At 35.2% G+C, this 72,089-nt stretch overlaps 5 protein-coding genes and 1 non-coding gene across 9 annotated transcripts; 1 reads left to right on the top strand and 5 right to left on the bottom strand.

Moving 5' to 3' along the window:
• The first annotated feature begins 13,248 nt into the window (after positions 1–13,248).
• Positions 13,249–16,051, top strand: LOC141661633 (DNA replication complex GINS protein PSF3-like). Of its 3 annotated transcripts, XM_074468646.1 has the most exons (7): positions 13,251–13,409; positions 13,689–13,769; positions 13,858–13,929; positions 14,006–14,106; positions 14,434–14,526; positions 15,506–15,645; positions 15,740–16,050. In XM_074468646.1, exons 2-7 carry the CDS (start codon positions 13,725–13,727, stop codon positions 15,775–15,777), a joined length of 489 nt encoding a protein of 162 aa, XP_074324747.1. In that variant the 5' UTR covers positions 13,251–13,409; positions 13,689–13,724; the 3' UTR covers positions 15,778–16,050. The 3 variants fall into 3 exon arrangements, with proteins under 3 accessions (XP_074324745.1, XP_074324747.1, XP_074324746.1); XM_074468644.1 differs by having other exon boundaries at positions 13,249–13,409; positions 15,506–16,051; XM_074468645.1 differs by having other exon boundaries at positions 13,253–13,340; positions 15,506–16,051.
• A 1,627-nt stretch (positions 16,052–17,678) lies between these two features.
• Positions 17,679–19,287, bottom strand: LOC141660770 (palmitoyl-acyl carrier protein thioesterase, chloroplastic-like). Its single transcript, XM_074467757.1, has 6 exons — positions 18,922–19,287; positions 18,698–18,831; positions 18,488–18,601; positions 18,219–18,387; positions 18,043–18,111; positions 17,679–17,954 (listed from the first exon to the last, which is right to left on the bottom strand). Exons 1-6 carry the CDS (start codon positions 19,285–19,287, stop codon positions 17,679–17,681), a joined length of 1,128 nt encoding a protein of 375 aa, XP_074323858.1.
• Positions 19,288–24,958: 5,671 nt separating this feature from the next.
• Positions 24,959–28,236, bottom strand: LOC141724911 (uncharacterized). The gene is made up of 4 exons (XM_074527209.1): positions 28,064–28,236; positions 27,895–27,988; positions 26,459–26,668; positions 24,959–25,897 (listed from the first exon to the last, which is right to left on the bottom strand). The coding sequence occupies exons 1-4, from the start codon at positions 28,139–28,141 to the stop codon at positions 25,188–25,190; spliced, it is 1,092 nt and encodes a 363-aa protein (XP_074383310.1). The 5' UTR covers positions 28,142–28,236; the 3' UTR covers positions 24,959–25,187.
• A 633-nt stretch (positions 28,237–28,869) lies between these two features.
• Positions 28,870–33,206, bottom strand: LOC141724909 (protein DETOXIFICATION 12-like). Its single transcript, XM_074527206.1, has 7 exons — positions 32,161–33,206; positions 30,822–31,366; positions 30,621–30,707; positions 30,478–30,534; positions 30,017–30,255; positions 29,674–29,879; positions 28,870–29,342 (listed from the first exon to the last, which is right to left on the bottom strand). The coding sequence occupies exons 1-7, from the start codon at positions 32,431–32,433 to the stop codon at positions 29,313–29,315; spliced, it is 1,437 nt and encodes a 478-aa protein (XP_074383307.1). The 5' UTR covers positions 32,434–33,206; the 3' UTR covers positions 28,870–29,312.
• Positions 33,207–33,417: 211 nt separating this feature from the next.
• Positions 33,418–37,625, bottom strand: LOC141724910 (protein DETOXIFICATION 12-like). 2 transcript variants are annotated; one of them, XM_074527207.1, is made up of 7 exons: positions 37,232–37,625; positions 35,368–35,912; positions 35,172–35,258; positions 35,027–35,083; positions 34,558–34,796; positions 34,200–34,405; positions 33,418–33,636 (listed from the first exon to the last, which is right to left on the bottom strand). In XM_074527207.1, exons 1-7 carry the CDS (start codon positions 37,493–37,495, stop codon positions 33,607–33,609), a joined length of 1,428 nt encoding a protein of 475 aa, XP_074383308.1. In that variant the 5' UTR covers positions 37,496–37,625; the 3' UTR covers positions 33,418–33,606. The 2 variants fall into 2 exon arrangements, with proteins under 2 accessions (XP_074383308.1, XP_074383309.1); XM_074527208.1 differs by lacking the exon at positions 37,232–37,625 and adding an exon at positions 36,219–36,361.
• Positions 37,626–52,694: 15,069 nt separating this feature from the next.
• On the bottom strand, positions 52,695–52,801 carry LOC141662452 (small nucleolar RNA R71). The gene has a single exon (XR_012550568.1). It is a non-coding gene; the product is annotated as a small nucleolar RNA R71 (small nucleolar RNA).
• Positions 52,802–72,089: the final 19,288 nt, after the last annotated feature.

Raw genomic sequence — 72,089 nt, 5'->3', positions numbered from 1 at the left:
CCTCAGCCTTAAGAGCAATTGTCCTTGACTTTCTTCCATGCCTCTCGCTCCTTTAATCCATCTCAAGTTCATAAGTCTTGAGCATACCATAAATTTCATCAAGAGTAGTTTCAGTAAGGTCATAGTTGTCTCTTATGGTAGTAGACTTCAAATCCTAATTTTCAGGAAGAGCTAAAAGGAATTTTAAATTTGAATCTTCAAGATCATATTCCTTGTCCACCAGTGACAGATCATTCAAGAGTTTGACAAACCTGTCATATAAGTCAGTTAAAGACTCATCAGCTTTTGAGTCAAAGTGCTCATACTCTTGAGTGAGTATCGTCCTCCTGTTCTTCTTGATTGCATCAGTTCCCTGGCATCTTGTCTCCAGAGCTTCCCATATCTCTTTTGTAGTCTTGCAATGAATTACCCTATTTGACATGACATTATCAATGGCACTATGCAGCAAATGCCTTACCTTTGCATCCTTGGCAATAGATGAGATGTCTTCAGCTGTGTACTCACCTTTCTCCTTTGGTATGGTCTATGCTGGTTGATCAGCAACTACAACAGAGAGCTTGGTAGGCTTATGTGGTCCTTCATTAATTCTGTCAAGGTATTCTGGATCTGTAGCTTCCAGAAACATAGCCATCTTCACTTTTCATATGGGATACTCAGAAGGTCTCAGTATGGGAACCCTAATAGTCTCATATCGACTATGGGTTTGAGTCTTTTGAGTTTCTTCAGTTTTGGTGGGCTTGGTTGGAGTTTGTACTTCTTCAGACATGATTGTTTGGATCTTTACTGTATGTGTGTTAACAGACACGCTCTGATACCACTTGTTAGGTCACACAACATTGTAGAAGGGGGTTGAATATAGTGTTTAATACAATCAAATCGATTTTGAATATAAGTAACAGTACATAGATATATTCAATATAATAAACTCTATTACAATGGAACTGTTCTCTCTCAGTGATGAACAAATATCACTAAGAGATGATAGGTTACAATGTATAATCTTCTCGATAATGATAACATATATAGTGTAAACCTAAGCTTGTGTTTATATACTACACAATTACAAGATAACTTTTTTAATTGATATGGAATATAATTCTGTCTCCTAAAATATATCAATCAAATATCTTCTACAAGTCTTCCAGTCTTCTAACTCTTTCCATGCATATCTTTATTTGTTTTAGTCTCGATCTTCTACTGTAAATCAGCTTCCTTCCTTAACTGTAAGTCTTCCCGCACTTAAGTTCTGATATGATCTTAAGTTCTGATATTAAGTTCTGACTTCCAGTAAGTCCTGATTTCAGTAAGTCCTGATTTATCTTGTTGTTAAGTTCTGAAAACTAAACACAAATCATATTAGACATGACATCTCAAATATATCTAACACTAGTGTTTCTCAAAAGACACCAGTTGTAAAAATTACCACAACCCTTGAGGGGAGTGTACAGGGTAGTGAGCATGGTGAGGGAAGGGGTAAAAATCAAAGAAGCCACAAGGATAAGGATTGTGAGGCAAGTGTTATCCAAACTAGCCACACTGCAGTCTCCCAAAAGACTATAGTTGTTCAAAAGGAATTAACCTCATTTCTAGTTGCATCCTCCCAACATGATGTAACTATTGAAACAAGCTCTCTACCAAGAGCATAAAACAAAAGGGGTAGGGACACTGACCAAACACAAACTTATATAAGAAAGAAGAAGGCTAAACCTAAGGGAGAGTCATAGGGTGCACACATAGTGCTAACTGCAGTCAAATACTCAATTACATCACCTTCTCAAAGTCATATTGATGTGGCTCCAATAAATATGGAGTCACAGCCCCATTCTCTCATAATCGAAACAGCACACACACACAAAATTCTCCAACAAATTCTCAGGCTGTGGATATGATAAACACATCAATTCCTGATTCTCCATCTCTTAAATTCATGAAAGAGCCAAAATCTCAAGCAAGTGATCATCATCTAATTGATGATTTGTTGGATCACTTTCCAATTCTTTCTGAAACTATTGGTGAGTCTGTGCAACAAAATCTAAAATCAATCTCCACAGGCTCAACAATAATTTCAACTTCTATTCCTTTTTCTTCTACTCTCTCAACGGAGATCCATCAGCCGTTGATAATTCCAACTACACTTTCAATGGATATTTCACATCCATTGAATGTCTGCACAACTTGACATCTCCAAATATATTAAAAGTGCAGATGATTTAGTAGTTGTCAAATCACTCTTAGGTTTGAGGAAAGAGAGTGAATTGATTGAGAGGCTGGGTTGCTCCCAGACAAAAGGAGAGGAAACGAGTGAACCTATGCATGTTATTTCTTCCGGCATGGCAAAAGAGAGTGAGAGGAGTCCCATTTTAGATGGTGAAGGTGAGGGTGTGAGGGTGTTGATCCAAGGGGAGCCCTTGATGCAAGAATGGAGAGATTATGAGAGAAAAACATGTACATGAGAGATAAGGATGACATTCATTGTAATTGAGTCAATGAATGTCAATGAGGCTGAAAGAAAAAGACTATATCAGCATGAATGCAGAGCTGTTATAGATTATATTTCCCTAGATGCTGAGACATTTACTCACCTTATTACAGCCTACCAAATATTGGTTGTTCAGGGCAATGAAGAGTGTTAGTCCCTAACAATACAACAAGAATTACCAAAAGGGGGAGTTGAATATAATTCTGGCTACTTTTTCAGATTAAAGAAAAATGGTTCTAACTTAATAATATATAAGTGTTTGATTTGCAAAGTGCGGAATAAAGAGTTAGTTAAATCAAAACACAAGTAATTAAAAACACAAGTCTTTAAAAACTTTCTGGTGGATTTGAATGTATCCACCAGATATATATATATATATATATATATATATATATATATCAAGAGTACCCTGTGAAGCTTGGATAGCTCACAACTGCTTACAAATATGAACAACTAAACTTTCAGAGAAATGCTACAAGATACATCTTACAATTGTTTCTCTGAGAATGTATTTGCTTAGTCTTCTCTTCTTGTTCTATTTTCTGCTCTTGGTTTATATATCACCAAGATTACATAGTAATAAGACAAGATAATAAAACAAAACTTATCAACTCTAATACTATGCTGCTTCACTACTCTATTCCAGCATCTTTGAATATCTTCATAATAGCATGGAAATGGTAATACTTCTTTGTTCTAAAAAACCCAGTTGAATAGGCTGCCACATTCCTTTTTGCAAACACTCGATGTATGTGACTGTGTTTTCACTGTCAACAGATATTTGAATTGATCATCCGTCGGGTACATGATTAACATCCGTCGGGTTGCCTTATCGATCATCTGTCGGGAGCTTTGTTGATCATCCGTCGGTGGCTTTGTTGATCATCCGTCGGATAGCTATTTGACACTTGACTTCATTTCACTTATGCAGAATTACAAGACATCTTATATTTATAATTAATCAACTATTTTACATATCTAATTAAAGTTAACATGACTTATATGCTACTACAGAATCTATACAAAGGTATTTACAGAAATGTGCTTCATGACTTATTATTACATAAGCTACTCACTCGATGGATGTAAAATCATCATCCATCGGGACTATATCTGATCATCCATCGAGTGCTACATTTTACACTAAGTTCAATCTACTAAGGTGTTTTGTTAATGTAATCATCAAGTTCACAACATATTCCCAACAAAGAGGCAGAAAGGACACTCAATCTAGTACACATAACATCATCCATGCAAAGGGCTAAAAATGCGTTGTCTTATCTACCTTTTACAGTTGATGATGTGGAATCAAACTTTGGAGCTCATGGTGATTCTGAGTTTGAAGATGATTTTGATGATGAAGCGGGCACCAACTTGGGAGGATATGAAGGCCCTAGTTCTTCTACACAAACTCCATAATGGATGCTTAGTAAGGAATGCAACTATTATCACTTCACATCCATTATGTTCAAATTAATAAACCAAACTCAATCAGCCATTCAAGCCACTATAGATGCCAGCACCAAAGATCTCCTGGAAGCCCATCTTGAGTCACTCCAATTGTACAAGATTCAACATCTCAAATAAACTCAAGATGTGGATGACATGAAGAATGAAGTTGAGGCAGTTAAGAAAGAGTTGAATGAGAAGATTGAGGAAAAACTTCCAGCAACAACTATGAGGGAAGTACAACTCAAGTTAAGAAAGGAAAGTGACTTGGCAAAAAAGGTTGAGGCCCTCACCGACAGACTATCTAGAGTTGAAAACTCTTTGGCCAAGATACTGGAAGGTCAAGACAAACAGACTCAACTCCTTCAACAGTTGGTGGCTGCTCAAACTTTAAACCCTATTTTACTTGATCCTGATAACAAAAAGGGGGAGAAGGATGTGCACATTCAAGTCAGTAAAATAATAGTTCCAGCTATTACTATCTCAAAACCACCAGCCTTGGACAACATTGATTAAATGAATATTGCAGCAGCTGAGCTCAAGATAAAAGAACATAGAAAACAGATTGATGAAAAGATTGCAAAGTTATTTGGTTCAACTGCTATTCAAGCAAAATCTGTAAAGCATTCTACACAGCTGAAGCCAATTACTTTGGAAGAGATGAAGCTAGGAAAGGGAGAAAAGAGTGAACTCTCAATGAAGAATGAATTCATGAACTTTGTGGTGCCAAATCTTAAACAAGCAAGTGTCACAATTTCAACAAGCACCCAATGTTGGTTGATTTCTCTCCTCCTAGACCTAATGAAGAAAAGCTGATGGGTGCATCTATTGCTAGTTTCAAAATAACCAAGGATGCCATCTTAAGACCAAGAATAACCAGAGTTTATAGATATCAAAAGATGATATGTGTAATGACTGGGCACCCTTAGTTTAGGGAAGCTAAATATGAGGAAAATCGAAGGTTAGGAGCTCAGAAATTAAGGAAGAAGCATGCCATTAAAGGAGTTAAAAGAAAATTTGAGATGCATGCAACTTCAGCTGGAACTGAGAAATATTTATCTGAAGAAAAGCAAGTATTAAAGAAATCAGGAAACGGGTACCGGAAGGTTAGGACCAAGAGGAAGATACGTGAAGATGAAGAAATAGAAGCTGAGCCAATACAATCTACAACCTCAAGTCAACCAACTGTGCCCATTGTGGATCCAGTTGAATTTAAGGTTCGTCCATGTGTAAATTTCCATGGTGAACTAGTTATACCTAAGGATGAATAAATAGATTGGGACAGCCTACCTATGCCTGATCTCAATCTTCCACTACCAGTCAAAAAGAAGACTCCAAGAAGGAAACATATAGGAATCAATTTCAACCCACCTTAATTCAAAGCCATCTCCAAGCCAAAGCCCACACTCAATAAAGAGGATCAACTCTTCATATATGACATTAAAGAATTCTCAGACATCAATCTCTATCTGGATGAGCTAGAAGAAATAAGAGGGGTTGATGCTTCATACAAGCTACAAGAAAGATTGGTGTTTAGATACAAAAGTGGCAAGGAGATTACAAGGTCTCTCTACAAAATTCTCAATGAAGGCTACAATATCCTAGTAAAGGTGTTCTTTGCAATGAAGAAAGATTTTGGATTCACTAAGGTGGCCAAATCAGAAGTACTCCGCAAGATCAAGCAAATCCGACAAAGTTGGAGAGATCCAAATGCACTACCTAGAGTTTTGATTATTCCATACACTGGTGATATAGTGCATTTGAGACCCTACTGGATGATGGAGTTTAGAGATGAAAAGTTTGTCAGGAGATTTTCCAGACTTGAAGACTAGCTGTAAATATCAAGTAATGATACACTCAAGGAAATACATGAGATGTTGGATATCAACAATGAAAATGAAGCTGAATTCTTTAGACAACTTCAGAATCAGATTGAGGAGAATGATAAGAGGTTGGGAAAAAAAACAAGGGATTCAAGGAAAAGGAAATAATCAGCTCAGTCTGGAGGAGCACCTTGAAAATAACATGCAAATATTCCTTAATTTCTTGTTTGAATTTTCAATTGAAGCATTTTGCAATTTATCTACTGTTTACTGTATTAATTTTAATAGGGTGTTTCGTTATCATTAAGTCAACCTGAATTTATGCCTATAATTCTATTAGACATAAATTGGGGGAGATTGTTAGGAATATGTTGTAGGCTTGATGATAACTTACCAAAATACTCCAAGTAGATAAGTTAATTATCTTTTAGCTTTTAACGGATGATCATATTATTTATCCGTTGAAAGAGTAGATTATATTAAATAAGTTTGTAACACACTCTGTATACTAGAATAACTTGGGAATTTGGGAGTTTTAGTTATTTATAAATCATGTTAACTACTAGCAAGTATACAAAATAGGTGGGCTAATTGTATATAGAAGATTTCTTGTAATTTTGTATAAGTGAAAGAGTATCAACTGCTATGGAAGCAACTTCAACTGCTAATCTACAAAGCTTCAACGGATGACCCTATAAAGCTCAACGGATAATTCAGCATACTTTCAACGGATGAGCTAGTCAAATTTCAACGGATAACAGATAAAGCTTCAACGGATGACACCTATGAAGCCTCAACGGATGATCAACCAAAATAGCAGTTAAAATGGACTTGATAGTGACTTGACAGCCACATGGGTTGATTGTATACAAAAGGAATGTGGTAGCCTGATTGCAGGTATTAGAAGAAAATGAAGCTTTTTGATTTTCATGCAAAACAGGAACATTCAAAGATGTTGTATCTAACTGGATTGTATTGGATAAAGAAATGAAGAAACATGTGATTGGACCTAGATGATAGTTTTTATGTTTTGTCTTATTTCACATGTAACTTGGTGATATATAAACCAAGAGTAGAAAGTGTTTAGTTTTAAACATTACATTCGATTTTGAACAAAAGAGCAAAGCAAGCTGTATTCTTAGTCTCTCAAGTTCTAAGTTGTAAACACTTGTAAGAAGCCGTATGCTATTTGCATCACAGAGATTTTTTCACATATATATATATATATATATATATATCTTTGATGGAAATATAAATCCACCAGAAAGTTTTTAAACACATGTTTATTTACTTTGTGTTCCTGAATACTATTATTGTTTATCCGCACTCAAGAATATTCAAACACGGTTATATATTTAGTAAGAAGTTTTCAAAATTTTAAAAGTAACCAAAATTCTATTCAACACCCCTTTAATTCTGTTAATAGATTGTTAGGAAATAACAGTATGTTCTCTAAAAGGCCCTATTTTTTCAAATCAGTTAATTCTCATGCTCGTATTGTTTGGAAATCACTTAAAATTCTCAATATTGCTAAAAAAGACTTTAATGTCTTTATCTTTAAATATGATTATGAGGATGTTAACTTTGTACTCTCTGGAGGTACTTGTTACTTTGATAACAAACTGTTACTAGTAAAAGCTTGGGAAAATTCTACTGTCAGAGTAGAAAAAAATGCTTTTGTAGGTCATATTTAGTAAGGTCCCTGACTCCTATTAGACACAAAAGGGATTGAGTTATTTGGATAGTGTAATTGGTGAACCATTAGGAGCGGATGAATTGACATCCAAGCTTGAAATTCTACCATTTTCTAAACTCTTTGTTGAGTATAAGGTTGGTAATGAATTGCTGGATAAGAGCAAAGTGGAAACTCTAATATCGGGTACCGATGTCAAGAAAATGGAAGAAGTGTTAGTGCATTAACCCTTTAAGCCATTAGTTTGCTCTGCTTATAAATAATTAAGCCATGTTGTGGGAGCTTGCTCTTGTGCATCGCGGACCTGGGTTATGAATGATAAGCAAAAAATCAAGGTGAATAATAATGGAAACAATAGCATGAAGGATGATAATAAATTAGAAAAGGATGAAAATGTGAGGAAGAATGATGATGTTGATGCTTCTAGTCCCGAGCCAACAATTGGAGGAGGAAAGTATCATACCTGTTGCTAAGCACAACATTGACACACCTCAATCTGGAGAAGGGTGGACTACTGTGACTCAAAGGAATGTGTCTTGCTCACATGTCGTGGATGATTCAGCGAGCCTAAACTGCACTTTTAAAACTTTATAGCGAGTTGATGAAGCTGACAAGAATATGGGGTTTAAAAAGATCCAAGCTTTCTTCAAGCTGACCAAATCAACTCGGAAGCAACAAAAGAAGTCTCTTGGCAGAGGGACTTCACCTAGCATCAATTAATGTCATATTTACGCCTCTTTAACATACGTGGTCTCAATAATAAAATGGTCTCCGTTAAGGACTTTTTTTTAAGCAATAGGTTTTCTCTTATTGCTCTTTGGAAACGAGGGTTAATGCTGCTAATTCCAACTCTATTGATTCTTTTTTTGCTCCTAGTTTTACTTGGGAGTATAATTATAACCACCACATAAATGGTCGAATTTGGGTGGGCTGGAACCCTCTTTTTTGGACAGTCACTGTCTTATCCTCTTCGGCACAGCAGATCTCTTGTTCGATTTGTCATATTACAACTAAAACCCCTTTTTATGTTAGTTTTATTTTATGGTCTAAATACTACTCCAGAAAGACATATGTTATAGTCATATTTGATAACTTTTGACATCTTAATGACTAGTCAAAGCTCTATATTTCCCTGGGACTTGCTGAAGATTTCAACATTTACCATACGCTTGATGAAATATCTGGTGGCTCTCTTGCCTGGACAACTGAAATTTATGAGTTTCGTAACTGCATCTCCACTACCGGACTTACTGACTTGAGGTTCACGGGCAAGTTTTTTACATGATGGGATTCTAACATTGACTCCCATATTCATAAGAAATTGGATTGAATGATGGCAAAATAATCTTGGTTGTATCTGATGAAGGACTTTTTCTTAAACAATAGGTTTTCTCTTATTGCTTTTTTGGAAACGAAGGTTAAAGCTGCTAATTCCAGGTCTATTGCTTCTTTTATTGCTCCTAATTTTACTTGGGAGTATAATTATAACCACCACACAAATGGTCGAATTTGGGTGGGTTGAAACCCTCTTTTTTGGACATCATTGTCTTATCCTCTTCGGCTCAGCAGATCTCTTGTTCGATTTGTCATATTGCAATTAAAAACCTTTTATGTTAGTTTTATTTATGGTCTTTATGGTCTAAATACTACTCTAGAGAGACATATGTTATGGTCAGATTTGATTAAATTTGACAGCTTAATTATTAGTCAAAGCTCCGTTTTGCCCTGGGAACTTGCTGAATATTTCAATATTTGCCATACACTTGATGAAATATCCGGTGGCTCTCTTGCTTGGATAACCGGAATTTCTGAGCTCCGTAACTGCATCTCCACTCTTGGACTTACTGACTTGAGGTTCACGAGTAAGTTTTTTACATGGTGGGATTGTGGCATTGACCCCCCTATCCATAAGAAATTGGATCGAGTGATGGTAAATGAACATTGGCTGCATCTGATGAAGTTTTCTACTGCAAACTTCCAACCCCGTAGCCTCTCGAGTCATAGCCCTGTAGTTTTTAAGCTAGGTTTCTGATCATATGTGCTTCATAAGCCTTTTCATGTGTTCAATCACCTCCTAATTCATCCATATTTTATAGAGGAGGTTAAAAGGGCATAGGATTGTGACATTAATGGGAACATATAGTTTATTCTCACTCATAAGCTCATGCGTGTAAAGACAGCTTTGAAACGGCTCAATTCTCTAGAGGGTAACCTCCATTCAGAAGTGGATAATACTTGTAATGCCCTCATTTTCTTTCAAGCTTCTCTACCTGGAAATCCTACCTCTGCTCAGTTTACTGAAGTGCAAGTTTGAATCAGCTCTATGAAAAGAAAAAATCTTATTGAAACAGAAATCTAAGGTTCATTGGTTGAAAGTTGGAGATGGGAACAACACTTTTTTCTTCAACTCTTGCAATGGGAGATGGAACTCGAACAAAATTATAATCTTGGAAAATGACAATGGGATTATCCACACTTCTCATAGTGACATTGCTGTAACTGCAGTAGAATACTACAAATGCATCCTTGGTAGCCAAACTCCAATCACTTCTATCTCAACTGACCTGGTAGTTCCTAGTCTACAAGAAAGTAACATTGAGGATTGAAATTATCTTCCTCGAAATATGACATCCTTCCTAAATTTAAACAGATAGATATAAACAAAAGCTCGGGCCCTGACGGCTTTACACCAAAATTCTTTGTCAAAACTTGGAGCATAGTGGGAGGTGATGTGTACAAAGCAATCATATCTTTCTTTAATGATCTAAAGCTACCCTGATGTATAAATTCAACAGCCATCACTCTTGTTCCAAAAGTAAGTAATCCTTCATATATGTCACAATTTTAGACCCATTGCGTGTTGTAATGTCCTGTACAAGTGCATTTCAAAGTTACTTGCTGGAAGATTAAAGTGTGTGCTCCCGGACTTGGTATCTCCTTGTCAATCAGCATTTATATATGATCGTAGCATAGGAAATAACATTATGCTTGCACAATCTTTGTTCTGAGACTACCATTTTAATTCAGGGCCTTCAAAATGTGTCATAAAGCTCGACATTCATAAAGCTTTTGACACATTAAATTGAAGTTTCTTGTTTGAATTCATGAGAAAAATGTGATTCCCTAAAAGGTTCATCAGTTGGGTAGAACTTTGTTGGCTTCTTGCTTGCTTTCAATAAAAATAAATGGAGCCATTGAGAGTTATTTCAAAGGTGAAACGGGTGTTAGGCAAGGCGACCCAATTTCACCGTACCTTTTCGTCATTGCCATGGATAATTTTATGGCATGTTTTACAAAACATGTTCACGAGGTGAACTTTGTGTTTCACTTGAGGACTAAGGAAGCTTGCATTAGTCACCTCTTTTGCAGATGATGTGATATTTTTTTGCAAGGGTGACAACCCCTCTATTGACTGTCTTTTAATTGGAATCTCTCCGTTTTATGACATTTCAGGTATGAAATCGAACCCATCCAAAAGCCAATATTTCTTCAGAAATGTCAATCCAAATGTCATTCTTCATGCTATTATTGTCACTGGTTTTTAAGACTCAAGCTTGCCTATTAAATACTTGGGACTGCCACTCATTTCGTCAAGGCTAAATGCTGTCCAATGTGCACCTCTGGTTATGAGACTTTGTAATCGAATCGATATCTTGACCTGTAAATTCTTAAGTAGAGCAGGCAGTCTGCTACTTCTTAAATCTGTGATGTTTGGTATTCATTTTTTTTTGTATGTACTTATCCCTGTATCAAAATTTTTTGAAGAAACTCGCTCGATTATGTCTAACTTTCTACGGGGAGGAAAACATGACTCCAAAATTATGCATAATGTCTCATGGGAAGATTTTTGTGCCCCAAAATACGAGGGTGGACTAGGCATCCGTGATCCGGTATAAACTAATAGAGCTGCCATTTTCTACCAAGTATGAAAGTTAGTTAAACCAGGGAACTATACTTTATGGAGTAAATGTATTCTCCGACGCCTGCTAAAGAAAAAAAATTATGGACTGCTTCTATCCCATATAAATGTCCCTGAAACACCAGGAAAATTCTCAATGCACGAGAATAAGTCCTCCAATACCTCAAATTTTTTGTAAGACGAAATTCGAGATTTCTTCTCCGGCATGATCCACTGCTCAATGATTAACCCCCTTTCAGTGCGATTTGACCTCTTAATTGCTTTGATTATAGATACGAGAGAAAATTTGGAAGTGTGAGAAATTATGGAAGGCAGGCATTAGAGGGATTTTGGCATTAATCAACTTTTTGCTATTGAGGTTAGACATATCTTGTCTACCATTCCTGTACATGACTCTGACCATATAACTTGGGATGACATTCACCAAAATCAAGTAAGTTTCTCTACAATCAACTGGACAACACATCAACCGAGAACCCCTCTACCTTGGTTACCTTATATCTGGAAAGCTTCCATTCCTAACTGCTCTTTCACCCTTGGACTCATGCTAAAAGGTAGGTTACTAACCAAAAATAGGATCCTGAATTTTGGAATGCGGACTGATGGAACTTGTGTTTTATGCTCTAATCATTCGGATTCAGCACACCACCTCTTTCTTGAATGCCATGATTCTAATAAATATGCATTGGCCCGTTTCTCGGAATTGAAATGACATTCTGCAAAGAAATCTTATAGTTGGAGTGACAACCAATATCACCAAAATTGTGGCGTATTTGATGTATTCAGTAATGATTTATATAATCTAGAAGGAAAGGAATTTCCGAGTTCATGATCCAAAGTATCATCAAAAAACTGCTGAAATTATGATACTTGAAGTCAAAGAAATGGTCCGAAGAAAATTATATACTTGTCTTTTTTTTAGGAAAACGTGTGAGATGTAATCAAACTTTGATTCATAATATTATATTAATATTGTTTAGATTATATATTAAATTTGGTCAGCACCTCATGGTATTTTTTTTATCGCGGGGTATGAGGAGGGATGACAAAATAATCCGATCTGACGGATACCCGATCTGAAATCCGAAATTTAGAATTTACCGAACCTGATTTTTTGGATTTGGATTTGGATATCGATTTAATTTTTAAACCTGAAATTTTTTGGATTTGGATTTGGATATTAGGTATACCGATCCGAAATCCGACACTCTATCCGAACCCGAAATTCGAAAAAATCCCAAATTATTATATATATATATATATAATATATATATATAATATTAGAAGTTTATATATTACAGATTATAATATTATATATATTATATAATATATATTATACATATTATAATATAATTTTTAGAACATATATTTTTATATTTATGTTAAAAATTAACTAATATAAAGTTTAATGAAATATAATTATTCATTTATTTAAACGGGTGATAAGTTTTATAAGATTAACAAAACATCTTTTAGTGATTAATCTAAAAATTTGGATATCAATTGAATTGATTTTTTAAATATTAGCATACATATAATAACACAATTAATGATGTGGTGAAGTTGTTGAAAATGACACGTTAAAACTCTTTATATGCAAGTCGTGTTTTCGATTCCAAGCACTTACAACAATAATTATACAGATTTTCAAATTTCGGGTTCGTATTTCGGGTATGTATACCCGAATCTGATCCGAAATCTGATGGATCGGATTCAGATATTCATTTTCGGATATTCGGGCATGGATAAAATTTTCGTGTCTGAATATGGATTGTGCAACCATCCCATGTATGCCCCTAGACTTTTTTTTTTTATCAAATTACTTAATTAATATTAAAAAAAATTAGAGTATTTGATTTTAGCGCCTCCCGGCGGCAAAGCAAAAACGAAAAAATTGAAATTTGAAATATTTAGATGCATACGGAGCCGAGAGTTCATCTGCGAGCGATCTATCTCCTGGAGTGAAGGCTTGTAATTGTAAGACTCGCACACTTGGTGCTTATTTATATAAAATTAATCTTCCCCTCTCTTCAACTTCCCCAACAGGTAATCCACAATTTTTCTCAATTGTTTTTGATATTTTCCCCTAATTTATTGCTAATACAATTTTATGCTTCTCTTGCTACTTTCAACTTTTCATTTCTTAAGTCTAATCTTCATAGTTTTTTAAAACTGTTTATTACATATAATTGCAGCTTTTACATACTGTTTTCTTCTCTAGGGTTTGCTGTTGGATCTGAATTATTAATGTGAAATTCAAGCTCAAAATTTACAATTAAAAACATCGATTAACTTGCATAATTATTTTGGCTATTTGCACTGCAGAGGAAGATTATTAGAGAACACAGGGCTATCCCAGGGATGGCTAATTATTATGACATTTATGATATTTTAGCAGAAGATGAGGTTAGACAATTCCGGTTGTGCTCGATGTTTTCGATTATTCTTAGGGTTGTGGAATTGAGTTTTATCAAGTATATGTATTTGAATGCAGCTTGTACCAGCTATTTTCCGAGAGGCTACTAATGGAGTTGGCCTATTTGATTCTACCGATGACACGAATAAGGTAATACTTTTGTGGTTTTTTTTAGTGAAAAGAGGTTTTATCATTGATATTTGATTGTGGAGTTTCTATACTGCAGGTAGAACCAGGTTCTAAGGTAGAGTTAACGTTCTGGTTTGCCCGAGAACTACATTTGAGACAGGCAGTATCAGTTAACGTCCCTCCTTGTTTTAATAAAAGGTGAATGCTGTAATGCTGTGACAATGTTGGGTGTATTCATAGTATTTTATTAAATTCTTGACCGGTATTCCTTTTTATAGTTTGTATATTAAGATTTGTCATATCAAATTAGACCCGTCCTAGAAGAGTGAGAACCTGTTTTTGCAATGACAAACACTCGCAACATGACTTCTGAGGTCTAAGATGTTTCCAACTTTTGTATCTGTTATGTACTGTTATAGTTTCAAGACGTTATTCATTGGCGTCTCCAACTTTCCATGATATGGAAGATGTGATTTATTGCTATATCACATTGATATGAAATTATAAAATGTTATTATTTTTCAGAACACGCAAGGAAATTGATGCTGATGCTGCACATGTGGATCTAAGGAATCGTTGTCCACATTTTTATGAGTTAGGATACAAGATAGCACCACTGTAAGTTTTCCTTCGTGATATATTAGAGATTGTTTAATCACAGATTACAGTGCCTGTGTGTGTTGTTAATTTTTGAACTAGAATTATTGCTGATCTTAATGAAAATTAGAAGGCCAGGCTAAAACATATAACTCTTTCCTACAAACTCTAGTCATATAATATCTTAATAGTGTAATGTATGTTCTTTTTCTTGATGATGTTTTTTGGTATCTTTTTGGAAATGGCACAAGCACTCCCTAATATATTTGGGTAATTACCTGGACAAGGTATTAGTGCTTGAGATGACCATTTTATGAAATAATATTTAGAAAAGAAATATCATTGGGGATGAATGAGGAAGGTAACTTTTATGCCCTAGTGGAGTCTGCGTGATGTTCAGTATAAAAATAAATGGAAATGGTTGTTAGAGAATTCTTATACGAGATTTTTGACTTGCCATATATCTCAAAAGTGTATTTCATAACAGTTATTGCAATTATTTTGCAAGTTATTTAAAATGTGAGTTGCCTGGTCCGTATAAGTACTAGGTACGGTGAATATATATTGTTTACAATTCTGAGTTTTTGAGCATGTAACAGCAAAGCTGTTCAAGATACTATTAGTATTGTAACCAGGTCTTGTTGAAAAGTACAAATAATTATGACGAAGCATGAAGCAGGTAATTTAGCACCTTACAACTTGATTTCTCCTGGGCTTATCTCTTTTGTTTTCATCTTTCCTTAGCAAAAATTGACTCGAAGATGAGCTTAATAAAGACCTCGATTCTCTTTTCCAGAACTTAAATATTATCTTACATCATCCTAGGAGATTTAAATTATATTCTATAATCTAAAGCAGGGCATTTTCTGAACTTCTGTATTTTTACTTTCTTCGCAATGAAGATGGTTATGCTGTGTTTTATCACATTTTCAGTATCCATTCTGATGTTTATTACCCGGGCCTTGGTTTCTCACTGTGGTTCCCTTCTTGCAATGGATAGGGTTGGAGATAAGACCATAGGACTTGTTCTTCTGATTGCATTTAGAACCAGGTACAAGGAAGTATTGATCAAAGCTCATACTGCAGCATTTGAAGTGGCTCCAAAATTCTTGAGCCTTCTAACAGAAGAAGAAGTTAAATGTAAGAATTTTGAACTTGTTTGTTTCCATAGTTCTCTTATATAACCAATATAGCAGAAACAATGTCATTCATGTAAATACTATTTACGGTGAAGTGTACAAGGCAGCTCAGTCCTCTGCCACTGCATTATAGAAGTGGCGGATGGGTGGCCCCAGATTTCAGAAAGATTCTGTTCTCGGGAGAAAAAGGAAGGCAATTAAATAGGTAATTAGCTTGGATTTTTTTATGTACTTGGAAGCTTAGAGATATGTATATAAGCTATATATAGGGCAGGAGATTAGTTATGACTTGGCAATAGATTATTCTCCTGGCGAAGATTTGTAATTCAAATTTACCATAATCTTATTTGATTAAGATGTTCCTGTGAAATGAAAATATGTGCTACTATATACATTTCATCTGATGACTGAAGCATAGGATGTTTTAGAATTTTGATTGTGCAGAATCAACAAATTTCTTTAATTTTGGTAGTCTTACGGCCTACAAAATATTAATTGTTGAAACTGGTTGTATACATAAAGTTAAATTTAGTTAGATAAGCATTGGCAAACAAAAATTGAAGAAAATTAACCGTGTTGCAATAATGCCACTATTTGAATCCAGTGACCAGTAGTTGGGTATAGTTTGGATTGTATAGCACAAGTAGTAATCTCAGGAACATCTACGTTTGGTGAAAGTGGGAAAAAAGAGTATATTAAACAGGGAGAACACTGCAAGTAGATGAACACAAATGAAGAAGATAGAACAAGCAGAACTGGCCATTCTCCGTGGTACCACCGGAATGAATTCATATTCGAATCCCACTTTTATTGACAATTGCACGCATTCATATTATAACCCCCAGGTGTTCAGTTGGTGATTATTAACTTCTCGTCCTTCAAAAAGAACCTTCATGTTTGAAGTGAACTCCTACTTGTTGACAATTGAACGCATTCCTTTGATTAGTTCTCTGGTTTTCTGTTTGTACCGTACTTACTAATGTTGTAAAAATCGGTAATCGGGTCTAATCGGGTTGAGGTACCAATTAGCGATTAATCGGTAAATCGGGGATTAAATGGAATGATTAATCGGAGTATTAATCGTGTCCATTTCATATTATTAAAATATAATTAATATTTTTATACACAAATTAGAGTATTTGTTATTTTGAACAACATTTGGGCCTTCAAAAATATGGCCCATTGGACTTGCATGCTTATGGCCCGTGACTCTAATAGATATAAGTCCAGTTTGAGTGATCATTAGGTTAATTTTTACACACGCCACTAACGCTTTAATCTTCTTCCTCAATCGCCTCCACTAACCATCCATTGCTACCATTTAAAATCACCGGTTCGTTCATTCTTATGCAACGAAATCAACTTAGTCTCAATATTCTATTTATATACTCATATCATTACAATCAATTGATCAGTACATATATATGTATATGTATGTACAGACAAGCATATGTTAAGCGTTAATTTGGGTTGTTAATTGGTGAGTTTCGAAGATCTGATTAAAAATGACCCGATTTTTCAACTTTTACCCGATTTTGGTCCGAGTTTGACCGGATTTTGACCCGATTTTGCCAAAAACGTATTTTCAGCCGATTATGCAGAAATTGATCGTGGCCTGCCGATTGACGATTAATGTCAACATCGGCGATTTTTACAATACTGCTTATAAGTTTAAAAGTTTTTTTTTTAAAAAAACTTCAAGTTAAAGATGACTAAATAGTACTTAAATAACTAAAAGATGTTATCGTTGACGAAGTTCATACTTCATTTTATTATAATGCATCATTCTAATAAAGTATGCACTGGAAAATAATAAGACGTAAAGGGTACTTATTAGTTTACTAGAATATAGATAAGAGATAACTTATATTGTATTGTTTGATTATTTGAAAAGCATTTTGTTTGTAAATAAGTCCCGACATTTCTCATGAACGCCTAAGTTAATATATTAAACAAATTGCCGGGGGGTTTAGCTGTTCAAGTATTTATAGATCACCTAAGTTAATATATTAAACACAAATAAATAAATACAATTTAATACATAGGAAATTGGATATTAGAATGTTTTTTCTTCCTCCATGTGGTCCTTGCTCTAACAATCTCCTCTTTCTTAACTTCTCCTTTTGTTTGTAGAATATGTGTATACTTTAACTGCATTCCCTTCAAGGAGCCCGAACTTTCGTCGCTTATGCTGTTATCTTCATCAGGTTCCGAAAGAGATTGAATGATATCTGAACTTCCGCATTCTCTCCTGTATTCTAGTATGATATCAGACAGCTGCTGCTCGTCCATGAACTTATCTGGCATTGCCTGAAAAAGAATGAATAACATGATTTAATCAGCTTCTGTTCTTCAAAAATATTTATTTTACAACAAAAATCATTTGATGTTGTCTTACCTCTAGCAACCATCCTACGTACTTGACATTGTTTACATGGTGGTTCATGTCCAAATCACTCCTCTTTGGCTATAAATTAAAAAACTGAAATATCAGCATACATTTTCTTATAGCTGCATATCCCAATATATATTACTGAAGGTTATGTAGATAGAATGTTTTAATAAATATATTACCTGTAAACTTGAGGTGGCATGTTTTGCAGTGTCATCTAACTTCTTTATCTTCTCGGGAGTATCTTCTGTAATTGTTTGCTTCTTCGTAAACCATGGTGATATCTCCGCCCTCACCTCGTCGGGCATTTTTGAGAGGCGTCTTGTCTTCTGGTTCATCATTACCCATGTACTGTTTCATCTCCAAATCATTACTTAATTGAAGTGATATAAGTAATCTCTGAAGACAACAGAAAAGTAATTTGAAGATCTTAATCTCTCATATTATATACCTTGTTGCACGTGCATATACAACTCCTGTGGCCTGTGATCTAAGTTCCCAGTCTCTTCGCATACCATGTTTCCCTGATGCTCCAACCCAGGTGTCAAGTTTTAAGACTTCTCCCCTGTACAACAGTTCAACAAATGCATATCAGTACCCATTAACAACTCCAACTCAAATTTGCATAAATCAGAAGTTGAGATGTTCAAACTTGAGGTACCATATTGGGAAATGATCCACTTTGAACTGCATTCTTGAGACAACCCACATTAGATTGTTTCTTGTCATTCCATGTGTAGCACCAAATCCATCCCCGAGAAGTCCTGACATCCACACATGATTCAATGCTGTTTCCTGCAAAATTATCAGTTTCCAATCATATTTTTGGATGTGTACGCGAACGAATGACTTAGTATTAGCGTGTTGCCAGGAAACTAGTTTTACCTGAAGAAGGTTAAGGATGCTCTCCAATGTTGCAGTTTTGTCTGGCCCAACTTCACAAGACCGAATAACTACTGTCTGTCTATATGTAACACCATCACCAATGATGAGCCCTTGACGATGAGGATCGATAAACTGCTTAATTGTCGGAATATTCTGGCGTGTTTGTTCCTTTTTTGTGATGACATTTTCAGTGACTTGAGTAATAGAGGAAACAGTTGCAGCATTTAACTTTGTAAAAGTAGTTGTGCTGCCATTTCTGCTGATATCTAGTTTTGGCAGTTTTAAGTTGCTTAGATATTGACTATGCTTAGCTATAGAGTAACTGATATTGTAGCAAGCATGATAGGAGACAAAAGAAGCAGCCATTTTTATCTTTTAATTTTGTGGAAAGAGTGAGGAAATGAGCCTGGTGTTTTCATTGTTTTTATATGTAAAGAGTAAATACTAATGACACACACAAGAAAAAAATGCTGGATTTTTTTGTTGATGAATTGCAATGCCGTTTTAGTTGTAATCGACATTTGACATTTGATTGAAGAAGACAAAAGAGGTCAGTGTGGCGTACAGATTTGTGAGTTTTAAAGTGAACAACTCAACGTCATTCAGACACTTCAATGCTCTCAGCCACTCTTCAGAATAATTCGAAAATCGCGGTTGGGTTGGTGTTGGTCCAACCAAGAAAGGCACAATAGTTGTTGGTGTTTCTTGGATAATTGGTATGCAGTAAAAAACTTTCAGCAGTATCAACTATGAAGTATGAACTTATTTTGGTTTTAACTAGTAAACTTCCAAAACAGTGATGCAGATTAGCACAATAGTCAGAAACTTCTAAATTTAACCGGCCCGTTTAGGCCCGCGAATCGGGTCGGGCCGGATCATTTATTATTATCAAAACCAATTAATAATTTCAATTATTTTTTGTTATAATATACAATTTTCAGTTTTTTTAATTATATTTGTAAATTTAGATTTTTATTTATATTTGCACACTCTTAAATAAACTTTAAAACAAATTGTTCCTTGTTTCTATTATATCTCTGAATAGATTAGAATTTAAAACTTACATTTCAAGAATTCAATTTTAATATTACCAAAAACTGTTCACGTATAAATAAAAGATGAGTAAATATTGTTTCTTTAAAGAGTTTCAATTATAAAATAAATTTCAACCGGACATAATTTTTTTCAAAGTTCTTTTTGAATATTTATTAAAAATCACCATAAAATTTGAATTTTTATCGGGCTGGATCGAGTCGGGCTGGGCTTTTATCCGAATCGGACCGAGTTTTTGTGCAGATCGGGCTTAAATCCGGATCGGACGGGTTTAAATTCAGGTTTTTACCGGATCGGACTGAGTCAGATTTTTTTGAAAAATATGTGACACGTTGAGGCTCGCGGCCGAATCGAACCGGGCCATGCTATTTTGAAATATGCCACATCGATAAGAATAAGAGTATTAGTGTCCTTTATAGATACAAGTCAACAACTAATGTGTACCAAATCGCTAGCTTTTTCGGACTGACCTGTGGTGGGTTGTTGTGTCCGATACACATTCGGTTATGGGTTTGGATGTTATTAATGGTATCAGAGTTTTGCCCGGGTGCCGTATGTGTGTTTGTGAGATCGACAAGGACGTCGATCCTATAAGAACGAGGTGTTTGTAACATCCCACATCGATAAGAATAAGAGTATTAATGTCCTTTATGGATACAAGTCAACAACTAATGTGTACCAAATCGCTAGCTTTTTCAGACCGACGTGGTGGTGGGTTGTTGAGCCCGATACACATTCGGTTGTGGGCTTGGGTATTATAAATGGTATCAGAGCTCTGCCCGACCGGAAGTGTAGAGGCACTGCCCGAGTTCCGTATGTGTATTTGTGAGATCGACAATGACGCCGATCCTATAAGAGGGGGTGTTTGTAACATCACACGTCGATAAGAATAAGAGTATTAGGTCATTTATAGATACAAGTCAACAACCGATGTGTACCAAATTGCTAGCTTTTTCGGACTGACATGTGATGGGTTGTTGGGTCCGATACACATTTGGTTGTGGGCTTGGGTGTTACTCCCTCTGTCCCTAAATACTTTTCCCATTTGTGTCGGACACGTTTGTCAATGCACGTTTTTTATTGTTAATATCTTTAATTTCGTATTAGTATTAAATATAAAAATTTCACTGTATGTATTAAAGTACTCGTAAACACAAATACAACAAGATCACTCAGACTGTGTTTGATCTTGTGCTACAAAAACTTGTGCTTTTGGTTTTGGACAAGAAACACAATTTTTTTTGCGTTTCTAAGTGATACAAAGGGAAAGAGTCATATTTCCGCGCATGTAAGATTTTTGGTATTTTTTTTCCAAATTGTGATATTAAGGGTCATCATTCTTTTTTTAGGGCTGTCATAATTTGGATACAAATCTGCCTATATCCGTATCCGAATTTGGAATTTTTTAAAAAATAATATCTGAATCCAGATTCAACGAATAATATCTGGATACAGAAAATATCCTAATTTGAATCCGATTTTCAATCAAATTTTTTATTTTATTTTTAAAATTGAAAAAAAATGAAAAAATATAGTAAAAATTAAAAGTTCATATTTAAAAATTAAAATAAGAGTTAAAGTGATTTAATCATATTTTAATTTTTTAAAAAAATAATTTTATTTATCTTTTCAATATAATTGTTATCTTTAAATTTTTATACTCAAATGATTTTTTTATATGTATATAAAATTTGTATAAACATAATATATATATATATGTATATGTATATATATACACATACACACACTATAAATTTAGTATAATAAATTTTAAATTATTTAAGTATTTAAATATAATATATATTTATTCAAATTCGGATAGTATCGAATACGAATATGGCTATATCCGCTTTATTTCAGATACATATAATATCGGTTTTATTTCGGATATGAATGCAGATTTTTCAGACTTTTCGAATATTTTTGACAGCCCTGTTCTTTTGATATCTTGTTTATTTTAGTTATTTTTCTTACCAATTTTTCACATCGGGATGTTTAGAACAAATTTCCGGACAAGCTTTGATGAGAAGCGGGAGCTCAGTTTCTTGTACTTTCTTGAGAAATAATTGATATTTTCAATTCTAGTTTTTGATCGCTAGCTGTACAAAGAAAAGAGGTTACTTATCTTCATTTCTTATTTACACACAACATAAATCTGCTTCTTCTGCATATATTATTAAAAGATAAAATAAAATACTATCACCATCTTTCAGTAAACTATTAGAGTGTCGACTTTTCTTAAGAAAATGTATCAATTTTTGGTGGTCAGAACATTGATATGCCTCGGAAGTGATGATTACAAGTTTTAGGAGGTACAACAAAGCATAGTTTTAAGGTACAAGACAGCTTGAGATGGTACAAGAAATATGCTACCAATGTTAGGATAGAACAAGAAAATGTTGAAAAAACGATTCTCAATACAAACTTCTAGTACATACCTAGGCGTGACAAAAGAGAATGCTCTTACGATGTGAAAGTTCAATCTTTTTTAACCTCAATTGCTTTCCTACGAATTACTACACACGCTGTTTCATCAGCAAGCTTTTCGGAATATATTGACAGAAAAATCGTAATTCACAAATATAAGATCGACTAAAATCATACGAATGAATCATACAAACACAAAATGAAACTTGTTATAAGTTTCTTAGAAAGTTTGTTTGCTAAAATAGTTTTCATACAGAATTCTAACTTGTAAGATAGTTTATGATAAGAGATGACCTGTATACACACACAAATGCCATCATCAAGTCCTCAACTCCCAGTATGAGTATACCTAGGAAAAAGAAAATGACACTTCCAGTGCTATTCTAACATTTACAGAATCTAGTACAATGTGCATTGGACATAATTAATTAGCAACATTAGATATATGAGTATCTACCATGGTTTTACTAGAAGACCATATAAAAGGTATACTTTTCTAAGGGGTCAAAAAAGTTAAATGTGTTTTCAATGATTGTGATATGATTGAAGCATCTAAATGAAAAGGATTATAAAAGAAGCTGGATACAAAAGAATCAGCAAAATAAGAGAATCTGTGGTAAAAAGTTGAGTTAAAACGGTATATTTCTAACGTATCAGAAGAATGTGAAAAGAATATCTGATGAACATTACAAAGCAAATCACAACTTTGAATCTTTTTTTCATGCACTTGATACCATAAGGTCTACCTTGGTATTGCCTAGGGTGAAGAAGTCGAATCTTCTACTTGCTACTATATATATTGACAGAAAAGTGGATTCTATATATTAAGATTAATGCGTCCCCATAAGTTGGAATGTGCCTGGAAAAAGAAAGGGAGAAGAAGAGAATGAAGCAACTAAATAATGAGTTCCTGAGTCGGTAGAATGTGTGAAAACAGAAAACTAATTGATCCTGGTAAGACTATATTCATATATTTGTGGAATGAAGATGGAACATATTTGAACAAACTTCACTTCCTATATAAACAGATGCATGAGAAGCCAATACACAGCCATGGAAACCTTCCTTCATGCATGACTGGATGAGCATGAGAACTAACACCACCTTGTACGCATCACATTCTTGTTCGAGGTATTACACCAATTAGGGTGTACGATGTCAATAGTAATTTTTTGGATCAGATGGGTTTTTCTAGGTCTCAAAAATTTTAAATTTATACAATAACTAAATTTAGAAAAATTAAATTAATAGGTAGTCAAATATAACATTGCATGTATATTAACACACTGAAATTTGAACCATGTTAATAGAACATGTAACAACACAAATGGGAAATTTTGTAAAGTAAAAAAAATTAACATCATAAATAAATTAATAAAATTTGAGATTGAGAAAGAGAAGTTGAAATTCATTACATGATTATTAAGTATTAACTTTTATTACTAATAAAATTATAAAATAAAAATATACAGATTATATGTCTTACTTTAAAATATTATGTATATAATGATTACAATAATAATATTATATTATTTATGCATTGTAATTTTTTTTGGAGGTTTGAAGAATTTCAAATTTTGGATGGTTCAGTAGAGGTGAAATCCATGTAATTATATTAGTTTGTCCATCCCTATAAAAGTGTAGTTATTTAATTAATTTTTCTTGTACATATTTAATTTTTCTTTTTGACAATATTATACATATTTAATTGACTCTCAACGTATTAAATTAATTTTGCTGTGTACATATTTAATTGACTCTCAACATATTAAATTAATTTTGCTGTGTAAATATTTAACCAACTCCCATATAAATTTTTGTTTGGTTTTTGATAGCTATTACGAGTACTTCGTATGTGAAATCTTAAAATAAGTAGTTTATAACTTAAAATGAATAAGTGACTTATAAGTGATAAGTTATAAGTTATGTAAGTGTTTGGATAATTTTATTTATAAGTTAATTTTTTTTTTCTTACATGAACTAAAATAAATAACTTTTAAATATAATTATCTTAATTCGTGAATTTTATATTAGATTAACATTTACAAATATATTTTTTAAAACTAAAATTAATAAAAAAATGAAAAAACATAATAAGTTGAGAAAAAGTACGTCGTTGCTAACATTCAACTTATCAGCTTATAAGTTATAAATTCAGCTTATAAGTTGCGTTGACAAACAGTAGTATAAGCTGTTACGGGCTTATAAGTCATAAGTTGTAACTTATAAGCCTGTAGACAAACAGCCCTCAAGTATTGTCCGGAAAAATATCCCCATATGCAGCAAAGACATATAATTTCTCTGCCTTTTTCTACACGATAGATGTTCAAAACAATTTTCTCTTTTTTTCCCTGAACCCTGTTCCTAAACAAGTTCGTTGTGCTCTCGATGGATCAATCTTTGCAAAATATTTACACGTGTTTGGTCTCTATATAAAAAAAGACACTCTGAACTGTCTTTGATCATCACATAGTTTGCTTCAATAAAACAGAATATAATATACAGTTTTATGTTTATAATAATGATTGCTCTGAATATATATATGTAGCTTTGAAAATAACATGAATATTCGTATTTAATTTCATATGAATAATATTAACAATTACACATAGATTCTGCAAAAGAAAATGCTCGATGCAGAGAACTACTTGGAATTTAGAATAAAACAAAAGAAACGGTTCACACAAAGCATCAGGAAGACACTGTATTACAATATCATGGGATTAATAGTTTGCGTTTGTAGTTGCAGGTTCTAAAAAAACCAAGACTAGAAACAAAGAATCTCTCTAACTGGTCAGATCAAGGTTCTCAATTTTAGCAAACACTTCAGTGGCAGTGAAGCTATCAAGTTCAGACCCTAGTCGTCCCAATGACCTCTTTAAATCAGTGCAAGCCTGAATGAAGCTTTCCCGAGGGACGTTGAGTCTCTCCAGTTCTACAAGCATTTCATCAATCATGCCCGATATTTTTTCCGAGGCAGTCTTAATGGCAGGATGTTCTTGTGGGGGGTAAAGACAAGCTCCAAGCTCATCTATCTGTATACCTATCCCTTGACATAGCTTCAACAGTTTCTCTAGGGAATCCACATAATTATCACTACCATCTGGATCTTCCTTTTTAAATAATGTAACAGTACGAATAAGCTCCTTCAAAACTACAAGCATGTCAGATACTACAGCTACAGCATATTGAGCAACTTTCATCTCTTCTGGTGACAAATCATTTCCCATATCTCCATCGTCCGAATTCTCACTATCATGGGGTTCACTTTCTTCATTAACTGAAGCCTCATCAGAAGCTTCCACAGAAGCAGAGGAACTAGGTTTGAGCTCCTTCATCTCACGAAGAACATCTTTCATGGGCACCGCAACTTGTGTAATTGCTCTCCCAATTGCCATGATATTTGTTGCGGGAGTCTTTTTAAGAGCAGTACATGCATCCCAAACAGCACCTACCAACTGAGGGACCGAGCGCTTGTGCTCTTGATTGTGTGATCCTGTTCAAGACAATATTATAATTTATACATGAGTATTCAGAGATGTTTGCTCCTCATAAATTACTGTACACGCAACCGTAAATAAATTAAAATAATATCAGATCTGCTCATCTACTTGGTTCTGATGGTTGTTCAATGATGATCCAATCCAACGTACATTAAGAAGTCAAGGAACTTGTTTCAAGTAAAATTAGTCTACAGCTTCAAATAACTTGTAAGACAAAAAACCATGTCATACTCATCCTTGCATCCCCCCCCCCTCTCTCTTTTTCACTTGACATAAAAACTATACAGCTTTGAGTAGTCTGTCACTAATTATGTCATTGATAGTTAACATAACTGCCACAAAAAATATCCTACAGGAAGAAATTTACGTAGTTTCAACGTTTAATATATTCTCTGTAAGAAAATGTACAGGTGATACATCAATATAACCTATTTTTTTATTGAGTAGATCTCTACACGTCTATGCAAGTGTCATATGAATGTGCTCCCTCAAGGAAACAACACATTAAACAAATCACTTTCTGTGTGGTAGGCACGTGTGGATAGAAAGAGTACCATAGGTTGAAACGGACTCCTTCCACAGCCTAAAACTGCAATCAATGACCAGCTTCCTGGATGTATTCACATAGGAAGAAAGAGTGGGGCCTGCACCCACTGTACTCCCATGAGAAAGCAAAAGAAAGCCCTGTAAAATATTAAAGTAAGATGCCATGTTCTCTTCAAGAGCTTTAACTTCAGGTGCTACTCCAGTACACAGCATTCCGACTGAATAAAAATCAAAGAAAAGTTAGTCAATTTCCTATCGAATTGTATATGACAAAGGACTAAAGGAGGAAGTCGAAAACAAAATCATTGAAGAGATTAGTGCTTATTCGCGTGCTACAAGGATATTTATCAGAGTGCAATTTTTGCATTACAGAACTATTATTGAGTCTTGTAGAATAACGAATTCCAATTTGTTAGATGATCTACTCTCCTAAAACTTATAATGAAGCATCTCCAAAAGCCTCTTTATCTTGGCTCTTAAGTATAGATTTAAGGAAGAAAAGCATGTCGCTTCAAGAGACTCTTAGTGTCCTCGAACAAAGAGGGTCTCTTTTCTCTTTAAATTAAGGCCACTCTTAAATTATATTTTATAATAAAGTTCACTTTTTCTCTCTACTGTCTATTGTACTTTTTTTTAATAAAAGGTATTTTCTTTTTTTTTTGCTAAATAATAAAAGGTATTTTCAATTATAATAAAAATTGTTTTAAGAGTGAGTACTAAGTTACTAGGAGCCAAAATTTTATATTATTTTTAATGTCACTTAAAAGACTCTTAGAGATGCTCTAAGTAGACCATCTACATTAAGCCCCTCCCCAAACAAAAAAAAATAAAACTTAAAGGGCCAATTTAGGATAAAGAGTGTATCACCGTAGAAACCCGCCAAGGGAAAATCAAGCTTACCACAGTAGTGCTAAAAGAGTTTGAACACAAGACAGTTCTCCTCGCCTGAGATGCCGGGACACAAAAAGAAAATAAGTCGAGACTTAACAAAATACAAAAAAAGGGAGGTCCTAATGATGTTCCAGATGTCATCTACTCATCTCCTCGACCAATCTCTAGTTAACAAGTTAGATGAACAACTCTCCCCTAACATTAAGGTATGGGGAAACTTAATAGAATCTTATACATTTAACAAATGCAATCGAAGAAAGTATAATGTGTGATTGATAACCAACTAATTCCAAAAAAAGTAAACAATTAACATAAAAGGACACCATTTTTAGCTTACATAGTTTAATCGAGAAAAGGCCACGAGAATTTCCATTCATATCCAAATGTATCACAAAATTTAACTATAGCTAATGACGAAAGTAATGCACATAGTTTAATAAGTAAAAACCAACCCTGATAGCTAACTGGATAAAAATTATGATAAGAAAGAAGTTGCAGAAAATACAAAGAACAGTATAAAAAGGGGAAGCAAGAAGAGGAGAAAAGAGGGTACCCAAAGTGGCTTGTTTGGAAACTTGTTCACCCATCTTAATAACATCATCCCAACTAACTTTTTCAAGAGAAGAATCAGCAGTTTGATCCAACGCCTATCATATAACATCCAGTATCAAACCAAACACCAATTGCAGATATAGATATAAACAAGAATATAAAAGTAGTACCTGAAGGGTTTCGTGGATGCTGTTAAGATGCACACCCAGAATTCGATTCAGCTGTTCTTTCTCCTTGGCTTTGCCCATCCTCTCTCTCTCTCTCTCTCTCTCTCTCTGGGTTTGCTTTAGGGGTTTATGATTCAGCCCAGTCACTCTAGTCAAGATTCGATAAGGCCTTTTCTATTACGTCTGTAACAGCTTTCTTTTTATTTACTGTCAAACACATTTATTTATTTATTTTTCACTTTAGAAGATATCCTATGCCATTATATCGTTTGAAATTTATTTTTTTAATTTATTAATCAAATTATAATATTATAATATTTATATTTACATTGTTTTTTAAATTTCTTTAGCATACGGACATGATATTGCAAAACGATTCAACTAAAAACAAAATTTTTTAACTCATAACCAACCGAAATAAACCAAATACCTGTAAATAAGTTATTAAAAAACTGATTTATACGGGATTAGGTTCACAAACAATTAAGGCAAACGTTATTTACCGAACAAGATTTTTATTTCCGGAATAAAAAAAAGGTGAAAATATTAAACTTCCCATGCATTCACAATATATATCTCTTGAAAAAATTAAGGCAAGAGTAATTTAATAATTTCATACTCAATTGCTTTAAAAATAAAAAATCTGCTTCTGATTTAACATTTCCCTAAATTAACTTTTGTTTGTATGTCTTGATTGATTTAATAGTTTTGGTTTAAAGATTGTATAGGCCTCTACACCAAATATTGAAATGGTCTATTTTGGTTGTATAAGAACATTGTTCATTGACCATGATCCAACAATTTGGATTAAAAACAAAACTGAATTCCCCTGCAACAAATATATCAGAATAAAGAAGTATAAAATATCATGATGAACAAGAATGCATAATGAGACCCGTACACGTTTATCTTTAAGAACTCAGTTGGGAACTTTAGCTCACATCTCTAAGCTGTGAAATTTTGAGGGCGATTTGGAGCCTGCTTTGGCATGGAACCCTCTCTTCTTCTACATCATGTACAAAAAAAGGTTCACTTACAAGAGAGATGTTGACACTTGATGTCGAAAACCAGCTAATGCTCTCTCTCTAGCCAATGTCAGGGATGGCCTATTGTCTCTCTAATGTCTTACAATGCTGAAACTAAATCTTTAAGCAAAAACATACACGCTCATCCTCATTTCTGGTGTTACATAACATGAACCGATAAACTATGGTAAGATCCGTTAGCGATGCTTGGGAGTTGGCATTGCTTGCTAATGCAGCCTCTCTCTTGCCATAATAGCCTGCACAATAAAAACCTTAAGAATTGAAATCGACAAATACAATCCAAAAGAACATTACAAGTGCTCCAGTAACAAATGGTAATCTTATACTTTTTTCTTTCACATTTATAAGGATAATATAATTCGTGTTGCATTTCCATTTCTTTGTTACTTCATCTTTTAAATTTACTAACCCTTGATCTTATTCATGTAAAGAGGACCTCATGGTTGTCACTAGTACTTGGTAATATCTAACATGGCCAAAGTGAGTTCTGCATTTTCTCACTATTCATTAAAATCTAACAAATTATGTATGTTATTACACTTGCTATAAGTAGGATGAGCGTCCAACCTGCATTTCCCAATTTGTGCAAACTGTAATTATGAAGAGCAAAATTGTTTGTAGAGCAGCGCCAGCCTGGATGCCAATCCATAGTCCTTTTCCTCGCAGTTGTAACCAAAATCCCAGTGCAGCGGCTATGGGAATCCCAAAAAGGTAGAATGCAGCGAGATTGACATAAGCCCCAAGATGCTGCCACCCACATCCTCTAGCAATACCTGATATAAAGAAAACAATCAAGTATTAGTATCCAAGACGACATCATCAAAAGTGAAGTAAGTGGGAGAAGAGAGGAACAGAGATAGAACATGTAAATATAAAATAGTTGTTCAATCTTTAAATTACGAAGACCAACCTGAAAGGACACCTTGTAGATTATCCATGATAATTGATAGACAAATCAGAGGAGCCATATCCGTGACATAAACAATAACTTCTTTTTCGTTGCTAAAAGTATAGCCATATACATTCCGACAAACAAAGATAGTTCCACTTATAATAGTTGCCCCTGATAGTGCCATAATCACCACAACAAAAACAGCTACACGAGCTCCTTGCGGATTTCCCGCCCCTAATTCGTTGGAGACTCTAGTGCTGAAAAAAGGAATATACAAAATATCTAGATATCACAAGTAGCAATTTAATCTCATAAAAAAAGGTCTATTACATAAGGGTTCCATGACAAAGACCCGTAGCCATCCCCACAAAGTCGCCAAATAGTGCAGGAGTTTACAAAAAATCCAAAAATGGCTGATTGAGATTACTAAACTATTTACATAACTGACAAACTAACATCAGACAGGGTTTAGAACCAACCTCACACCAGCACCAAGTCCATACGGTATTGCATAGAGTGCTGCGATTGTGTTCAGACTGTTAAGAAAATGAATAGGAAAGAAAATCATCATACTGGTGTCAGAAATGCACATAATGTTATTGTGTGCTGATACAAGACATACCATATAGCCAGTACAGAAGTTTCAAGCTGTGGATTTGGTAAAAGCCCAGATAACAAGACAAGTAGCTCAAAAGACCACCACTCAAGGCTACAATTGTGAATAATTAAAGCCTCATTAAGAACATTATATGCGAATGAAATATTGATAAAGACATATTTCAAGAACTTTACCCACATTGAAAGAGTGCAAGAGAAAGGTTACCAGATCATGAAAGCCGAAGGAATGGCAAAAAGAAAGAATTCTTTGATCCCTTTAAAAATATTCATGGTAAATGGAGCAAGAGTTTTTGCACAAATACTTGAGTATCTTATAAATATGCCAAGGATTATAACATTTATCCACGTGGATATACCTAGTGCAACTGCTGCTCCAATATTATGCAGTCCAGACTTGAAAACCAGTGCCCAGCAGAGAGGTAAGTGTACACAAAAGGTGATACATGTGCTAATAAGCAAAGGAATGATATAACTTTGCATTTGAAAGTAGCGGACAAGTGGTTGAAGAGTTGCATAAGCAAACAGGGAAGGGATAAGCCATATTAAGAATTTTCCAGCTTCACGTGAAATCATAGGATCTTGTCCTAGAGAACTTAGTATATAGCCCATCTTAATCCATAAAACAGAGAGAGGGAAACAAACTATTATGAGGCATAAGATAGCAGTGTAAGTTTGAATTCCAAGCTTTTGATATTGCCCAGCTCCAAAAGCCTGCCCGCATAAAGTTTCTAAAGCACTAGCCAATCCTTGCTGTTTCAAATAGCAAATTCACTATATCATTGACAAAGGTGGATATGTACAAACAAAAATTATCAGAAAAAAGACTGATCTCAACCAAGTATCTAAATTTTAATTATCTATTAGTTAAAAGTATACGTGTTTGCAGTTCACCTAATGCGAGTGTCATGCTTTTTCCGAGTCTTTGACACTCCAGGAATATGCAGAATTTAGTGTTACTAGACTTACCAATTTTCATAATACATAGAAACATAGCTAGTTACAGCCAAAATTTGAGATACGAAGTTGATTACGCACTAACAGGAGATGTACCCATTTTTTTTATGGACATAGAAAATTAAATAGCAGTATAGCGGAAGACTGTATTGCAAATGAATCCTGATTATGCTAAAATCTAAAAAGCAACTATTTGCAAATAGTCTATCGTATTTGGCTGAAATATCACAAACTATATTTCTAAATTAGGTAGTTATAATTCTCAGCTTAATGGCAAGAAAAAATGAAAACAGATACACACTAATTATCAAACAAGATGCCTGCTCATGCTGAGATTCACTTGGTGCCTCTTTAAATATTAGTGTTGACTGATGGCTAACTTTGCTAGCGATGATGAGAACTCGCTCATTAAAATTATATTTAGCTATTAATATCAGTAAATAACAAAGAAGGCACTAAATTCCTTTCAAGCAGAATCGTAAAGATGCACCTTTGCGGAAACACAATAACAAGACACAAAAATATTAAAAAAATATTATCAAAGCAAACACCAATTTAAATAACAAGTGTAAGATAAAAAGAAAACATACCATGACACTAAAACCAGTGACAGTAGCCAGAGAAAAGGCAATGGAAGTACTAGAAAGAGCAAGTTGACCAAGATGTCCCACCATCATAACAGAAGCAATTTGAAGCAAGTAAACTGATAAAGTGACAGCCACCATTGGTCCTGCTATATAAGCCAGCTTTTTTACCTCTCTCCAGAACACAACTCCTGTTATTATTCTAAAACCTCCCTTGTTCATATCCATGTCATTGTCATCATGTTTATTTCTTTTGATTAACAGATGTCTCTCTTCCATTTTGCTGTGTAGTTCAAGATGTTGCCACCCTTCTTTGCCTGCTTTTTAGCTCATACAATGTAGGTACATATATAGCTAGTTTATACTTTTAGATAAAAATAATAATAAGAATATGAATATCTGATAATAATAAAGCATTCAAATTTAGAATCAGATGGTATATTCTTGACAGATTGAACATGAATTATATGGATAATGTTCTTTAGTTTTGGAAATAAATCTTATAAGAAATTAAAAATGGAACTATAATCATTGGTTATCTAATACTTTTTTCCACAAGATTTTATTGCGAATGATACAATATTTTATTTATATTATAATTTCATTGGTACAATTATAATTAAATATTAAAAATGAAAGATAAATTATATATAAAGCTAAATGCAGAAAAAAGTTTGAATATTATAAAAATGACTTTAAAAAGTAACATTTCTTATAATAAATGATTATCATAAACACTGAATATGAAAAGAAGGATCAATGATACCAAATCTGTGTAGTAAATGAATTACCAAATATCCAGGATAACAAATCATATAAAATATACTAAACCTGTGCTATTGAGATTTTAGAAGCCTACTGAAATAAATTAATATAGAATAATTATTGACGTGAATAAATTTAGTATAGAGCAATTAAATGTACAAAAAACTGAAAATAATATCGAAAAAGGACGAATTGATGAAAGTTGTCAATATAAGTCGTCACTAGTCTAAAGTATGTAAAAAATCATTTAACTCCCTGCAACAGAACATTTCATATTCAGGCCTCAGATGTTGGACATATCGTTTTAGCTGAAATTATATATCCAATGATACGTTCTAGGTAGGGTCTGGGAAGAATATCAACTTCAAATGTTGATTTGTAATCCCGGTAAACACTATAGTTAATAGATGTATAAAAGTCAATATGAATGCCTAATAAACCCCACAAATTTTCATTCAGAACTCAGTCCAGATTTTAAGAGGGGGATTTCGAGCCTGGTTTACCCTGGAAACTATCTCTTCTTGTTCATCACCATGTCAAAATACATACGTCATACAGGGTTACTATAGAAGTACAACTGACATATAATTCTGAAACAAAACCAGACGTGCTCATTTTCATGTCCCGTGTTACATTTCTTCTATGACAACATAAAATGAGTAAGGTAAGATCCGTTAAAGCTGTTTGCTAGTGCAACCTGTCCCTTGCCATAACAGCCTGCACATTAAAAGCTCAAGAACTGAAAATGGAAAAAGATAGCCCCTAAAAACATAACAGTGCTGGAACTACAAATATGTTTATGGTTTCTCAAAACATGATCAAGCTGTCTGTGCTCGACTTGAATTGGGCTTGTCCTATTAATGAAAGTGCAGAAGGAATCGGAGAGGTCATCATTTAAGAAGTCATTTTTATTTATACTTCAATTTAAAGTGGACTTACTTGGATAGAACCTTTGGTTAATTCAATATTTTATATCGCGAACTATTTTTAATTCTGACAAATCATAAATTCTAATATTTACCACAAGGTAGAAAGAATCTTAAAACTTTTTTCTTTTATCATCATAAGGGATAATATAATTCGGGTTGCTTTTGCAGTTTGTTACATTATCTTTTAAATCCATTAACCCTTCATTTTATTTATGTAAGGAGGCCCTCCTGGATGTTGCTAATACTTAGTAATATTATTGCATGCCTCTGACATGGCCAAAGTGATTTCTGCTATAATTTACCAAATTATGCAAGTTACTGCACTTGCTAAAAGTAGGATGAATGTCCAACCTGCATTTCCCAATTTGTGCATACTGTAATGATGAAGAGCAAAATTGTTTGTAGAGCAGCGCCGACCTGTATGCCAATCCATAGTCCTTTTCCTCGCAGCTGTACCCAAAATCCCAGTGCAGCGGCTAGGGGAATTCCAAAAAGGTAGAATGCAGCAAGATTGACATAAGCCCCAAGATGCTGCCATCCACATCCCCTAGCAACACCTGTTATAAAGAATAAAATGAAGTAGTGTATGTAAGATGACATCATCTCTTACACAAAATCAAAGAAAGCGGGAAAAGGGAGGGAATGAGATTAGGATAAACGACATGTTAATGCAAACAGTTAGTCAGTCTTTAAATATCGAAGATCAAACCTGAAAACACTCCTTGAAGACTATCCATAATAATAGATAAACAAATCAGAGGAGCCATATCTGTCACATAAACAATAACTTCTTTTTCGTTGCTAAAAGTGTAGCCAAATATGTTCTGACAAGCAAAGATAGTTCCACTTATAATAATTGCCTCTGATAGTGCCATAATCACCACAACAAACACAGCTACACGAGCTCCTTGTGGATTTCCAGCCCCTAATTCATTGGAGACTCTAGTGCTGAAAATAGGAATATACAATATATCTCAATGAAACATCAAGCGGCAACTCAATCTAATGATAACAAAGGCCCGGCACATAAGAGTTCCAAAACTAAGACCCATATCCATCCCCTCAAAGTTGCCAAGTAGTGATAAAAGTTTATAAAGAACCATTGAATGGCTGATTGGAATCACTGAACCATCTACATTTAATAATTAAAGTTACATCAGACAGGGTTTAGAACAAACCTTACTCCAGCACCAAGTCCATACGGTATTGCATAGAGGGTTGCGATTGTGTTCAGACTGTTGCAGAAAATGTACAAGAAAACAAAATCATCATACTGGTCTCAGAAAGACACGTCTTGTTATTATGCGCTGATACATAACATACCAAATAGACAGTACAGATGTTTCCAGCTGTGGATTTGGTAAAAGCCCTGAGAGCAAGACAAGTAGCTCAAAAGACCACCACTCGAGGCTACACTTGTGAATAAATAAACCTCATAAGATTGTTGTATATAATCAGGCTTTGATAGATATACTTCAAGAACTTCACCAATAACGAAAGAGTGCAAGAGAAAAATTACCAGAGCATGAAAGCAGAAGGGATGGCAAATAGAAAAAATTCTTTAATCCCTTTAAAAATTTCCATGGAAACTGGAGCACGAGTTTTTGCACAAATACTAGAGTATCTTATAAATACAGCCAGAATCATTACATTTAGCCACATGGATATATCTATTGCTAGTGCTGCTCCAACATTACTTAGTCCAGATTTGAATACCAGTACCCAGCACAGAGGAACATGTACACAAAAGGTAATTCCAGTGCTTATGAGCAAAGGAAGGATAAAACTTTGCATTTGAAAGTACCGAACAAGTGGTTGAAGAGTTGCATAACCAAATAGGGAAGGAATAAGCCACATTATGAATTTTCCGGCTTCGCGTGAAATCATAGGATCCTGTCCTATGAATTTTAGTATATAGCCCATATTTACCCATAACACAGAAAGAGGGACACAGACTATTACGAGGCATAAGATAGCAGTGTAAGTTTGAATTCCAAGCTTTTCGTACTGCCCAGCTCCATAAGCCTGCCCGCATAAAGTTTCTAAAGCACTAGCCATTCCTTGCTGTTTCAAAGAGCAAAGTAACTATATTATCTACAAAGGTAAAATACATACAAACAAAAATTATGACATAAAGATTGAACTCAAAGTAGTATATATATTGTAATTAGCTATGCTTTTACAATAACACCTAACGCGAGTTTCATGCCCCTTTTGAGTCTTTGACACTCCAGGTTAATTCAGAATTTAGTGCTACTAAAACTACCGGTGCTTAATATATATAGAAACGTAGCTAGATACAATTATATGCAGGATATACATAATTTCTTTTATGGATATCATCCGACCATTTGTCCAATCTTCACTGACCTTGGCAAAGACAATGAACAGTAATCTAGTGGAAGAATGAATTGCAATTGATCATCATTGTGCTAAAATTAAGAAATTATTTGTCAATAGTCTATTGCATTTGACTGAAATATCATAGATAGTATTGTAAAACTTATATAGTGTCAATTTCCAGATTCAAGTCAAGAAAGAAAAAATAGAGATGCAATTTAATTACCAAACAAATTCCACTGCAAATAACGAGAACCACTTGGTGCCTCTTTGAATATTCTAAGTTAGTGTTGACTGACGGCTAGTATACCAGCACATTGTGTTTAACAAGTGAAACTTATATCATCTTCCACAAAAGTTCAGATATAATTAACCAATTTCTCCATATTCTAAAATACTTTAACTGAAAAGGCTGATAAATTTTTTCCCATAAGTATGCATTGCAAACTGGAAATCCATGCAACTCGTGAGGGTGCTATTGCAAGTATCTAAATCCCAAAAAAATAGCTCGTAGAGTGATGACTTCGCTCAGACTTGTTAACCAGTACCAAACCGTTTTACAACCAATGTGAGAAAATCCAACATTAAAAATTTAATACATCTTTATAGCAGCCACTTGAATACACAACAGCTTTGTTTGTTCCATAAGAATAGAATCTCCTTGCTGTCAGATTATTTACTCTCATTTACAGTTATATCTCAACATTGAGGTTTCCATGACCTACACTTCTATAGTACCTACTTACCCAGACCGTAGATAGTCCCCAAAATGAACTAAACAACAATTAATACAAAACATGTTCATAATATTATCTTTAGCAATAAAATATCAATAAATGGACCAAATTATAAGTAAATAAGGTAATACATCCAGTACAAATAAACAAAGCCACTAAACAACGTGCAAAGATTGCATATTTGCCTAACAAGAACATACAGAGAAATATAAATATACCAACCAAATTAAATAGCCATAGTCAGTAGTATATCCCGCTTAGACCAGAGTCACGAAAAATAAAAAAGAAATGAAAAGGGTAACATACCATGACACTAAAACCAGTGACACCCGCGAGAGAAAAGGCAATGGAAGTGCTAGAAAGAGCAAGTTCACCAAGATGGCCCACCATCATAACAGACACAACTTGAAGTAAGTAAACTGATAAAGTAACAGCCACCATTGGTCCTGCTATATAACCCAGCTTTTTCAACTCTTCCCATAACAACACTCCTGTTATGTTTCTATAACCCATCTTTATTTCTTTGTTTTCTTCATCATCATTCCTTTTGATTAATAGACCATCTTCCATCTTGCTGTGTAGCTCCAGATATTCACACCTCCGGCCACCCTTCTTTGCCGGATGTCACGGCGGAAATGAATAAGATGGACTCGCCCACCGCCTCTCCTATCTCGATATATATAAAACTCTATATATGTATGGTCTGTTTATATTATTCAGTACAATCAAATCAAAAAAAATATATAAATTTATAAAATAATACGTGAGGCCCGTGCATGAAATTTCTTTCGATTAATTATTTGTTTTTTAACCTTTTAGTTGTGTAAATTTAATTTCAACAAAAAAAACAAAGAACAACGGTGTGTAGGGCTCGTATATTTTGTCAATTACGTGATTACATAGAAAATTTAATTTTTCTGTAATTAAGTTATAAATATAATATTTTAGGTAATTAAAAAATCTATATTTGGTTTATTACTATATAACCATAAGTTACTTAGTTAAATTTGGTAAGTAATTAATATTTTTATATTAAATAGTTATATATATTTATGTAGTTAAATTTGGTAAGTAATTAATATTTTTATATTAGATAGTTATGTGACTATTCTAACTAAGTTCCAATATTTTGTGGGAAGTACAAAAACCTTTGAATTTGAAATTCCCTTACCTAATCTAAAATTCATCAAATTAAACAATGTAACCCTTTTTGGTTTCAAGAAATTTCACTATAGGCAGTTGGGTGACCTACATTTATAAGATATAAATTTTATACATTATTTTTTGTCACGCTTTTCAATGTTTTTTTAAAATATAATTTCATAATATTTTTTAAAAAATCTTTTCTAAATAAAATTTTTACGTTTAAACTTTTATTTAAAAAAAAATAAAAAATGATCAAACTATACTTTATAAAAGTATAGAAATGTGTGTAAATAGTGAATGTATATAACCTGTTATTAATCTTGCTAAGATAAAATTCAGTTAACCTCTCGAACTTTAGATAATTGTAACAAAAATTTTATATTATTTTTTAATATAATGAATAAAATAATCATTTGAAGTATAATGAATATTTAATAAATTTAATTAATCAATATTTTAAATAATTTTAATCAATCATTTTAATCAACTATCATTAAAGATGCTCTTAATGAAATCACGTGAATAATTTTACAAACATCAATTTTTTAAAAAAGGGGGGAGGGGGGGGGGGGGGTTATGCGTTTGGCAATTTATAATCACAGAAAAACAAGGGAAGATAAGAGAAGGCCGGGATAATTTCAAAATTTACTTCTCCCGGATTCTTGACGAGAGAAAAAAATTTAATATTTGGTTTTTTTTTCGTCAACAATTAGTGGAAAGATTTTGGAAATCACTTTCTATCTCTGTTTTTAACCTAAATTGATTAGCTTCATAAGTATTTACGTAAATTAAGTGAGTAGGAAGAATTTTTACTGTAAAAATAGCGGACATTATTATAGTTAAAAGATTTATTTAAAAAATTATAATTATGTCATTTAAAATACACAAAAATCCTGAGCTTAAGAGTTTGAATTATTTTATTGGGGTTGCAAAGCACAGGGCTAAGTGGAAATACTTTTGGAAAATATATGAGAGGCTAATAAAAGTAGAAAAGGCAGAAGTACATGTAAAAAAAATTGGACTTGAATTGATGAATTAATATATAATTTGGCAAGTTGTCAATGCGTTTTTTTCCGAAGTCTTTTTATCTAAGAAAAATAGCAACGCAGTGTTTTTAGTTGTTGTGGAAATTATGATAATATACTCCATCCCAAAGTTTGGACTGCTAGGCCTCTCATCAATAATTATTGCTATAATATATGTTGTCAGTTGTCACTGATTTACGTGAAAACAAGTACTACATCTTGCAACCGAGATCGACTCTGCGCTGCACCTAGACCAATAATCCAATACTAGTATATCATAATTAACTTTAATTCAACACTACCATATGCTCCATATCCCTGGACTTGGAATTTATAAATTTAGAAGCATGACTAGTGACAAACTTTTACAATTGGCGGCTAACAGATTAAAAACTGATTGGGAACTTTATCACCCTGGCCTTGTCAGCCAAAAAATTGTTTTCAACCCTGTCTATTACAAACTCATATAAGAGCATGTCAAGAGAGTAGTACTGTTACATTCATAATATCGAATTTGTTGGGTTTGCTGAGTAGGTTTAACTCCGTTTTGGACCAGACCCGCACACTTTTATTTTTAGATCACTTAGAAAATACCTCATATTAATGAAGCAATCTGCCTACTTATATACAAACAAATGCCTCATATTAATGAAGTCATCTGCCTGCTTATATACAAACATTCTACCCTTTCACAAATAATGTGGGAGAATTTGTAACAGGATTTTTACAAGGTCAGGATTATCTGCATGTGAACGTTAACTAAATAAACAACATTCGTTTAGATGCAATGTTACATCAGGACTTAACTTTGAAAGTCACTAGGCATCAGATGTAAACCTCAATTACAAAGAGGTAGTTGCCAACATTAAGTAGTCCAACACGTACACATTCCAGGAGTTGATCATTAGTCTCATCCTCAGCAGATCCCAAATAAATTATTTTTCACTCCAGATATGTAGAAATTCAAAAACATCCAAAGTGAACTCGTTAGGGGTGTAAAAGATCCGGGTTGAACCGAGTACTCTTTTGTTAATGTCTTCGATCATTTTATTTTTATTATATCAATATCTGTGCTCGATATCATTTTATTTGGATATGAACCAGTAGCATATTTTGAGTTTCGAATTCGAACCAAATATGAGCAAATAGCCTATTTTCTTTTTCCTAATTGTGTAGTTTTGTGGTCCATTGGATCCGAATCGAATATGATCTACTAACACTGAAAATCTTTTTATTTGAAATATGTAATCGATATATATTCTAAAATATATATAGTATTATAAAAAATATAATAATTACAAATCAAATCTAAATATATAATAATATTTCTTCCATGTTAAGATTGGGTAATTCATATTTTTTTAAAATTTGCATGAGATATGAAAAAAAATTATCGTTATCTAGAAGAACCATGTCCCTTGAATCATCTCCCTTATGGAGGTTCTCTTATAAAATTGGAAGTTCGAAGTTTTAATATGATAGTTTCCTGACATAATTTTCAGAAATCTCGGATATGGATCTAAGTAATCTTCTTACTGTAATCCATACAGAAATAAGTACAAAGATGTTTTTTTGTATGGAGTACATGTGTTGTGTATTATCTAAATCAGGATCAAGGGCTTGAGCGATTCTGTCTCAAGGCCTTAATACAAACAGAAGCATTCTAAAGTTCTTGACTGTCAGAATCAAGATCTTGATAGGAACGATCTGAAGGCATTGCGTGACAGAATCAAGGCCTTGATACTTTTAGTTGCGATCTAAAGACTCAAGGCCTTGAACTGAATAGACATATACATATATTTATATTAATATATAAATAAGAGTAAGGATTATTATTATGTAAATAATAAAAATTAGCCTCTAATATATATATATATATGTATATATATATTTATTTATATTTATATATGATAATATATATACCCCTTGATAGAAAAAGTAAAGGGTTTAAGGGAAAGACAAAAATCCTAGCTAGCCTATCTTTTTCTCTCTCCCAAATATATATACATATACATAGATTTTTCAGGCGAATTGAGCTGTGGTCCCTGTTGAGCTTTGTCGGCCTGTGACGGATTGCTCTATTGATGTTTTATCCTGGAAGTAAATTCATGGCATCCCAACACAATATAGGTGAGGCGAATATCTCTTCAATAACAGTCGTGTCTTTTACAAGATTCGGCGACTTAGCTGTTATACAATATTATAGCGACAATATATATTTATTTCTTGTTATTGTTTAATATTGTTGTTTCTGATTATCATATTCGTTTGACCTTCGTGATTTTTTTGTTAATTAGTTTTGATTGCCTGTTCTTGAATTCTGAATTTAATATAGTTGCCATTTGTTGCTTGTTATAAAATTTTTCCAACACTTGAAGAGATATTTATTATATTCTATTAATCGTGTAATTCAAGATGGTGAACGAAACTGTGATTACTCCTAGTGGTCGACCTTCTGTTGGTACTGATAGTACTGTACCCACCATTGATTGTACCACATATCATTTTCCACAGCCCACTGATCTTTCGGGTATGCCTGACAAATTCAGTGGAGGTTCTAACTTTTCTCGGTGGCAGAAAAAGATGAAATTATGGTTAACGGTTAAGGGTATATGACCAGTGATGCAGTATAACCCAGATGTTGTTGATCAAGATAAAGCTAAGACTATAACATCTTATACTCTGTGGGCATAGAAAGAGGAGTGGCAAGGGTTGTTATTCTTGCAGCCTTAGCAAACACTCTATTTGATGTTTATTCATCAGATGTCTATAATGCTAAGTTATTGTAACACCCCCAAATCCGGGGTCGGGGATTCAGGTTGTCACGAGTTCCATTTCCCTTAATAATACTTAATCTTAACAATCAACCAACTACTGCGTATTCTGACCCCACAATATACACACACACACACCACAAGTTATAGTCTCAGAGATGAATACCAAAATAACACAAGTCATTTTATTCCACAATTATAAACCATTACACCTTAAAAGGGTTTCTGAATAAATTTACATATTATTTGCCATTATTACAATTCATAAGTATACATAAGTCTGGTACATCAAAAGTTGAAAGCCTAGCCTATTGGTAGTTCCTACCTCAGCTACAACGGCGTCAACGCCTACAGAAAACTGCAGAACGTTTCCTATCCGCTCACGAATTGGGAGCTTGGTCCTGTTCATCTTGTCTATCTGTTGTTGTGTGATGAAAGAAGAAAGCAAGGGTGAGCAACAAGCCCACCAAAATAATATGTATAATGATTTATAATATGTGAGCATCCTCATAGTACTCATGAAAGTCTTGGTCAAGTAAAAATGAACCAAGTTTGATATCTTATCGCGACCAAGTCGTAAAATATTCAGTATATATGTATATATACTTTTCAAAATCTTGGAAGTCTTCTTCCATGCATAATATACACAGAGTTCTAGTTTATAACTGTATAAAAATATCGTTGCAAGGTGATCTCATATATCTAACCTTGTCTCAACATTTTTGTGAAAATCTTTGTCATGCATAAGATAATCATTAACCAGATATAAGTTGAAAAGATGAAGTTACAAGATACTCCAATATACTTATATCTTTTCCGAATACTACTTGAACTACCACCGTTCAAAAGTTCATCACATAGATGAGACTACAAGAAAGGACTTGGATAGATTCAATCTTTAAAATATCATTATAAATAATGAAGTTACGAGATACTTCATTAAGTCCCGATATATATATGGCCATAATTCACAAGAACATTCTGTAGTATACATTTCATACACTCCTTGAAAACCTCTGTTATGAAAATTATAAATAGAGTTGCAATATCCAATGAATTTGGAAAGGAGAAAACCTTGGCATAAACCTGATATCTTGCTGATCAGGCAAATATACCAATAAGTAACCTTTTCTACTAGTAGATGGATGAATCCCCCACCGGTCATCACCCTGGCCTCATTAGGACCTTGTGCTGGACCGCCACCCGGCCTCTTACGCGTTGATGGGCTGCCACCTAGCCACTTACACTTTAATAGACCGTACCCCGGCCTGTCGCTTACGCCGACTCAATTAGATGGACTTCTTCCCGAATATCGGGTAAGTAATCAATTCATTTATCAAAATAACAACCTTGTTGCGAATATAAAATACACCTCAGAGCCGGACCCCTCAGGTTTTGAGCGAGTATTTAAATCCCCTTCGAAAGGAGGATCTTAAATATAAAAATGAGTTTTGGGATCCGCCCTAACTTTTAAAAATCATTTTGAAGACTCGAAAACATTTTTAAGAATGTTTGGAGTAATGCTGATTTAATAAAATAAATCAGTCCCAATATATTAGAAAACATCTGAATATTATTATTTAAATAATATTCCCATAAAGAATAATCTTTATAAAAATAATTGAAGTAGAAGTTTTAAAACTCATACTTGAAATGAATATTTAATAACAAAAGATATACTTATACGAAAGTACGATCTTTATTTGAATAATCGAAAATAAGTTTGATTATCGAAAAATTATTCTTTAATAAAATAAAGAATATTATTTAGTAAATAAGAGGAGTAATCAGTCCTCGAATGGATATTCAAAATAATATTCATTAAATAGAATAAACAGAGTCATAAGTCCTCAAATGAATATTCAAAGTAATATTCATTAATAAAAATAAAGTTATCGAATAAACCTTATTCGATTAATAGTTTTGAAAACTATATCTATATATATTATATAAATATATATAATATACTCGGGAACATCGACTCCCGGTTTTAGAAAATGTTCGCCTTTGGGTCCCCTATATTAAGGGTATACGCAACTACTGCTTATCTCTAGTATAGGTATTATGCAATTATAAGCATTGGAATCAGCAGATAGATATCAAGATTACGAAACAGACATGCATATAAACCATATCAGCATGCTCCAATATATCGCAAGATTTGCTAATTAACCATCATGCATCTATCACAAGATAATGCATATACATATATACATCACAACAACAGTATAACGGGTAGAAAACTTGCCTGAGCGACTGGGGGTGGTAAAAGACCTGGGATGAGTCTGGTAACCTATAAACAACATATAAGTTGGAATTAAACCAAAGTCGCTTAAGAATCTATATTTTAACCAATTAGACCCTAACGTTCGCTTTTGTGCTTAACGATTCACTTAAGTCGCTCGAGTACCCTCGGCTCCATCATTTTTAATAAATTAACCATTAAGAATTTTAAGGCGATTCTTTCACGAATACCCTACCAACTGCCTAATCCACTTTACATAATTGTTTCATACCTCAATTAGTCATTTAAGGTCCTTAACCAAGGTTTCAAATTAAGGCGAGGGGTAATGGTTCGTTCGCGAAATGTCGTTACTTAAAACGGTCGTTTCTCCTAAACCGTACATCGATTCAAGCGAACCACATATCAAAACGAAGCTCGTAACATGAACTATCTAAACATGGCAATGGTCAGACTCTTACAGTGAGTTAGGTCCTAAAGTTAAGAACAAAAACAGTCTAAGGTAAATCGGGCATTACGACGGCTATGTTTACGCAATTTCCCAAAATTTTACCAAATCAATTCAACATCAAACCACCACCAATAAACACCATTCCACCATCATTCAACCACAATACAAGATCATTTAACTATAACTCAAGATCTCAACTTATTCATCTAAACCAAGTCAAAATGTGACCAAGAACATCAAATCCAACAAGTATCACTCGTAACTCCAAAATCAACAAAACCACTTACTAAACAAAGCTCTAAACATGAGTACACACCCATTACACTAACCCATCATCTAAAAATTATGAAATCCAAACCAACAAAACTTAAGACTAAGGGTTTGAGAAGTTATACCTTCCTTGGAGAGTGGAGAATCACTTAGGAAACCTTAAATAACCACTAACTATCTCTACTAAGCTTGGATCTTGAAGAAAACATAAGAAAACATAAAGTTAGTTTCTTGAAAACACTATTCACCAAGAACTTTGATGAATTGATTAGCTATGTTAAACATGGAATCTTGAGCTTAAACTTATGGCTCATCTAAGTTATGAATTATGGAAGCTAAAGAAACAAACCTCTTGAATTATGATTAAGTGGAGCTTGGGTTTTGGAATTTTCTTCCTTGCTTTTCTTCAAAAAGCCGAGGCAAAAAGATGAGGGAAGAAGAAAATGTTTTTGTTTTGGTTGCTTTTGATTTTTTTGTGTTTGTGAAATGAATACTTGGTGGAGATTTCTTTGATAAAGTGATGACATCACTTGGATGACCTCACCTCCAAGCCACATGTCTTCCCCTTATGGTTTGATGATGTCACCTTCTCTTTTAACAACTTGTTTTAGCTTCTCTTAGAAGCTTCCTTCCCATTCTACTTGTATGTGCTTGTCCCTTGGTCGTTTATTTGTTTTACGGTTCGCTTAACTTTCGTTCTCGTTTATCGTTTGAGGGATCATACCCGGGATCTCATTACTTAGGTTCCCTTAAACCTTTCTCAATATTTTATATTCCTTTTATGATCCTCTCTTAAAATCCTTGAATTAAAATCCTTTTAATCATGTTACCTTATACTTAATTCTTTCTGTATCTGGTGGGTTTTCGGGAAAAATCAAAGTGTTTACATTTGGATTCTGACGATCTTTACATACACTTATATACCATATAGAGTACTAATAAGATCTCAGAATATCAATAAAAGAATCCCTACATAGTGTGGCATGAAAAGTTTTTTTATTCAGCATAATCAGCAAAATCACTATTCATAAGGGTTACAAAAAGTCCAAAATTTTTGGGGTTATTACAGTCTCCCCTCCTTAAAAGGATTCCGTCCCGGAATTAGATAAAAATGAATAGGGATACTTTCTTAGCATTGCACTTTCTAACTCTCAAGTCAATTTTCCCACATTGTGGTTCTACCATCAAACTCTGACTAGTTTGATAACCCTTCTTCTAAGCACTTGTTCCTTTTCAATCTATAACCTTTCCCGGTTGCTCCCTATAGGTTACGTTTGGTTGCATGCCTATGCGCTCATATGCCCCTATTTGTCTGGCATCCGAATTACACTTCCTTAACATTGATACATGGAACACGTTATGAACTTGCTACATGTTCGGGGGTAGGGATAGCTCATATGTGAACTTCCCAATACGTCTTAATACCTCAAAGGGTCCAACAATTCATAGGCTTAGCTTTCCTTTATTTTGGAACCTCATCCATCCTTTCCCAGGGAATACCTATAACAATACTAGGTCCCCTACTTTTATTCTTTGTCCTTTCGTGTCGAATCAACATACTTCTTATGTCCATCTCGGGCTACTACCAGCCGTCCTCTGATTAGATCTATTATATCCTTGGTCCTTTGGACTACTGCGGGTCCGAGCATCTTGCGCTCTACAATCTTCATCCTAACATAAGGGAGATCGACATTGTCTTCCCTCAAGGATCTCATAAGGCGATATCTCGATACTGACATACCATCTATTATCGTAAGAAAACTCAATCCGTGCTAAGTGACCATTCCAAATTCTTTCAAGTCTATTGCACAGACTCTCATCATAGCTTCTAGCATTATAGCTCTTGCTTCTCAATACCCATTCTTTTCCAGTTTGTAATCATTACTATCTTCCGTTCCTAATATTATACTGGTTATACTTTTGCTCGTTAGCATTTTATAACCTTTTAATAATTGCATCAACCTTCGTATCACGAATGCGTTTCCATTCCGAATACCACCATACTAATACTTCCTCCTTTCTAGCTGCCTCCATTTTTGAAAGCTTGGTCCTTCATATAGAAGTAAAAGAATTTATTGAGAGATCACTATGATCGTGAACACTTGTTACATCGCATAGTTAGTACAGAAGGTGGCCAGCCTTTAGTACTTGACAAGCAATTAAACAATATGTGGTATCCTACTAGGCTTCTATCATACAGATAGATAGTCATTCGGCAATACCTCCCCTTCTAGAAGGGTTGTTCTTCTCAGCTTATACAAAATGAAAAGGAGTGAAAATAATGAATTGAAGAGAATTGTATATATATAAAATATACTGCCACAAAATATCTGGCTTGGAATCTACCTCTGAACTATAGAGGTTTGTCATAGGAGAACAAAACATATACGTACATATATCAACATCAGGTATTATAGCATCGTATTTCACATACTTAAATATTTTTGCTATTCCGTCCATCATTCTATGGACCCATGCTCTTCCTCGAGCTTATACACAATTACCTTTGAAACTCCCTCAACATCGAAAATCGAATATGGGGTCTCATTTTAGACATCATCGTTTCTAGAATTCTATGCTTGCACCGCAACCTTCCTCGTATAGTAATACGACTCTCAATTGATAAGAAGGAATAAGTATTCAATAGGTAGCTAATCGACTTAATTAGTCTATCGATGATAACTTATACATCATGACGACCCGATTAGTGGTACTCAATCTCAATATCCATTCCAATACAACTCTCACGGCTGTAATCGGCTCATTACTCGCAAAATCATTGTTGCATTACTATGGTCCACCACTGACCTACTGTAGTCATTCATTTTCTATGAAATCTTAATGGCTAACCATACAGAGTCCATACATGTCATATCAAATTCTTCTAAGGAGGCAACATAATCACCATTCCATGATTCATGAAGAACACTCCTGAACTTGGCGTACATATGACATGAAGCAGATAAAATTGCAGAAGAGTTTCAATAAAAGCAACGATAGCAGGTTAATACCATTATTAACCATATGTCTTTATTAGGAGACATGAAGCTCAAAGGTTCATTTAGTCCTTTCGTAACATGGTCCTGGCTTATCTCAAGATATGACCTTATAAGATAGATAGCCTGCTCACGGCGATTTCATAAATTAAATCTTTACCAAACTACTATCACGGTTGAGTATCACACAATCATCGAAAGGAATGTCAATCTTTCAAACCATAATACAACCTTCACGGCTTTAACCATCATCACTGTATTCCTCTGGCACGAGCGCCTATAATTGTCTTCTTACACTTAAAGTGTCAGCCACCTCTTTGGCCTTTCCTGATAGTAATATTTCCTTACAATCAATGTCATTTTAACCACCTTCACTAAATTTTCTACCTCATTTCAAATCACTGCTTATGTGAAAATGCTTTTCTTAAGTCCTTGTGATTAAAAAAATCACCATTTTTCCATAAGTCACTGTCTTAGTCTTTAAATGTAAACATTATCATGGCTGACTCTCGATCGTACTTAGGACGTCTTTTATCTTGGGCCCTTCTTGCTTTAATAATTCTGACCTTCATTGGTTCAATCTATACTTCTTATGGTTTAACACGTGCCCACCTGGCATTATTATAATTACGCCATTTTTCCTTTATCAAATTTCTATTCTGGAGAACTTCGAATATTACCTTTCTCCTGATAAAACCTCTAAGGTTATCCTTAAATCGTTCCTCATGTATTCCCTAGATACAGGGCATATCAAAATATCATTTACTAATACTAGAACCATTGTTTATACACTTCTGAAAAATTTCTCCACTGATCCTTAAAGGTTGTTGTTACCTTAATCATTTCCAATTCATACTGTCAAAACTCATACTATCCCCATTAAGGGTGAAATGCCAACCTTCATGCATTCCCCTATGGTTCATCTCAAGTTATCGAAGTTATATCCTTAATTCCACCTTTAAAAAGGTACTTGCATCCTTTCATGGATAAATCAAGTCATATATCCTTGATATATTATCTTATTCAATCATTCCCACCTCGATAGTCTATACCAATTTCACAATAACATCTGTATTCAAAATGAGGTCAATCAATATGGCCTCCAAAAGATAACAATGGTTATCCGCTTTTCTTGCCTAATTTGGTAACGATAGCAAGGATGTTCCGGAAGATATTGGTCGTGTTCAACGTGAACTTCTTCTTAATAATTCCTCATTTACTTTTGTTATTTATCTAAACAGTCATCTCAATGTTGGGATGTCTTTCATACCTGGCGTCTCCCTTTCTGGGTATCATGCCACCGGTCTTACACTTCACATTCTTGAAGGTCACTTCTTTCATCCAATTTTCCCAATTTCTTACTTTCTTGTCTCCTCAGTCTATCCGTGTCTCATTATTTATCCTTCGAACTATCTCAAGGTTTCCTCGAATCCTCCCAACTTACAGGGGATAAAATATATATATATATCTCTTATGCCTTCAACCATCAACTTTAACTTATGGTGAATCACCCTCATCCTGACGAATACATACTTTTCTATTTCTATTGCTACCAGTCTTTAGGGTTTCCTCATACCCAACTCCCTTATCATTCCTCAAACTCTATTGTCTTTATTTTCCTTTCCACTTCAGTTTCTTTTTATTATCTTTTCTATTACAATCATTTCATGAACCCACTACTCATTGACTACAAACATCACGTCGTTCTGGGATTCTTGTCATCAGAATGAATCTTGACAACTTTTACAACTTAGCTTCATAATTCATCATACTCGTCCACCTTTGTTCAGGCTCTAAAGCTTTTACACTATCTCCATAACCTTGGGAATTACTTTCCCGAAAACAATTGACTGAATTTTAATCAGTTTATTCTAACCTCTGGCTCCGTGCCTTTCTTGGTCTTTCACCAGCGGGTGGCCTCTCTCTTAGGAGGGTAAGTGACAAAAACAGTCTTTTGTGATTCGTTCATCATTTAGAATCTCAAATGATTCCTATATTTCCTTTAGCCAGGCTCTCGCCTCTACTGGGTTCGCTTGTTCCTTGGAACTCTGAGAGCTTAGCGACTTAAAGGTCCTGAAAGAATTTCCCACCGCACTGTCTCCTCAGGGTGGTGGTTGGGGATAATAGTCTAACTTCTTTTTAGACAGGTCCATGAATTGCCGTATAGGAGTACCATCTCGGGTCTCCTTTCCTTACTCGACTTTCTGTTTCCTTAGTATGAAATGTTTCATCCTTCTCCCATACTTGGGGGTTATCTTATACGTTAAAATCCTTGTTTTCCACTTCATTATGTTATGGGCTCCTTCTTTCTTAATGGCAACCTCCCTGACTATCACATTCGGGGTTTGCCCTAAATCTTATTCCTCGAGCTATGGATTTCATCTAAGATCCAGTCCTTAAGCTCTTAAATATTTGGAACCCAAATTCTGTAGGAATACCTCGTTATTCCCTTATCATCTTTCTTGGTATTAATCTCTTCTCCAGCCATTGACTCTCTGCCTTCATTCATCACTTTTTCTTGGCACAATATGATCTTTTTCGATAATTTGGGCTGTATTGCAATCTCAAACAACGTTTCGGTACCGGCTCCGGTTAGCTTCACTTCTATTTCCATTTTCTCAAAATCTCTTATCAACTCTCCCAAAGACATTTTCATCTTGAGTCTCTCCTCTATACTAAGGGCATTAGCCACCATTTTGACTTTCCCTGGATGATAAAGAATCTCATAATCGTAATCCTTGATTAGCTCTAACTGATAAGTGGCATTTTAAACCACTTAGAACATCTTAAAATGGCTTAAATTGGTGCCTTGAAATCAAGTATTTTGTGTATTTGATGCGTTTTTCTAGTGTTTATACATTTCAGGGTATTAGTTGTATTTCGGAGGAGTAATCATCAAGAATAAGCATTGGCATGTGTTCACCATTGCAAGAGGAAATAAATGGGCAGATTACGGCCAAGAAATGGAGCAAACTCAGGAATTTTCCAGAAGGGTCCTGAGCGCCCGCTCAGCAATGCTGAGCGGCCGCGCATAAAGCTGAGCGCCCGCTCAGCTATGCTGAGCGGCCGCGCAGGGTCGGGAAATTAAATAATTATTTTTAGGACTTCTACTTCTGTTTGGCTTCCACTTCTATGTAATCTGAGTTTTATGGGACTATTATATAAGTAGATTTGGAGACGTTTTCACGAGAGAGGATGGTGGTATTACGCATGGAGCGAAGGAGATAAGGAAGAAGACCGTTTTAGCACACAGCAACGAAGAGGAAGCATATTTTCTCATGATTCTTGTTTCGTTGTAACGTTGGATGCTAGTTTTCTTATTTTGAACCTATTTACTCTTGTGACGTACTCTGATTTAATATAATTAGTTTAGTTATTATTTTATTGTGTTTGTTTATCATGATTTCATATGAACCCATGATGACGATGAGTGCTATTATGGGCTAATCGTGATCATGGGGTTGCAACGGATTTACTATGGAATTCTTTAGTTAATTGTTTAATACTTTAGTGTGTGATGATTGTATGATATCTAGTATTGGTTGTGCGTATTCGTCTTATGTGCGTCGCGAACATATAAGATAGGGTGTTAATCTCTTGTGAAGCGACGGTGGATCTTGAGATTTAGAACTTGCTATGCTAGCATAGGTTCATGTACGGTGTGCATGATTAGTGGGTAACTCTAACAGTTTTATTTACCCTGTGTAATCAAAAGGGATAACTTGTGCTTAAATCGTTGTGTTGTCAATTTCTGTAGACATATAGGAACTCAACATAATTGATGACTATTCAACTTCTATCTTAATTGTGGATGTTTGGTAGAATGGTATTAGTACAATGAAAGTTGGCTTTTATTAGTTTCGTGTTATTCGATTAATATCATCACTGTCACATGCTAAAGGTAATAACAATAGCTATTGAAGGAAGTAGTAATGAAGTTGTAATCTCATGAGTGTTTTAATATTGTTAATTTGAAGTGTTAATTAAGTGATTAATTAAGTAGTTAATTGTAGTTAATGTTTAGTCAACAATTCTAAGTGTTAGTGTCTTAACATTGAGAAGTAATCATACATTGGTGCGTGAGTTTAATTAGACAATAAATTAGTCTGAGTCTCTGTGGGAACGAACTAGAAAGTATTCTATATTACTTGCGAACGCGTATACTTGCGTGAATATTAGCGCGTGTTTTCGCCCTAACAAGTTTTTGGCGCCGCTGCCGGGGACTCGGCGTATTTGTTTAGTTTATGTACTTACCATCATTGGTCATTAGGACTCAGTGATTAGGACGTAGTAGTTACTTATTGTTTCCGGTTGTGTTTCAGGTACTTTAGCGAGCGTTTATGCAAACTCGTTCTCGTACTCGCAAGAGGACTTTAGATACAGCTGAGGAGATAGACGAAGTTCTTAATATTCCAGAGAAGTTAGGTTTTGAAGATTCGGATTCAGGAACTGAGCGGAAAGAACCAGTAAACATGGGTGATCGTATTGTTCAAGCTAATCCAGCTCTTATGGATTTTTCTCGGCCAAAAATTGATGACATTCAGTCAAGCATTCTTCATCCGGCTATTCAAGCTAACACCTTTGAAATCAAGCCGGGCACTATTCAGATGGTGCAAAATTCTGTTTCTTTTGGAGGAGCGGCGACTGAAGACCCCAACATGCACATAAGGAATTTTGTCGAGATCTGCAGCACTTTTAAGTATAATGGCGTGACTGATGAGGCTATCAAGCTGAGGCTTTTCCCATTCTCACTGAGGGACAAAGCTAAGGACTGGTTACATTCTGAACCAGCTGGGTCCATCACTACGTGACAAGATCTTGCGCAAAAGTTTCTGGTGAAGTTTTATCCGATGGCAAAGACTGCTGCTATGAGGAGTGCTCTTACTCAGTTTGCGCAGCAACCTACAGAATCTATGTGCGAAGCTTGGGAACGATACAAGGAAATATTGAGAAAGTGTCCACATCATGGAATGCCCGATTGGATGGTGATCACTGGTTTCTATAATGGTTTGGGGGCCCAATCTCGGCCCATGCTCGATGCAGCAGCTGGAGGCGCCTTATGGGCTAAAAGCTATACTGAGGCTTATAATCTTATCGAGACTATGGCTGCAAATGAGCATCAAAACCCAACTCAGAGGATGATGCTTGGTAAGGTAGCAGGTATTCTGGAAGTCGATGTAGCCACCGCTATTGCAGCACAGCTTCAAGCGCTGTCAATGAAGGTTGATTCTCTGGCTACATATGGAGTTAATCAAATAGCTATGGTTTGTGAGCTTTGTGCAGGTTCTCATGCTACGGATCAGTGTTCTCTTGTCAACGAATCTGTTCAGTATGTAAATAATTATCAGCGACAACAACAGCCTGTGCCAGCTACCTATCATCCTAATAACAGAAATCATCCAAATTTCAGCTGGGGGAATAATCAGAATGCTATTCAACCCCCATATCAGCAAGGTGTGAGTAAACAGTTTAACCCACCTAGATTCCAGCAACCACAACAGTATGCTCAAAGGCAATCATATCCTCAATAGGGAAGTGCAACGGCACCTACTAGTGCTGATTTTGAGGAACTTAAGCTGTTATGCAAGAGTCAGGCGGTTTCTATCAAGACCTTGGAAAATCAAATCGGTCAATTAGCCAATGCAGTGCTCAATCGTCAACCTGGCACTCTTCCCAGTGACACGGAAGTACCAGGCAGGAAGGAAGCTAAAGAGCAAGTCAAGGCTATTACCTTAAGGTCTGGAAAAGTTGCTGATGCTGAAAAGGCAAAAGAAGGAGAAGCTAAAATTAGAGATGAAGAAGCTAAGCAAAAGGAGAAAGCGGCGGAACCAAGGAAGACTACTGTTGAACACACTCTTCCTGAGGGTAATACAGGGGAGAAACAGCTCTATCCTCCACCACCTTTTCCTAAGAGATTGCAGCAACAAAAGCTGGATAGACAGTTCGGTAAGTTTCTGGAGGTGTTCAAGAAACTTCACATCAATATACCTTTCGCTGAGGCTCTGGAGCAAATGCCTAGTTATGCGAAGTTTATGAAGAGTATTCTTTCAAGGAAGGTGAAACTGGATGACCTTGAGACCGTTGCTCTCACGGAAGAATGCAGCGCTGTTCTGCAGCAAAAGTTACCGCCAAAACTAAAAGATCCAGGTAGCTTCACCATTCCTTGCACCATTGGCAAGTTGACTTTTGACAAGTGCCTTTGTGATTTGGGAGCAAGCATCAATCTGATGCCGTTGTCAATCTTTAAAAAGTTGGATTTGCCTGATCCAAAGCCCACATACATGTCTCTACAATTGGCTGATCGTTCCATTACTTACCCAAGGGGCATAGTGGAGGATGTGCTAGTCAAGGTGGATAAGCTCTTCTTTCCTGTATATTTTGTTATTCTGGATTTTGAGGAAGATAAGAAGATTCCCATAATCTTGAGAAGACCTTTCTTGGCTACTGGCCGTACCTTGATAGATGTGCAAAAAGGTGAACTTACTATGCGGGTACAAGATCAGGATGTGACCTTCAACGTATTCAAGGCAATGAAATTCCCTACCAAAGATGAGGAGTGCTTAAAAGTGGATGTGATTGATTCTGCGGTTACTTCGGAACTCGATCGCATGCTAATGTCTGACGCATTGGAAAAGGCCTTAGTGGGGGATTTTGATAGTGATTATGAAGATGGCAACGAGCAATTACAATATCTGAACGCTTCTCCCTGGAAGCGAAAGCTGGACATGCCGTTTGAATCTCTTGGTACTTCTGACCTCAAGAATGCTGAAGGAAAGCTCAAACCATCAATAGAGGAAGCACCTACCTTGGAGCTCAAGCCATTACCTGAACACTTGAGGTATGCTTTTTTAGGTGATGCATCTACTTTACCTGTTATTATTGCATCTGACCTTTCAGGTAGTGAGGAAGACAAGCTCTTAAGGATTTTGAGAGAATTCAAATCGGCTATTGGATGGACCATAGCAGACATCAAGGGGATAAGTCCTTCATATTGTATGCATAAAATTCTGCTAGAGTAAGGTAGTAAGCCGACTGTTGAACAGCAGCGCAGACTGAATCCTATCATGAAGGAGGTGGTGAAGAAAGAAATTCTGAAATGGCTGGATGCAGGCATCATTTATCCTATTTCTGACAGTTCGTGGGTGAACCCCGTACAATGTGTACCTAAGAAAGGAGGTATCACTGTGGTAGCAAATGAAAAGAATGAGCTCATCCCCACTCGAACAGTTACAGGATGGAGAGTATGCATGGATTATCGAAAGTTGAACAAAGCCACGAGGAAAGACCATTTCCCTCTTCCGTTTATTGATCAGATGCTTGACAGGTTGGCTGGTCACGAGTATTTTTGTCTTCTGGATGGCTATTCTGGGCATAATCAGATTTGTATTACACCAGAGGATCAGGAAAAGACTACCTTCACTTGTCCATTTGGCACATTTGCTTTTCGCAGAGTTTCGTTTGGGTTATGTGGCGCCCCGACCACTTTTCAGAGATGTATGATGGCTATATTCTCTGACATGATTGGAAATAATGTCGAGGTGTTCATGGACGACTTCTCCGTCTTTGGACATTCGTATGATGAATGTTTGAATAATCTTCGCACCATACTCAAAAGGTGCGTGGAAACTAATTTGGTGCTCAATTGGGAGAAATGTCATTTTATGGTGCGTGAAGGCATTATTCTTGGGCATAAGGTCTCTAGCAAGGGTCTGGAGGTGGACAAGGCCAAGGTGGGAGTCATTGAAAATCTTCCACCACCTATTTTTGTGAAAGGAATCCGTAGTTTTCTTGGTCATGCTGGTTTTTATCGGCGATTCATCAAGGACTTTTCAAAGACATTTAAGCCGTTGTGCAATTTGCTTGAGAAAGATGTGCCTTTCAAATTTGATGATGAATGTTTGGCGGCATTCGAGACTCTCAAGAAGAGTTTGATCACTGCACCAGTTATTACAACACCAGACTGGACAGAGCCGTTTGAGATGATGTGTGATGCGAGTGATTATGCGGTAGGTGCAGTTCTGGGACAGCGCAAGAATAATCTCTTTCATGTGGTCTACTATGCGAGTAAGACCTTAAATGGGGCCCAAATAAACTACACCACTACGGAGAAGGAGCTCTTGGCTATAGTCTTTGGTTTCAAGAAATTTCGATCTTATTTGCTTGGTACTAAAGTAACAGTATTCACTGATCATGCGACCATTCGCTATCTGGTTTCCAAGAAGGATTCGAAGCCGAGACTCATTGGTTGGGTGCTCTTACTTCAGTAATTTGAGTTAGAGATCAAGGATCGAAAAGGTACTGAGAATCAAGTAGCTGACCATCTCTCTAGGTTGGAGAATCCCGATTCTACTTCATAAGATAGGACATTAATCAATGAATCTTTTCCGGATGAGCAGTTGTTTGCAGTTCAGGAGGAAGAACCATGGTTTGCAGATATTGTAAACTATCTCGTCAGCAATATAATGCCTCCAATTTGACCCCCGCTCAAAAGAAGAAGTTTCTGCATGAGGTGAAGTGGTATATGTGGGATGAACCATATTTGTTTAGACAGGGAGCTGACCAGATCATCAGGAGATGTATCCCGTTCTATGAGACGGAGGGGATATTACGAGACTGCCACTCCACGGTTTATGGTGGACACTATGATGGTGAGAAGACGGCAACTCATATTCTGCAAACAGGTTTTTTCTGGCCTACTTTGTTTAAGAATGCTCATCAGTTTGTTTTAAGGTGTGATCGTTGCCAAAGAGTGGGAAATTTGACGAGAAAGGATGAAATGCCGTTAAATGTGATGCTTGAAGTCGAGGTCTTTGATGTTTGGGGAATCGATTTCATGGGGCCTTTTGTCTCATCCTGCAATAATCAGTACATCTTGCTGGCAGTTGATTATGTCTCAAAATGGGTAGAAGTCAAAGTTTTACCGACAAATGATGCAAAGGTAGTGCTGAATTTTCTTCATAAGCAAATTTTCACAAGGTTTGGAACACCTCGTGTAATCATAAGTGATGAAGGGTCGCATTTCTGCAATCGTAAGTTCACTTCTATGATGCAGCATTATAATGTGAATCATCGAGTTGCTACTGCCTATCATCCGCAAACAAATGGTCAAGCGGAAGTGTCTAACAGAGAAATCAAGCGCATTCTAGAGAAGGTTGTTTGTCCGTCAAGGAAGGATTGGTCTTTAAAGCTCGATGAAGCTGTTTGGGCTTACAGAACAGCATACAAAACTCTACTTGGTATGTCCCCGTTTCAGTTGGTGTACGGTAAGGGATGTCATTTACCTGTGGAGCTTGAGCATAAGTGTAACGACCGAGGAATTACGCTTGTATTATATTATAATAATAATAAATTATGTGTATTATTATGTGATTAAATGTGTTAAGTCGTTGAACCCTAACTGCTATGTGTTATGTGTTGGTTGTTTTGATCCAAACGTGTTTTGGATATTTATTGAGCGTTCTATCGTCAGTTATATATATTATATCAAAACCTGTACAGCTCAAAACTATGTTTTAAAAGCCCGTATTTCAAACAAAATCATTGGCCCTATTTTGCCAAAAATGCCCTATACCGTATCGCTATTCTGAACCCTTAGACGTTTTACAAATTGACCTTTTTCGCGAAAAACGACTTTTTCCGGACCCCTTCGGGTACCAAAAACCCCACAAAAATCACATTTTTATTTTTATATGATTATGAAATTATCATATATCATTTTTCTTTGTATTTTTGTATTTTTCACAATTTTTGGGAATTTTTAGTATTTATTTTGTATTTATTGGATATTTAAAAATTCATTATTAATACCCAAAAAAATTATAAAAATTGGGGCCAAATATTTTTATTAGGAGTATAATTAGCCCCTTAATTTTACTTAGGGGTATTATTTTCATAAATATAAATACCTGAATTACTATTAATTAAATCAGTTAATTATAATTAAAAATCAGAAGAAAAAAAAATAAAAAGAAAAAGAAAGGGGATTAGGGTTAGGGTTTTGTGAAGAACAGCAGTAGAATCAATCGGACTTTTGAAGGTGATTCCGGTGACAGAAATTGAAGTGTGAGTAACCGATTTGAAGCCCAAAGTCTGTTCTATCAGATTATCACGTCAAAATCATCAACCGAGGTATTAATTTGTGTTTCGTAATTTCGGATTAATTTCTCGAATTCGGGTTTGAAGTTCTGGTAATTGTTTGATGATTATGTTAGTATAGATGTTTAGATCGTCGATTTTGGAGTCGATTGACACCGGTTTTGTCGAGTTTGGCTTCGGGTTTTGTCTCGCCGGAAAAGCGGCGCCGCCGCCGCTGTTATCGGTGGTTTAGGCGGCGGGGACGGATAAAACGAAGGAGGAACACGACAGGGGAGGCCTGGGAACGAAAGGGAACGAAGCAGCAGAAGAAACGAGGCCGATTGATTGCCGTTTTTGCTTCGTCGGAAGTTTCCGCCGGGCCGGAATCTGGGCAACGGCCGGCTGTTCTTCCCGACCCGATTGGGTTGGGGACGACCCGGTTTCTAACCCGGTTTCGACCCGAGTTTAATCCTAATAACCCAAACCCTGTTGATGTTTTTGTGTTTTTAGTTAATTAATTAATTATTTATATTTTAGTATATTAAAATCAGTTTTTAGTAATTCTAAAAAGTAAATAAAAATTAGTTTTAAATTCTGAAAAATAGTATTATTAATTTCTAAATTATTTTATTAATTTATAAATTCTAATTTAATTATTTAATTATTTAATTATTTATCTAATTATTTATTAGTTATCTAATTAATTAATAATTAGGTAATTAATTAATAATTAGATAATTAATTAATAAATAAGGATTAAACTGATTAATAATTTGATAATTAGTTAATATTACGAGTAGTGATTCGATAATGAGAATTATTATTCGAGCGTTAGTTATTCGAATAATATTACAGTAATTGTTCGTATCATATAATTAAATACTGATAATTAATTGATTAACGAATCGTTTAAATTCCAATAATAATATATTAGTTCGGTAATATTCGAGAATAGTGTGTAGCTCGTATTTATACGAGTGATTAATCGTTGAGTTGGTTTATAATTTGAGTAATTCGTAGTTATTCGATAAATAGCGTATCGGTTAATTAAGTTGATTGATTATTTGTAAATAATCGATCTAATCAAATAAATAACGATGAGTTCGTAAATATTTGTAATAAATTGTGATTAATCCTAATAATTAGGGATTAATTATTTTAAATTAGTAAATAATTATCTATTAATTATTTATTAGTTATTTATTTATTAAGTGATTAATTATTTCAATAATTAATCACATAATTTTCAATAAATCGTAACTTCTTCGTTTTAACTCCAAAAATTATAAAAAAATTATTTTTGACTTTGATTTTTATTAAATAATTATTTAAAATTTTTTTTAGGATTTAAAAGGTTGTAATAATTATCTATATTGAATAATAAATTGAATTATCAGTGTTTAATTCATAACAATTCAACCGTTAGTCCGATTTAAGTGAAACGAAGACCCCTAGACTCAGAAAAATGAGACGAATCCAATAAAAATAGTTGTAAGTTATAATTTATTCTGAAAAAGAGTGGTTTGGTGATAACTGATAGTTCGTAGGTCCTAGTAGGGATATAATTGAGCCGAATAAATCCCGAAAAATTATAATAAAATCAGATAAGACTAGTAATGCAGGTATAAGCCTAGAATTGATTCTAAAAATAATTATAAATCTAGAAATTAATTGTGTGCTTTACGTGTTACGTGTTATATGTGATTATGTGCATAAATGTGTTGTGTAAATATATGTATATATATGCGAGTCAGATAGAAACGCATGGGTAGACTGATAAGGTTGCGTGATATCAATTCAAGATACACGTATATAGTAAGTTATCTAAACACCTATATTTCCATGATTTGTTCAGTGTTAACAAGGCAGAGCAAGCTAGGGTCAGAAGGCAGTGAATTAAACCAGGTTAAGTACGCACAAGGCAAGTTTTTTTCCCATATTCTAAATTCAGAATAGTGAATTATATTTCTTTTCTATCATATCAATTCTCTTTGATAATCATTGTTCATATGCACTGTTGTCCATTTATTATTACTTGTTCCAGTTTCATTTCAATTCTTAATTTACCCAATTTATTGAATTCCCTGTTCATATTTCAATTCTTTTACCCTACATATATTCTGGTATATCCTGGTGTTGGGAAATATCAATAGCATACCGATTGTTCCGGATGCTCAGCCCTGGACTGGATGGTTACTATAAAGGCTGGGTTTTTCCCAGACCATTAATTAATAGGCCATAGTTGCCTGAGTACTCCTTATGTTGGTTGGGTCTATGCAGTTGGGTATAGATCTGCACTATATTCTGACTGATCAGCAGATTATAGTGCATATGTTGGTTCTTGTTTCCAGTCTTGTTCATTTGGCACTCGCCATCATTGGCAAATTATTATCATATACAGATACAGATGGTTGTTCAAACCAGCAGCTTATTGGTTCATTTATTTCTCTCTCTTTATAATATATATATATATATATATATTGTTGCAGGCTTGTTGAGCAATTTTGGCTCATTTCTTTTATTGTCACTCCTATTGTTTTACAGTTAAGGTAGAGAATGAAACCCATCAGGACCCGCATAGTCAAGAAGCGAGTCAAGCAGCGGGACCCTCTTATACCGAGAGTGTTCCTTCCTATTCCCGAAGAGAGCTTTGAATTGCCAGATCAGGTGTAGCAGGATAAGTAGTAATGTTGGGTTGAATAAAAGTTTTGTGTAGTTTGAATAAAAGATTGCGTAGTGAAACTGTAGATAGAATAAAGTTTTGTAATAAAGAGAGTTCTTGATACATGTTTTATTTAGTTGGGTTTGTAATAAAGTGTAGTGCATGATTCTTGTTTCCAAACTCAACCCTTAAAAGATCCTGAGTAGTGATAGTTCGGGGTAATTATTATATTAATATTCCGCTTGTGCAGGTATAGTTGGTAATTGTTGTTAATAATGCCCCAAATCTATACCCCGGATTTGGAGGGTGTTATAGTTGGTATCAGAGCTTAGGATTGACCTTGGAAAAACAAGAATGTTAGGGTTAAGATAAGATAGGAAAATAAGATAGGATGAGAGTAAGAGTGTTAGGATTGTTTGTCTATGTGATTAGAAGTTATGAGTTATAGGATTGTGATTTGATTGTTTTGTGTTATTATTTTTATGTATATTAGATGGCTTCTTTATCATCATCTACGGAGAGGACCGAGACAGATCCAGTGGATGCACCGGTAGTAGCCCCAGTGTCAGAGCAGATCTTACCTCCATTGCCACCTGAGCCAGCACCAGAGATACCACTTCCCCCGGAGGTACCAGGTTTTGCAGATTATTTTCCATACGTTGAGCCAGAGATACCAGATATTCCACCATTAGAGTTTCCGATGTTTGATATTCCTGATATGGTTGATCTTCCGCAGTGGGAGGATTTAGAGCCTCAGATTCCTATGCCACCAGTCGAGATTCCAGAGATGCCACCGATGGAGCCAGAGGCAGAGCCGCCTGTGTATGCGCCTATGGAGCAGCCTGTCTTATTTCCTGCCCCATTAGCCATTTATGCACCTGTTCCAGGAGTTTATCAGTTTCCTCAGCCGGAGTTTATAGATGAGATCGTGGTAGATGGACCATTACCTTCTCGAGGTTCCAGCACTGATCTTCATGAGCATCATACCGTGACTTACCAGCGCTTTCAGGCAGAGAGGGAGGAGAGGATTAGATGGCAGAACCAGTGTAGAGAGATCCTTGGATTGTATGAGACACAGACGGATAGTCCTGTCAGAGCATTACGACCGGATTATATACTGAGAGAGAGACTACATCATATTCACCGGGTTAGTTCGCAGCAGCTTACTGATTTGAGACAGCAGGATCTTAGTGCGGAGACAGCATATCGCAAAGCATTGGGACTTACCGAGGCAGTGCTAGAGGCAGTGCAGGAGGAGTTGAGCCACGTACCACCAGGATTTTGAGACCAGTAGATCAATGAGTGTTGTATTATGTATATTTTGTAGATAGAGGCAGCATAGTATTGTATGACTAGTTTGTATGAGTGTAGCTACTGACTCTGACTGATAGTAGTAGCAGTACGACTGTTATATCATAGGTTTTTGTATCAAGTACTGACACCTGTAGCTGGTGTTCTACCTATATATATATATGAGATAATCTTTTGCACGTTTTCTTTATTTTATTTCCAGTCATTTAAGCATTTACATTTATTTCAGTACCATTGCATATTTACAAATGTAGTTTTATTCACGATCATGTTGTAAAAAAAAAAAAAAAAAAATTTAAAACATATCATACTGTTTTATCTATTCAGTTATTTAATAAGTTATTTTATTTTCTCGAATCGACTGTTTTAATATATGTTTAATATACTGTTATTAAATAAGATCCATTATTTATTTACCAGAAAAATGGCACCTAAGAGAAAAGCGCAGCCCGACTCATCGAATGGAAACACCGAGGGCCAAAACAATAATAAACAGATGGATCAGATGTTTAATCTCATGCAACAGCAGATGTTGATGATGCAACAACAAATGCAGCAGCAGCAACAGCAGTTCCAGCAACAGATGTTACAGCAAGCCGCTCATCCAGGACATCAAATACCACCAGCAGCACCTACGACTACTTTCAAGCAATTTCAGTCGGTGAAGCCACCGGAATTTATGGGTTCCACAGATCCTACAAAAGCGAGAGCTTGGCTGAAAGAGATGGAAAAGGCTTTTTCGTTGGTAAAGGTTGAGGAAGAGCAGAAGACAGATTTCGCTAGCTATTTTCTAAAAGGTGAAGCTAATTACTGGTGGGAATCAAAGAAAGCTTTGGAAGAAGGTGTGGTGACCTGGAACAGATTCACTGATCTTTTCTTGGAGAAATATTTTCCTCGTTTTATGAAGAACCAGATGGAGATCAAGTTCCTGGAGCTGAAACAAGACAACTTATCGGTTGCGGATTATGAAACCAAGTTTACTGAATTGGCAAGGTTTGTTCCAGAGCAGGTGGATACGGACGAAAAGCGGGCCAAGAGATTTCAGCAAGGACTGAGACCATGGATTCGTAGCAGGGTAGCTGTGTTAGAATTGACAACTTATATGGCTGTTGTTCAGAAGGCTATGATTATTGAAGGAGAAAGCGAAGCAGCTCAGAAAGAGAAAGGACCAGGAAATTTTCAGAATCGTTTCAACAAAAGGCCGGGATTTCAAGCTCGGGGAAAAGTAAATTTCAAAAGGCCAGAGCAGAACAATCAGAGGATGGGAAATCGACTACCTGCCCCAACTCAGCAAAGGCTTATTCGACCGCCTATACCTGATTGCAGAACGTGTGGTAGAAAGCATACAGGAGTTTGCAACAAGCTAAATGTTACGTGTTTCAAGTGCAAGCAAATGGGACACTATTCTGGAGAATGTCCAATGGGAAAAGCAGAAGTTACTTGTTTCCAATGTGGGAGAAAAGGACATATCGCCAAAGACTGCAGAGGAATTGCAATGGCTGCCAATATTCCAAGAATTTTAGCATTACCTCCACCTCCACTACCACAGCAAAATCAGCCCAGAGCAAGGACTTTCAACATGTCAATGAAGGAAGCGGTACAGAGTCCGAATGTGGTTGCAGGTACACATCCTGTAAATTCCGTAAATGCTTTAGTATTGATTGATTCAGGAGCTACTAGATCTTTTATTTCTGAAGCCTTTATTTCTAAGATAGATTGTGAGATTCAGTGGTTGGATGAAGTGTTAGTCATAAAATTAGCGAATAATGATCAGGTTGCAGTAGATCGAGTATGTCCGAGCTGTGATATTGAGATAGGGAGATGTCATTTTTCAGTTGATTTGATACCTTTTAGGTTAGGGGAGTTTGATATTATTTTAGGAATGGATTGGCTGTCTAGTAATAATGCTCAAATTGACTGTGCGAATAAGAGAGTGAAATTGCAAACTGAAGAAAATGAAACGGTAATATTTAAAGGTGAGAAGCAAAAGCAGAAATTCCTATCAATAATGCAGACGAGAAGATTGCTACGTCAAGGATGTCAAGCTTATTTAACCTATGTACGGGATGTTGATAAGGGAAATTTGAAGATTGAAGATATTCCTGTAGTTTGTGAATTTCTTGATGTTTTTCCGGACGAATTACCAGGACTTCCACCAGATCGAGAAATCGAATTCACTATTGACTTGACGCCAGGGACTGAACCAATTTCGAAAGCTCCATATCGAATGGCACCTGTTGAAATGAGGGAATTAGCAAAGCAGTTGCAAGAACTTCTTGACAAAGGAATTATAAGGCCAAGTGTATCCCCATGGGGTGCGCCAGTATTGTTCGTGAAAAAGAAGGATGGTAGTATGCGACTGTGTATTGATTATCGTGAGCTGAACAAGTTAACTATCAAGAATAAATATCCTTTACCTCGTATTGATGATTTATTTGATCAACTAAAAGGAGCAGCATGGTTTTCGAAAATCGACTTACGATCAGGCTATCATCAGTTAAAGATCAAGGCCGAAGATATTCCAAAGACAGCGTTTAGAACAAGGTACAGACACTATGAATTTCTTGTGATGGCTTTTGGATTGACGAATGCACCTGCAGCGTTTATGGATTTGATGAATCGAATATTCAAGAAGTATTTGGATAAGTTTATCATTATATTTATTGATGACATCTTGATCTATTCAAAGACGGAAGAAGAGCATGCAGCGCATTTAAGAACGACATTGGAAATATTACGGAAGGAGCAGCTTTATGCAAAATTTTCCAAATGCGAATTTTGGTTGAAAGAAGTGCAGTTTTTAGGGCACATCATCAGCAGAGAAGGCATTCAAGTTGATCCAGCAAAGATTGAAGCTGTGTTGAATTGGGAAAGACCAAAGACGCCGACAGAGGTTCGAAGTTTCTTAGGTTTGGCAGGATATTATCGAAGATTTGTCAAAGATTTTGCGAAGATAGCTACACCGCTGACCAAGTTAACTCGACAAAGTGAAAAGTTCGAATGGAATAGTAAGTGTGAAGAAAGTTTTCAAGAGTTGAAGAATCGGTTGGTGACGGCACCAGTATTAGTATTGCCAGACGAGCAAGGAAATTTTGTTATCTACAGTGACGCTTCATATCGTGGTTTAGGATGTGTGTTGATGCAACATGGTAACGTCATTGCATATGCGTCGAGACAACTTAAACCTCATGAACAGAAATATCCTACGCATGATCTGGAATTGGCAGCAATTGTTTTTGCATTAAAGCTTTGGAGACATTATCTGTACGGTGAAAAATGTGAAATCTACACGGATCATAAAAGTCTGAAGTATATCTTCACGCAAAAGGAACTAAACATGCGACAACGTCGATGGATGGAATTGATTAAAGATTACGATGTTACAATCAGTTATCATCCAGGAAAAGCAAATGTTGTAGCAGATGCGCTAAGCAGAAAAGAAAGATTGAATCGGTTGACTTCATGCGAAGAATTGGCCAGGGAATTCGACAAATTGGAAATCGAAATTCGTATTCCTAATGAATCTGCAGAAACTATCTACGCTATGACTTTCCAACCAGAATTGCTGGAAAAGATTCGCCGTTGTCAAGAAGAAGTGATGAGTCAAGACGATAACTTAACAGGAGAAGAGATTACAACTCAGAAAGATAATGAAGGAATTTTACGTTTTGCGTCAAGAATCTGGATCCCTAACGTGGCAGAATTAAAAGAAGAAATTATGCGAGATGCGCACAATTCGAAGTATTCCATTCATCCAGGAAGCACGAAAATGTATCGCGATTTGAAGGAAAACTTTTGGTGGCCGAATATGAAGAAGGAGATAGCAGAATGGGTGAGTAAATGCTACACATGCCAGCGAGTTAAAGCAGAACACCAACGTCCGAGTGGGTTATTGCAACCATTAGACATTCCAGAATGGAAATGGGAACATCTAGCGATGGATTTTGTGGTAGGACTACCGAGGACTAGGGCAAATCATGATGCGATATGGGTAATCATTGACAGACTTACGAAGTCGGCACATTTTCTACCAATTAATGAAAGATTTTCGCTCGACAAATTAGGGCACATGTATCTCAAAGAAATTGTGATGCGTCATGGAGTACCAGTATCAATTGTATCGGATCGAGATCCTCGTTTCAATTCAAGATTTTGGAGACAATTCCAAGAATGTCTAGGAACGAAGTTGAATATGAGTACAGCTTATCATCCGCAAACTGACGGCCAAAGTGAAAGGACAATTCAAATGATTGAAGACCTGCTACGAGTTTGTGCGATCGATTTTGAAGGCAGTTGGGATGAACATTTACCCCTAGTGGAATTTTCTTATAATAATAGCTATCACGCCAGTATTGGAATGCCACCGTATGAAGCATTATATGGGAGGAAATGCAGATCACCCGTGCACTGGGATGAAGTTGGAGAACGCAAGATTTTGGGTCCAGAATTAATTCAGCAGACAAAAGAAAAGATTAATCTTATTCGAAAACGAATCGAGGCAGTACAAAACAGACAAAGCAGATATGCAAACCAAGCCAGGAAGGATATGGACTATCAGGAAGGAGAACACGTATTGCTCAAAATATCGCCATGGAAAGGATTGACCAGATTTGGCAATAAAGGGAAATTGAAGCCACGATACGTTGGACCATTTGAGATTTTGAAGAAAATTGGGAAGGTTGTGTACGAGTTAGCTCTACCACCCCATATGCAGCACATTCACAACGTATTTCATGTATCTATGCTTAAGAGGTATAATCCTGATACAAGGCATGTAATAGAGTATGAACCAGTAGAACTTCAGGCATATTTGTCATATGTAGAACAGCCAATAAGAATTCTAGATAGGCAAGAGAGGGTATTAAGAAATAAGTCTGTGTCATTAGTGAGAGTTTTATGGAGAAACCCAGTGGTTGAAGAATCAACCTGGGAGCTTGAAAGTGAAATGCTAGAAAATTATCCTCAGTTATTTGCATAATTAGATTCTGAGGACAGAATCTTGTTAAGGGGGGGAGAATGTAACGACCGAGGAATTACGCTTGTATTATATTATAATAATAATAAATTATGTGTATTATTATGTGATTAAATGTGTTAAGTCGTTGAACCCTAACTGCTATGTGTTATGTGTTGGTTGTTTTGATCCAAACGTGTTTTGGATATTTATTGAGCGTTCTATCGTCAGTTATATATATTATATCAAAACCTGTACAGCTCAAAACTATGTTTTAAAAGCCCGTATTTCAAACAAAATCATTGGCCCTATTTTGCCAAAAATGCCCTATACCGTATCGCTATTCTGAACCCTTAGACGTTTTACAAATTGACCTTTTTCGCGAAAAACGACTTTTTCCGGACCCCTTCGGGTACCAAAAACCCCACAAAAATCACATTTTTATTTTTATATGATTATGAAATTATCATATATCATTTTTCTTTGTATTTTTGTATTTTTCACAATTTTTGGGAATTTTTAGTATTTATTTTGTATTTATTGGATATTTAAAAATTCATTATTAATACCCAAAAAAATTATAAAAATTGGGGCCAAATATTTTTATTAGGAGTATAATTAGCCCCTTAATTTTACTTAGGGGTATTATTTTCATAAATATAAATACCTGAATTACTATTAATTAAATCAGTTAATTATAATTAAAAATCAGAAGAAAAAAAAATAAAAAGAAAAAGAAAGGGGATTAGGGTTAGGGTTTTGTGAAGAACAGCAGCAGAATCAATCGGACTTTTGAAGGTGATTCCGGTGACAGAAATTGAAGTGTGAGTAACCGATTTGAAGCCCAAAGTCTGTTCTATCAGATTATCACGTCAAAATCATCAACCGAGGTATTAATTTGTGTTTCGTAATTTCGGATTAATTTCTCGAATTCGGGTTTGAAGTTCTGGTAATTGTTTGATGATTATGTTAGTATAGATGTTTAGATCGTCGATTTTGGAGTCGATTGACACCGGTTTTGTCGAGTTTGGCTTCGGGTTTTGTCTCGCCGGAAAAGCGGCGCCGCCGCCGCTGTTATCGGTGGTTTAGGCGGCGGGGACGGATAAAACGAAGGAGGAACACGACAGGGGAGGCCTGGGAACGAAAGGGAACGAAGCAGCAGAAGAAACGAGGCCGATTGATTGCCGTTTTTGCTTCGTCGGAAGTTTCCGCCGGGCCGGAATCCGGGCAACGGCCGGCTGTTCTTCCCGACCCGATTGGGTTGGGGACGACCCGGTTTCTAACCCGGTTTCGACCCGGGTTTAATCCTAATAACCCAAACCCTGTTGATGTTTTTGTGTTTTTAGTTAATTAATTAATTATTTATATTTTAGTATATTAAAATCAGTTTTTAGTAATTCTAAAAAGTAAATAAAAATTAGTTTTAAATTCTGAAAAATAGTATTATTAATTTCTAAATTATTTTATTAATTTATAAATTCTAATTTAATTATTTAATTATTTAATTATTATCTAATTATTTATTAGTTATCTAATTAATTAATAATTAGGTAATTAATTAATAATAAGTTAATTAATTAATAAATAAGGATTAAACTGATTAATAATTTGATAATTAGTTAATATTACGAGTAGTGATTCGATAATGAGAATTATTATTCGAGCGTTAGTTATTCGAATAATATTACAGTAATTGTTCGTATCATATAATTAAATACTGATAATTAATTGATTAACGAATCGTTTAAATTCCAATAATAATATATTAGTTCGGTAATATTCGAGAATAGTGTGTAGCTCGTATTTATACGAGTGATTAATCGTTGAGTTGGTTTATAATTTGAGTAATTCGTAGTTATTCGATAAATAGCGTATCGGTTAATTAAGTTGATTGATTATTTGTAAATAATCGATCTAATCAAATAAATAACGATGAGTTGTAAATATTTGTAATAAATTGTGATTAATCCTAATAATTAGGGATTAATTATTTTAAATTAGTAAATAATTATCTATTAATTATTTATTAGTTATTTATTTATTAAGTGATTAATTATTTCAATAATTAATCACATAATTTTCAATAAATCGTAACTTCTTCGTTTTAACTCCAAAAATTATAAAAAAATTATTTTTGACTTTGATTTTTATTAAATAATTATTTAAAAATTATTTTAGGATTTAAAAGGTTGTAATAATTATCTATATTGAATAATAAATTGAATTATCAGTGTTTAATTCATAACAATTCAACCGTTAGTCCGATTTAAGTGAAACGAAGACCCCTAGACTCAGAAAAATGAGACGAATCCAATAAAAATAGTTGTAAGTTATAATTTATTCTGAAAAGAGTGGTTTGGTGATAACTGATAGTTCGTAGGTCCTAGTAGGGATATAATTGAGCCGAATAAATCCCGAAAAATTATAATAAAATCAGATAAGACTAGTAATGCAGGTATAAGCCTAGAATTGATTCTAAAAATAATTATAAATCTAGAAATTAATTGTGTGCTTTACGTGTTACGTGTTATATGTGATTATGTGCATAAATGTGTTGTGTAAATATATGTATATATATGCGAGTCAGATAGCAACGCATGGGTAGACTGATAAGGTTGCGTGATATCAATTCAAGATACACGTATATAGTAAGTTATCTAAACACCTATATTTCCATGATTTGTTCAGTGTTAACAAGGTAGAGCAAGCTAGGGTCAGAAGGCAGTGAATTAAACCAGGTTAAGTACGCACAAGGCAAGTTTTTTTCCCCTATTCTAAATTCAGAATAGTGAATTATATTTCTTTTCTATCATATCAATTCTCTTTGATAATCATTGTTCATATGCACTGTTGTCCATTTATTATTACTTGTTCCAGTTTCATTTCAATTCTTAATTTACCCAATTTATTGAATTCCCTGTTCATATTTCAATTCTTTTACCCTACATATATTCTGGTATATCCTGGTGTTGGGATATATCAATAGCATACCGATTGTTCCGGATGCTCAGCCCTGGACTGGATGGTTACTATAAAGGCTGGGTTTTTCCCAGACCATTAATTAATAGGCCATAGTTGCCTGAGTACTCCTTATGTTGGTTGGGTCTATGCAGTTGGGTATAGATCCGCACTATATTCTGACTGATCAGCAGATTATAGTGCATATGTTGGTTCTTGTTTCCAGTCTTGTTCATTTGGCACTCGCCATCATTGGCAAATTATTATCATATACAGATACAGATGGTTGTTCAAACCAGCAGCTTATTGGTTCATTTATTTCTCTCTCTTTATAATATATATATATATATATATTGTTGCAGGCTTGTTGAGCAATTTTGGCTCATTTCTTTTATTATCACTCCTATTGTTTTACAGTTAAGGTAGAGAATGAAACCCATCAGGACCCGCATAGTCAAGAAGCGAGTCAAGCAGCGGGACCCTCTTATACCGAGAGTGTTCCTTCCTATTCCCGAAGAGAGCTTTGAATTGCCAGATCAGGTGTAGCAGGATAAGTAGTAATGTTGGGTTGAATAAAAGTTTTGTGTAGTTTGAATAAAAGATTGCGTAGTGAAACTGTAGATAGAATAAAGTTTTGTAATAAAGAGAGTTCTTGATACAGGTTTTATTTAGTTGGGTTTGTAATAAAGTGTAGTGCATGATTCTTGTTTCCAAACTCAACCCTTAAAAGATCCTGAGTAGTGATAGTTCGGGGTAATTATTATATTAATATTCCGCTTGTGCAGGTATAGTTGGTAATTGTTGTTAATAATGCCCCAAATCTATACCCCGGATTTGGAGGGTGTTATAATAAGGCCTACTGGGCGTTGAAAAAGTTGAACCTGGAGTTAGACGCAGCTGGTAAGAAAAGAATGCTTCAGCTTAATGAACTTGATGAATTTCAACTTTAGGCATACGAGAATAACAAAATGTATAAGGAAAAGATGAAGAGGTGACACAATAGGAAGCTATATCCTAAGTTATTCGTGCAGGGGCAATAAGTTCTCTTATTCAACTCTCATCTCCGACTTTTTCCTGGGAAGTTGAAATCGAGGTGGTCTGGACCTTTTATTGTCAAAACTGTGTTTCCACATGGAGCGGTGGAAATTTTTGAGAATGATCCGGGCCAAACATTCAAGGTTAACGGTCAGCGTTTGAAGCACTACTATGGGGATAGGGCAAACCGAGAAGTGGTTAGTGCCATTTTATTGACTACGTGAGAAAGGTACGCAACGTCAAGCTAATGACGAAAAAGAAGCGCTGCGTGGGAGGCAACCCATGAGTTGTTGTTACAGGAACCCTTAGAAGTTAATAACCTATCCAAAAACACAAAAAAATCAGAAAAACGGGACTGGAAATTTTTTTTTCCAGTGACCCCCTGAGCGACCGCTCAGGGGTCAACTGCCAGAATTTTTTTTAAGTTAAAAAAAAAACCAAAAAAATCAAAAAAACAAAAAAAACCCAAACACAGCCCATAAACCCACGACTTCTTTTCCTAATACCCCATGATTTCATCCCTCAACCCCACTCCTAATCTAATTTAACCTATTCCACACCCTATATATACATACACCTATCCTACATATCTCCCACAAACTTCCTACACTTAAACTCTCTCGTAAGCACAAAAACTCAGTTCTTAAACACTTTTATTCGAGATTCAATGGCACCCAAGAGAGTACGAACTATCGATAGCAGCAGCACAGTCCCTACTGCTGATTCATCAAGGGGTACTGCTGCAAGGCCTCGGTTGACTGACAGAGCTGCGGAGGAGGAGTACACTAGGCTTTTGGGGAAGCCGATTCTGAAGGAGAGAGGGTTTTTACCATCGGGGAGGGATGGTGAGTTGCTACCCATGATTACAGAGAAGGGGTGGATAACTTTTTGTGAGTCGCCCGAAGCAGTGCCGATGAGCGTGGTTCGCGAGTTCTATGCGAACGCGAAGGCCGAAAACAATGGGTTTTCTGTGGTCCGTGGGCTGACGGTTGATTATCACCCAGCGGCGATTCGCCGTGTGATTGGGCAGCGAGAGAGGAAGCCCGGGGAGGAGAACTGGAATGAGAAGACTGCTGAGGATTTTGACTTGGATTTGATTTGTGCGACTCTCTGTAGGCCGGGCACAGTTTAGACCTTCAAGACCGGCACTAATGAGTATCGCCACTTCCCGGCGATATCTATGAACAGGTATGCCCGTGCATGGAATGCATTTATTTGTGCTAATATTTTGCCTTCTTTGCATGCACACGAGGTCACAGTTGAGAG

The sequence above is a fragment of the Apium graveolens genome, chromosome 5 (assembly GCF_009905375.1).
Source record: "Apium graveolens cultivar Ventura chromosome 5, ASM990537v1, whole genome shotgun sequence".
Lineage (NCBI taxonomy): Eukaryota > Viridiplantae > Streptophyta > Magnoliopsida > Apiales > Apiaceae > Apium > Apium graveolens.
The sequence above is the reverse complement of the archived record's forward strand: the minus strand, read 5'-3'. Positions and strand labels throughout refer to the sequence as shown.

Bases quoted from the DNA above. Each gene is read 5' to 3' on its own strand.
- LOC141661633 (XM_074468644.1), top strand. From the start codon at position 13,725: ATGGCTAATTATTATGACATTTATGATATTTTAGCAGAAGATGAG. The intron at 13,770-13,857 runs GTTAGACAATTC...ATTTGAATGCAG, and splicing joins ATATTTTAGCAGAAGATGAG to CTTGTACCAGCTATTTTCCG. The intron at 14,527-15,505 runs GTAAGTTTTCCT...TGCAATGGATAG, and splicing joins GGATACAAGATAGCACCACT to GGTTGGAGATAAGACCATAG.
- LOC141660770 (XM_074467757.1), bottom strand. From the start codon at position 19,287: ATGGCTGCTTCTTTTGTCTCCTATCATGCTTGCTACAATATCAGTTAC. The intron at 18,832-18,921 runs GTAAAACTAGTT...ATAATTTTGCAG, and splicing joins GCATCCTTAACCTTCTTCAG to GAAACAGCATTGAATCATGT. The intron at 17,955-18,042 runs GTAAGACAACAT...ATTCTTTTTCAG, and splicing joins ACGTAGGATGGTTGCTAGAG to GCAATGCCAGATAAGTTCAT.
- LOC141724911 (XM_074527209.1), bottom strand. From the start codon at position 28,141: ATGGGCAAAGCCAAGGAGAAAGAACAGCTGAATCGAATTCTGGGTGTG. The intron at 26,669-27,894 runs GTACCCTCTTTT...ATTTTTATTCAG, and splicing joins TTCCAAACAAGCCACTTTGG to TCGGAATGCTGTGTACTGGA. The intron at 25,898-26,458 runs GTACTCTTTCTA...TGTCTTGAACAG, and splicing joins GGAGTCCGTTTCAACCTATG to GATCACACAATCAAGAGCAC.
- LOC141724909 (XM_074527206.1), bottom strand. From the start codon at position 32,433: ATGGAAGAGAGACATCTGTTAATCAAAAGAAATAAACATGATGACAAT. The intron at 30,708-30,821 runs GTAACCTTTCTC...TCACAATTGTAG, and splicing joins CCTTCGGCTTTCATGATCTG to CCTTGAGTGGTGGTCTTTTG. The intron at 30,535-30,620 runs GTATGTCTTGTA...TTTTCTTAACAG, and splicing joins ACTTCTGTACTGGCTATATG to TCTGAACACAATCGCAGCAC.
- LOC141724910 (XM_074527207.1), bottom strand. From the start codon at position 37,495: ATGGAAGATGGTCTATTAATCAAAAGGAATGATGATGAAGAAAACAAA. The intron at 35,259-35,367 runs GTAATTTTTCTC...TCACAAGTGTAG, and splicing joins CCTTCTGCTTTCATGCTCTG to CCTCGAGTGGTGGTCTTTTG. The intron at 34,406-34,557 runs GTTTGATCTTCG...TCTTTATAACAG, and splicing joins TCTTCAAGGAGTGTTTTCAG to GTGTTGCTAGGGGATGTGGA.